This window comes from Schistocerca gregaria, chromosome 3 (genome assembly GCF_023897955.1).
Source record: "Schistocerca gregaria isolate iqSchGreg1 chromosome 3, iqSchGreg1.2, whole genome shotgun sequence".
In the NCBI taxonomy this organism is placed as follows: domain Eukaryota; kingdom Metazoa; phylum Arthropoda; class Insecta; order Orthoptera; family Acrididae; genus Schistocerca; species Schistocerca gregaria.
Genome location: NC_064922.1, coordinates 895,428,299 through 895,500,387, shown reverse-complemented (window position 1 = coordinate 895,500,387; position 72,089 = coordinate 895,428,299). Strand labels below are relative to the sequence as shown.

At 38.8% G+C, this 72,089-nt stretch overlaps 1 protein-coding gene across 1 annotated transcript; it reads right to left on the bottom strand.

The window, feature by feature from the left end:
* Positions 1-28,784: 28,784 nt before the first annotated feature.
* Positions 28,785-63,312, bottom strand: LOC126355147 (ADP-ribosylation factor 1). The gene is made up of 5 exons (XM_050005342.1): positions 63,154-63,312; positions 62,584-62,754; positions 57,672-57,781; positions 45,036-45,161; positions 28,785-30,431 (listed from the first exon to the last, which is right to left on the bottom strand). Exons 2-5 carry the CDS (start codon positions 62,729-62,731, stop codon positions 30,267-30,269), a joined length of 549 nt encoding a protein of 182 aa, XP_049861299.1. The 5' UTR covers positions 62,732-62,754; positions 63,154-63,312; the 3' UTR covers positions 28,785-30,266.
* Positions 63,313-72,089: the final 8,777 nt, after the last annotated feature.

Genomic DNA, 72,089 nt, shown 5'->3' with positions numbered 1-72,089 from the left:
TGAGGAGGTATTGAATAGAATTGGGGAGAAGAGGAGTTTGTGGCACAACTTAACTAGAAGAAGGGATTAGTTAATAGGACGTGTTCTGAGGCATCAAGGGATCACGAATTTGGTACTGGAGGGCAGTGTGGAGGGTAAAAATCGTAGAGGGAGACCAAGAGATGAATAAAGTAAGCAGATTCAGAAAGATGTAGGCTGCAGTACATACTGGGAGATGCAGCAGCTTGCGCAGGATAGAGTAGCACGGAGAGCTGCATCAAACCACAACAACAACAACAACATCAATTTGATATCAAATTGCACCCCTGCCCCATTTTCCTACAACTTATATATCAATTGCTACTGATACGATTTGTTTGAATTTAAACCACTTCTGGTCTATGCTTACATACTTGGACTGGATGGCATCGAGACTGTCTCTTAGGAAGGCGTCAAGCAATTTTTATCTGCTCTTTATAAAATATATGTATTTTTGTGATTGTTTCTTTCTTTGCACTGCTTTTCAAAATAATCATTACATAAGGATGTTAGAAACAGATCACTATTAAAACGCTCTTGACATAGGTTTCAGATTTGTCTATTGTAGTTAATGAAGGAAATGAAACCAAATGGCCTTACACTTCATAGGAAATGCAATAAAATCAATAACTTTTAAGGCAAGGATAGGTTTATGTTTATTATACTACTCTTTTACAAATCATAAAACTTTGGACTTCGTAATTAGGCATACAGGGAGGATATAAACTATACAGACCACAGGGCATGTCAATCTCCCACCAATTCTGTTTTTGTATCACTTGACTATTGGTTGACAACCAGAAGCTTTCACCTTCGTGTCTCACAGCTTTGGTGGTCACTTGGCACAACAAATTTATGGCATCTATTGTCTGCAGTAATTAACTCGCAGAAGAGGTGCCAATGTTATATTCGGAAGCTAAAATTTTAGATGGAAAACACAGTCAGGTGCTTAAAGATTCATGTATGAAAACGTAAGAAAGACCATCTAACGCAGAACAGAAAGTGAGAATAGACATCAAAATCAATGCAGTGATCCGATTCAAAGTCTGAAAAGCCAAGTAGAGAATAGGTTGCAATTCATTCAGAGGATAAAATCGTAACATCATGTCAATATCCTGATATGATCTCCTGTGGGGTGCTCTAGCCACCTCAGAATGAATTTCCAATCCCTTTGACTCAGAAAAGCACAGCATGAACTCCAAACAGAATCCTCTATGAGTTCAACATGCTTTCAGGCTGTTCAATTGAAAGAGCAAACCCCAGTCTGTCCTCATTTCATCATCTTTTTCGTTGGTGGGTTCAATTTGCAACGTCGCACCACTTAGTAAACTATGAACAACATGTTACCAACCCTATCCAGTCTTCACACAGTGTGCCAGAACTCCCAATCTTGCTTCAAAAAGTGCTTTAGTGGCTGCTAGCACGTAACTTCAGCGTCTTCCCAACCTAGATTCTCTTGCAGCATCTGCTGCTGTTGGCCACTCGTCTGTTAGTGGCTTAAATGCCACATTTTTCTTGTGAAAACTGTGAGCTTTTGTAGATGTTTCTCTGTATTCTTGGACCATTGAGGAGACTGAAGCTTAACAATAAGCCAGTTTGTTTGTTAACGAGATTGCCTTTGAGCCCTCATTCAAGTACCTTATGCTTGGAGCTTCATGGCATCCCTGAGCTGTCAGTAAGTCTTTAAACAGAACACTGCTTTCAGGGTAAAATAAACACTTCAGTTATACCCTACGTGTCTGTCTGTGGCTTTCACAAAAATCTTGCTGCAGATTGAGTGGAACCATTGTGTCCTAAGCCGTAGAATATTGCACTACAATGTCTGGTATGCCTCAAATACGGTCCTTGACAACCTGGACTCTTACTTCACAAATACAATTTGACTAATTTTCGTTTCCCCCTTTGATCGTGTTTGGTTGTGTATTGTGACTCATTTCAATATGTTGTTCAAACACCCTCCTTACATTGAAGACATGGACTGGCATTAAAAAAATATATATCTACCCAGTCCCTGTAATCATCCATTTATACCGATCTTAAATTAATAGAACCTTTGTCTATTAAAAATGGTAGCAAATCTTGGCCACACCACCTTTCCACAGGATGGGCTTATTTAAGGCCAAATAAGGATAAATTTTGGCCGGACGAGGTGGCCGACCGGTTCTAGGCGTTACAGTTTGGAACCGCGCGACCGCTACAGTCTCAGGTTCGAATCCTGCCTCGGGCATGCATGTGTGTGATGTCCTTAGGTTAGTTAGGTTTATGTAGTTCTAAGTTCTAGGGAACTGATGACCTCAGGAGTTACATCCCATAGTGCTCAGAGCCACTTGAACCATTTTTGATAAATTTTGTTTGCCAGCATCAGCCACATTGGCTATTTCAATTGCAAGATGTAAGAATTTTTCTTCACGCTTCTCATGGATGAATACATAGTTTCTGAAGTGTACCGGCACTTGTTCAGGTAGTTTTTATAATACCTCCCATCACGACCTGATTGCTTTTTCAGCTGTGTTGTGGTCTCTGTAATGAATGGTGTTATGACTTAGTTCGTACTTCTCTTTCAGTAGATGTAGGCTACATTACTTCCTACAACTAAATCTCTCAAATTTCTACAGAGAAGCAAAACTGGCTTAGAAAAATACTGACCGACCATTTTTATTCCTGTGGCTACACAATGCCAACAATCAAATACAATTATTCCTACCTTCCTCCTCCTCCTCCTCCCGAACAACGGTGAGTGGGGGGGGGGGGGGGCAGGGGTACTCCACATTCATTGTTGTCAATTTAGGAAAATATACAGGGTGATTCAAAAAGAATACAACTTTGAAAATCTGTATTTAATCAAAGAAACACGATGGAATCTTGGGTAATTAATGTGAAGAGTACTTAGTTGTTTATTTTTTTCAGTAGAAAACAAGTTCATAAATTTGCAATATGACACCCTCCAGACATTTGCAGCGGCATCAATCCGATACTCTAACTTGTTTCAATACTCTCCGTAGCATCTCTGGCATAACAGTTTGGATAGCTGCCGTTATTCCTTCTTTTATATCTGCATCTACATGGATACTCTGCAAATCACGTTTAAATGCCTGGTAGAGGGGCCATCAAACCACTTTGACAATTCTCTATTATTCCAATCTCGTATAGCGCACGAAAGGAATAAACACATATAATATATATAAGATATTGTCTTTCTATACGCGCTCTGATTTCCCTTATTTTTTTGTGGTGATCGTTCCTCCCTATGTAGGTCGATATCAACAAAATATTTTCGCATTCACAGGAGAGAGTTTGGTGATTTGAATTTCGAGAGAAGATTCCGACGCAACGAAAAACGCCTTTCTTTTAATGATGTCCAGCCCAAATCCTGTGCCATTTCTGTGACACACTCTCCCATATTTCGCGATAATACAAAACGTGCTGCCTTTCTTTAAACTTTTTCGATGTACTCCATCAGTCCTATCTGGTAAGGATCCCACGCCGCTCAGCAGTACTCTAAAAAGAGGACGGACAAGCGTAGTGTAGGCAGTCTCCTTAGTAGGTCTGTTACATTTTCTAAGTGTCCTGCCAATAAAACGCAGTCTTTGGTCAGCCTTGATCGCAACATTTTCTGTGTGTTCCTTCCAGTTTAAGTTGTTCGTAATTGTAATACCTTGGTATTTAATTGAATTTACTGCTTATAGATTAGACTGATTTATCATGTAACCGAAGTTTAACGAGTTCCTTTTAGCACTTATGTGGATGAACTCCCACTTTTCGCACCATTCAGATATCTTTTCTAAATCGTTTTGCAGTTTTTATCTTCTGAAGACTTTATTAGTCGACTTTATTAGTCGATAAACGACAGCGTCATCTGCAAACAACCGAAGACGGCTGCTCAGATTGTCTCCCGAATCGTTTATATAGATAAGGAACAGCAAAGGAGCTATAACACTACCTTGGGGAACGCCAGAAATCACTTATGTTTTACTCGATGACTTTCCGTCGATTACTACGAACTGTGACCTCTGTGATAGGAAATCACAAATCCAGTCACATAACTGAGACGATATTCCATAAGCACGTAATTTCTCTACGAGCCTCTTGTGAGGTACAGTCTCTGTCAATACCATTCAAAACTTCATGTGAGTAAAGAGCTAGTTGTGTTTCACAGGAACGATGTTTCCTAAATCTATATTGACCGTGTGTCAATAGACCGTTTTCTTCGAAATTATTCATAATGTTCGAACATAATATATGTTCCAAAATCCTGCTGCATATAGACGTTAATGATATTGGCCTGTAATTTAATTGATTACTCCTACTACCTTTATTCAATATTAGCGTGATCTGTGCAACTTTCCAGTTTTTCGGTACGGTTCTTTCGTCGAGCGAACTGTTGTATATGATTGTTAAGTATGGAGCTAATGCATCAGCATACTCCGAAAGGAACCCAATTGGTATACAGTCTGGGCAGCTGTTCTCGATTCGAATTCTACATCTACATCTACATCTACATCTACATCCATACTCCGCAAGCCACCTGACGGTGTGTGGCGGAGGATACCCTGAGTACCTCTATCTGTTCTCCCTTCTATTCCAGTCTCGTATTGTACGTGGAAAGAAGGATTGTCGGTATGCTTCTGTGTGAGCTCTAATCTCTCTGATTTTATCCTCATGGTCTCTTCGCGAGATATACGCAATACACTGCTTGACTCCTCGGTGAAGGTATGTTCTCGAAACTTTAACAAAAGCCCGTACCGAGCTACTGAGCGTCTCTCCTGCAGAGTCTTCCACTGGAGTTTACCTATCATCTCCGTAACGCTTTCGCAATTACTAAATGATCCTGTAACGAAGCGCGCTGCTCTCCGTTGGATCTTCTCTATCTCTTCTATCAACCCTACCTGGTGCGGATCCCACACTGCTGAGCAGTATTCAAGCATTGGGCGAACAAGCGTACTGTAACCTACTTCCTTTGTTGTCGGATTGCATTTCCTTAGGATTCTTCCAATGAATCACAGTCTGGCATCTGCTTTACCGACGATCAACTTTATATGATCATTCCATTTTAAATCACTCCTAATGCGTACTCCCAGATAATTTATCGAATTAACTGCTTCCAGTTGCTGACCTGCTATTTTGTAGCTAAATGATAAGGGACCTATCTTTCTATGTATTCGCATCACATTACACTTGTCTACATTGAGATTCAATTGCCATTCCGTGCACCATGCGTCAATTCGCTGCAGATCCTCCTGCATTTCAGTACAATTTTCCATTGTTGCAACCTCTCGATACACCACAGCATCATCTGCAAAAAGCCTCAGTGAACTTCCGATGTCATCCATCAGGTCATTTATGTATATTGTGAATAGCAACGGTCCTATGACACTCCCCTGCGGCACACCTGAAATTACTCTTACTTCGGAAGACTTTTCTCCATTGAGAATGACATGCTGCGGTCTGTTATCTAGGAACTCCTCAATCCAATCACACAATTGATCTGATAGTCCGTATGCTCTTACTTTGTTCATTAAACGACTGTGGGGGACTGTGTCAAACGCCTTGCGGAAGTCAAGAAACACGGCATCTACCTGTGAACCCGTGTCTAAGGCCCTCTGAGTCTCGTGGACGAATAGCGCGAGCTGGGTTTCACACGACCGTCTTTTTCGAAATCCATGCTGATTCCTACAGAGTAGATTTCTAGTCTCCAGAAAAGACATTATACTCGAACATAATACGTGTTCCAAAATTCTACAACTGATCGACGTTAGGGATATAGGTCTATAGTTCTGCACATCTGTTCGACGTCCCTTCTTGAAAACGGGGATGACCTGTGCCCTTTTCCAATCTCTTCTAGAGACCTACGGTACACCGCTGCAAGAAGGGGGGCAAGTTCCTTTGCGTACTCTGTGTAAAATCGAACTGGTATCCCATCAGGACCAGCGGCCTTTCCTCTTTTGAGCGATTTTAATTGTTTCTCTATCCCTCTGTCGTCTATTTCGATATCTACCATTTTGTCAACTGTCCGACAATCTAGAGAAGAAAGCACAGTGCAGTCTTCGTCTGCGAAACAGCTTTGGAAGAAGACATTTAGTATTTCGGCCTTTAGTCTGTCATCCTCTGTTTCAGTACCATTTTGGTCACAAAGTGTCTGGACATTTTGTTTTGATCCACCTACCGCTTTGACATAGGACCAAAATTTCTTAGGATTTTCTGCCAAGCCAGTGCATAGAACTTTACTTTCGAATTCATTGAAAGCCTCTCGCATAGCCCTCCTCACACTACATTTCGCTTCGCGTAATTTTTGTTTGTCTGCAAGGCTTTGGCTATGTTTATGTTTGCTGTTAAGTTCCCTTTGCTTCCGCAGCAGTTTTCTAACTCGGTTGTTGTACCACGGTGGCTCTTTTCCATCTCTTACGATCTTGCTTGGCACATACTCATCTAACGCATATTGTACGATGGTTTTGAACTTTGTCCACTGATCCTCAACACTATCTGTACTTGAGACAAAACTTTTGTGTTGAGCCGTCAGGTACTCTGTAATCTGCTTTTTCTCACTTTTGCTAAACAGAAAAATCTTCCTACCTTTTTTAATATTTCTATTTATGGCTGAAATCATCGATGCAGTAACCGCTTTATGATCGCTGATTCCCTGTTCTGCATTAACTGATTCAAATAGTTCGGGTCTGTTTGTCACCAGAAGGTCTAATATGTTATCGCCACGAGTCGGTTTTCTGTTTAAGTGCTCAAGGTAGTTTTCAGATAAAGCACTTAAAAATATTTCACTGGATTCTTTGTCCCTCCACCCGTTATGAACGTTTGAGTCTCCCAGTCTAGATCCGGCAAATTAAAATCTCCACCCAGAACTATAACATGGTGGGGAAATCTACTCGAAATATTTTCCAAATTATTCTTCAGGTGCTGAGCCACAACAGCTGCTGAGCCCGAGGGCCTATAGAGACATCCAATTACCATGTCTGAGCCTGCTTTAACCGTGACCTTCACCCAAATCATTTCACAATTCCAATCTCCGTCAATTTCCTTCGATACTATTGCACTTCTTATCGCTATAAACACGCCTCCCCCTTCAGTTTCCAGCCTGTCTCAGCGGTATACATTCCAATCTGAGTTTAGGATTTCATTACTGTTTACATGTGGTTTCAGCCAACTTTCTGTCCCTAGTACTATATGGGCGTTGTGGCCGTTTATTAATTAGAGCAGTTCTGGGACCTTTCTATAGACGCTCCTGCAGTTTACTATTAGCACATCAATATTGTTATTCCCTTTTGCATTTTGCCTACTCCTACCTTGCCGCGTCTCAGGAGGCGTCTTGTCGGGCCTAGGGAGGGAATTCTCTAACCTAAAAAAAACCCCATGTGCACTCCACACGTACTCCGCTACCCTCGTAGCCGCTTCCGGCGTGTAGTGCACGCCTGACCTATTCAGGGGGACCCTACATTTCTCCACCCGATAGCGGAAGTCGAGAAATTTGCACCCCAGCTCTCCGCAGAATCGTCTGAGCCTCTGGTTTAAGCCTTCCACTCGGCTCCAAACCAGAGGACCGCGATCGGTTCTGGGAACGATACTACAAATAATTAGCTCAATTCTGGACTATTTACTTCGTTTTCTTTTGTGAAGGTATTTCGGAAGGCTGTGTTTAGTAACCCCGCTTTGGCAGCACTGTCTTCGATAGTATCTTCATTGCTATCAGGCAGAGAAAGCATTGATCGTTTCTTGCCGCTAACATATTTTACACACAACCAGAATCTCGGTAATTCCAAGAATGAAATAGCGGGGTCCAAACGATACATGTCGAACATGCGATAGTAAATCGATCATGCGACTCCGGTGGCGGATGTTGTGAAAAATTATTTGTGATCGTCATTTTTATCCGTTTTCCGTTGCTCCATTACTTGCTCTAAATTACATACCTGCGCGAATTGTTTGAGAGTTGTTAGGGAAACCCAGACGATTTACGTCATTAGTGTCATGTCTGGTGTTCTTGACGTTTCTCTAACAGAAAGATCTAATTCCATGTTTATCAAGGTAGAAAAATGTTCGACTTTTTGTCGCAAATATGGAGTACTATCAGACAAGCAAAAAAGAAGGGACTGTGGAGACTGTGGTGGTGCGAAGTGTGTAAAACGTCGTAAGAACAGTTTCGAAGCTGAAATACCGTTACAATTTCATTGCGGACAGTGCGGAAAACGAACGAGTATCAGGAAGAATACATGGTTAGACTCTTCCAAATTATCCATCCAGACACCACACTGGACTTCCACATGACGACAACACCGACGACGAGTAAGGTTAGTCATCTCTTTTGCAGTTACAAGTGATTTTGTAACGCTCTATTTTGTCGTTGCTGCAGTGACCACTGAAAACATAAAAAACCCGCCACGGGAGTCGCATGATCGATTTACGATCGCACGTTCGACATGTATCGTTTGGACCCCGCGATTTCGATAAGCAATTATTACTAGAATTTCTTTGGATTTTCTGTCAGGTTTCGAGAAAAAGTTTCGTAGTGCAAACTGCTATAAGCATCTCACAATGAAGTCAGCGCTAAATTTCGAGGTTCTGTAAAAGATCGCCAATCTTGCGGATTTTGCGTCTGTTTAAATTTGGTATGTTTGTTTCGTTGTTTCTGCAACAGTGTTCTAACCCGTTTTGTGTACCAAGGAGGATCGGCTCCGTCGTTTGTTTATTTATTTGGTATAAATTTCTCAATTGTCGCCGATACTGTTTCGTTGAAATTTAAGCCGCATCTGGTCTACATTTATATTATTAGTTTGGAATGAGTGGAGATTGTCTCTCAGGAAGTCGTCAAGTGAATTTTTATCCGCAGATTTAAATAGGTATATTTTTCGCTTTTTTTCGGTTTTGATGTTCGTTATTAACTCAGGATTATTTGTTGCTAAGAGGTCAAGTGTGTTTTCACAACCGTTTACTATTCGCGTGGGCTCATGAACTAACTGCTCGAAATAATTCTCGGCGGATGCGTTTAGCACAATTTCGGATGATATTTTATGCATGCCTCCGGAATTAAACATGTATTTTCGCCAACATATCGAGGATAAATTAAAGTCACCACCAACTATCATCGCGCGTGTCGGGTACGTAGGCCCATTTCAAATCAAATTCAAGTTTCCTTTGAACCTTTCAGCAACTGTATCATCTGAACTGGAAAGTTGATAAAAGGATCCAATTATTATTTTCTTCCGGTTGCCAACAATGATCTCTGCCCATACTAACTCACAAGAAGTATCTACTTCAGTTTCGCGAAAAGATAAACTACTTCTAACAGCAACAAACACGCCACCGCCAGCCGTGTTTAGCCTATTCTTTCGGAACACCGTTAGGTGTTTCGCAAAAATTTCGGATGAGCTTATATCTGGCTTTAACCAGCTTTCAGTGCCTATAACGATTTGAGCATCAGTGCTTCCTACTGGCGCGTGGAGCTCTGGTACTTTCCCAACACAGCTATGACAATTTACAACTGTTATACCAATGGTTCCTGTATCTACGTTCTTCCTGTATTCAGCCTGCACTCTTTGTGACTGAAGCCCTTCTTGTGCTTTCCCCGAGACCCACTAACCTAAAAAACCGCCCACTCCACGCCACACAGCCCCTGGTACCCGCCTCCTGCGCATAGTGGTCACCTGACCTATTCAGCGGAACCCGAAACCCAACCACCTTTTTGCTCAAGTCGAGGAATCTGCAGTCTACACGGCCGCAGAACCGTCTGAGAGACTGATTCAGACCCTCCACTCGGCACTATACCCCTGTACCAGAGGTCCGCAATCGGTCCTGTCGACTATGCTGCAAATGGTCAGCTCTGCTATCATCTTGCAAGCAAGATCGGCAGCCTTTACCACTTCTGTTAGCCACTTGAAAACAAAAAAAATCTCTTCTGATCCAAAGCGACACACATCATTGGTACCGACGTGAGCAACCACCTGCAGTTGGCTGCACCCTGTGCTCTTCATGTCATCCGGGAGGACCCTTTCCACATTTGGAATGACTGCACATGGAGTGCACATTGGGTTTATTACCCTTCTTCTCAGCCAAGTCCCTAAGAGGCCCCATAACGCGCCTAACTACCAATAATCCCACCCTCTGTGATTGCCCGGATCTTGCAGGCTGAGTGGTTTCCTCTGAAAAAGGACAAGCAACGGCATCTGGCTCAGTGACAGTGTCAGCCACAGACAGCACCTGGAACCTGTTTGTGAGACAAACCAAGGAGGCCTTATGTGCGACTATATGGGAAGTCTTTCACTGCCTGCTTCATCCCAGGGCGACCTCTCACTCGACCACAGATGAGGGATCAGCCTCAGTGCGAACAGTAACTGGGCTGGCCACTGGTGAGGACCGATCGGAGGACTCGGACATGCTGGACGTCCGTTGGATCCTCATGGCCCCAACAGTGGTGCCCATCCACTGCAGCCTTAAGCTGTGTAACCGAAGCCACCACAGCCTGAAGCTGAGAGCAAAGTATCACCAACTCAGCTCGCATTTGCACACAACAATCACAGTCCTTGTCCATACTAAGGACCCTGGAAAATTAAACTATGCAGATAAACAGACTATCAGAAAGTGCTGTGCAACTCTACTGTAGATCCTGACGAAAATGCAGGAACTGTGCCTAACAATATGCAGGTGTTCAGAAACCTAACTACCGAAGCACTCAGGTAAAACTAAATAATTCACATCTGAGTAGGAACTTGTAATATGACACAAAATCAGTTTACTTTCGAACACAAACGACAACGAGAGAACAGTGGCTATTAGATATTAAATTTACACACAGAAACTCAAGAAACTAAACTATTAAAGCACAGAGATGATATAATAAAATTCGCTCCTGGTTAGGAACTTGTAAATGTCACAAAAGTGGTTACTTCCCTGTTGCTGCGTCTGTCTCAGTCGGCTACTGTTAGCTGGTAGAGGTGGTTGAACACCATATCTTTAAACAAACACCCCTAGAAAATAGTCACAGGGGTTGTGGTCAGGTCTTCTTGGAGGCCAGTAATGAAGTGCTCTTTCACGAGCTGCCGGGCAGCCAATCCATTGCTGTGGATACCTTTCGTTCAAATAGGCATGAGCAGAAAAATGCCAATGGGGTGGTGCCCCAGCCTGCTGGAATATGAACTGACATGCTGCTTCTTCAAGTTATGGAAACAGCCAATTCTGCAACATTTCCAGATCGGTTTGTCCAGTTACAGTTGAACCCATGAAGAAAAAAGGACCAAAAATTTTACTGGCCGAGAGAGCACAGAAAACATTCACCTCCGGTGAATAACGTTCATGCTGTATTGTTTCCCACTGATTCTTGGTGCCCCATATACAGACATTGTGCCAACTGAATTTCCTTGTGTGAAATGTTGCTTCATCACTAAATACTAGCTTCGAATTGAACTGGTCATCTGTTTCCACTTTTTCAAAGACAAACTTGCAGAACTCTTATTTTTCTTCACCATAGCAGCTTCGGAAAGCACTGAACCAGTTGTAGATGATACGGTTTCATTACTAACCTTTCCCTTAGAACTCTCAAAATGGTCAGTTGTGGAATTTGCAGCTCTCTGCTAGCTCAGTTTGTCGATTTTCCTGGATTGCCAGCAAATCCCTCTTGAAGGCGGCCAACATTTTCTTCACTCGTACACAGGCATCCAGTACTTTTCCCCCTTGCACAAACACCCTTTCTTTGTGGATTCCTTATACCAATGTATGATGCACCACCCTAAGGAGGTTCAACACTATCAACGTTTTGAAAAGTATGTTGAACAACTGTCAATCACTTCTGAAAGAAAGATTCAGAGATTTCACCACAAACTAGAAACAAAAAATCAAATCACACAACCTTTTAAATCTTCTTTCTCATCTGATTTAGACAATATGTACTCTGCACTTACACCCCACAACAAATATTCATGCCTTTTATTTTGAATCATCTGTTTCTTAGCATTGTGTGCAGAGTTTTAATTTTGCTGTCACAAGTCAATTTGTGTGTTCCTTTTGTTCAGACAGACATGGCATTGTTCAACCCCATTCTTATCAAAGCTACCATAATAAGACCCCAGAAAATTATGTCTTACAAAACACTGAAAGGAGTTTCGTTCCTTGCATAAGTGGGGTACACAACCAATATGCATTCAAATTTCCGGTAACTATTAAAACACCCTGACTGGAACAGGGCTGACAGTGGACACAGCAGACATGTACACCTGACACCATGTGCTTGCCAGTGGCCAGATGCTCCACTCTTTTTCTCTTTTTAGTAAATTATATCTTGAGATAGAGTTGGTGGGGGGAAGGATATTTTGATCAAGATACTGTACCTGATTTTCTGTGCACCAGCATCAAAACAAATTAATGCTTAATGATGCACTATGCAATGTACTAAACAAATACAGCATGTGGCCACTGAAGGGCACATGGTGTAGGTGCGAAACACTTGTGACCACTGGAGGCCTTGTGGCAGTCAACATTTTAAAATTGAGGAATTTGTCACAGTGGCCATACAATACAGCATGAATGATGAAGATGCTTCCTGCCCTGAAGGGCATACAGGAAGCTACACTGGCACATAATTTTCATCTCTACCTTACAGTAAATATTTTGTCACACCCTACTTCCGCCTTGTTTGACAAATTGCATAGTCGAAAAAGACAGCAATTTATGGTAGTCCTTGCAAAGGCAATTCACACAAAAGTGAATGTACAATTATTGTACTGCACCTTGCATTCAGTTAATGTAATACTCACCTGTGTGTGTGCAGCAATTTCCACTTAACTTCAGTCTGCTCATTCCAATGTAACAGTGAAAAGATTTCTCAAGTTGCATTTGGTTGATTCATGCACTGCCAGTTTTGACAGATAAAGTATTCAGAAACAATTATTTTTAAGTGATCAACACTGCTTGAAGACTGAAATTTACAGATCACACTTGAATTCTTGCTTCTTAGTGCTTTTTGTCTCCACTGCACTTATTTCAAGCCAGATCTCTTCCTTGTAAATGTTTGTCATGATAATCATTTTTAAACAGCTTCCCTTCCACTTTAAGCAAACTTTTAAGATGTCAGTCTTTTGTAGTTTAAATAATCCTAAATTGTCATTGAGATATTTGCAACTGTTCTCTTCATATTTACCTTAATGATGTTGTGTATGACTTAATATTCAGGCTTTAATCAAAATATCTTTCTGATTACTATCTTCAGTAACTACATCCAATGGAAGAATACTTCTAAGTGTGCTGACTTACCAATATACTAACATCTTTACTGAGAGTTTCACATTACCATGTTGAAGGATGTACAGGTCGTACACCCATGCAACACTATGCACAGACCACCATCTCGATCACCAAAATGATCATGTTTGACAGTGCTCGATGAGATGCAGGAACATACAGTGCACCCAGGAATATTGTCGAATGTAATTGTTTTGATTGTCGAGGTTTTATGCTGTGGGGAGGCATAAGTTGTAGGGTGTGCTGAACTCCATATCTTTGAACAAGGTCTACTCACTAGTCAACATTACTCCCTACCCATGTGTGACTTCTCAGGCTGCTTTCCACCCTGACTACATTTTGATCGATGACAACGTGCAACGACACTGAACTTTGAAGATAGCTGAACACTCTGAACAAGAGGATATTCGGTGAATGGGTTAGAATGCACATCCCCCTACTTAAGTCCCATTGAGCAAAAACAGGATGAATTGGGAGATGTATTGCAGCACATCTGCCTGCACCAACAACCATCTACCAGTTGGCAACCACAGTGTTGGAGATATGGGACCACAAGAACTTCTTACCAGGCTTGGGGCCAGTATGTGGTCATGTCGCAAAGCATGCACTGGCACCTGTGGTGATCACACACCATATTAAGAATATATCTTTTTGTAGTGTCCATGGGACCATCATAGATCACAAGAACTTCACTGTAATAGTTGTCTTTCAATATATGTCATTTCGCTTCATCTCATTGCTTATTTCTTCCAGTTACCTTCTGTACTATACTGTTGCAGTTCTTCCTACTTATGATTGAAGTTTCAATGAATTCTGTAACTTGGCAACAACACACTGTGCCGCAGCTGCTTTTGTCCTTAAGCTTTGAATACCAGTGTGAAAAAAAACTGTCACATCAGTACCACTGGCAACCCTTACTAATTATTTATCACATCACAGCATCTGCATCATGCACACACTAACAAAAATCGTTCCACCTCAGCAGCATAATTTTTATTGCTTTTGGGCTGTTGATGAGTCGGACCTATGTTAGCAAGATGCCAATGGCATGCCAGTGTGTCAAATACAAAGGTCTGTTGTTTCTGAAATTGACATTTATTTGTTGAATGTGGCAGCCTCAATCACAATTATTTCAGTCTCTCATTGCCACTTTTTAATTTCCAAATTAGGATTGAATAGCTACTGCAAGGAAGCTTTTTACAAATATTTTTCTGGGTTATAGCCTTATGTGGAAATAAAACTAGGATCATTGTAGACAAGAAACGAAAAGAAAGTTTTTAACTGTGCTACAGAGGTCTGCTACAAATACACAGGAACATTTACTCATAAATGAAGTAGTACTGAATTATATTGGGGGAAAAGAGCTTTATGGAACAATTTTACTAATAGAAAGGTGGTGTTGACAGGGCATAGTGAGGCAGCATCACAGAATAATTCTGCAAAGGGACACGGAGAGAGACAGACAGACAGACACAAAATGAACATTTTTATCCTTGAGAAAGGGTGTAAGAAAATACAAGCATAACCACTCCCAACACAAAACGAGGAATGAGAGGTTTGTTGAGATACGAATCACTGCAGTCAAACTAGATTTTCCCCTACAACGTGAAAAGGAAAGTACTATGTCCAAGGATCATAACCCTTCAATCCATGACACTGTTCTTTTGGAACTGGCAACCTTTCATTTTATTGATAAATTGTTGACTTCAGTTTACTTTCGGTGTAATCCTTGGAAATACAAATAACTAGGTGTAATACATGTCTAATGCATGGCAGGGGTCTTTCTAGGCCCTTTAGTAAACAAGCCACATTTCATCTTTGGTCTGAATGACACATTATTTTGGCAGTTCAACACTTGTCGAAAAGTCAGAAGCACTTAAAAGCTACAACTGACTATTGTTGTGGAAGATACGTGTGTTTCTTTATGCCAAAACTGCTGAGGTAATCAAAAGTCTAGTTACACGAACAGAATAATTATGCAAGATGCATTTATCATTTACAGATTAAATAATATGTCAGAACCACAAAAAAATCATCATCTGAAGTCAGTACAAGTGATCAAAATTTGGATCAATAATTCTTGAATGGCTTGAAGACACTCAGATCAGGAAGGGGACAGTGATTCACATACTGATAGTACCCAGGATGATAAATCTGTGTTGTTTAGCATTTCAAGTAAAGAAAAATGGCAGAAGGTCCAATTTCTTTATTGTTTCTGACAAAAACTCAGTGCAGTAAAACATCACTATTTGAGTACACAATATAACGAAAATTCAGCCTAAAGCAGTAACAGGTAGCATAACTGTCACTAAGAATACATGGGACTATATCTTTGAGATCACACACTGTACTAATTTAGAAGGTAGGCACATTGCTCATATATATAAAAAAGGCATTACATCTGAGGAATGCATTTTTGGTCAGACGAAACAAACCAGTGTTCCTTACATTACAGTAAAGACAACAACAAATACATAGGGAGGAGACTCTATATATATATATATATATATATATATATATATATATATATATATATATATATATATATATATATATATATATATATATATATATATATATATATATATATCACAATCTTTATTTTTTTCACAAGTTTTCCATTCCTTTAACTATTACACAAAAAGTTTACGACAATGAAAACTTTGTAAAAACGACATTCCGCCAGAATTGAAAGTTTCCAAAGCAACTTAAGTTTTATATTTATCATATAGTTTTGAAGAGAATTAGACAACTGCAAGTTATGTGCCAGTCAAGAAAACATGCCATACTGCTCTGTTCTCTGCACCACAGTGCCAGTTTTGCTCCATAACAAAACTAAATCAGGAGTTTATTCTCTTGATGAGAGGGCAACACACACAAACCACAAGTGGATTCTAATGGACGTAGCATCCATAAATACATATTTTCATAGCAACGTCCCGACTTTGAAAAAGGCACATACGAAAAAAAGGAGACTTTCCCTAGAGGAAGTAGGGCAATGAATGACATGGCCGCACATGGAGAAGGGCATTAACAAACCCCACCTCCAAAAGGATTTTCTACAAACTATGGCATATACGAGTTACTGACAGCTGAAATTTACACAAACTGGAAGCTTAACAAAAACATGATGTTCCTTGTGTCCACACAGTAAATGCACAAAAAAAAGGTAATAATTTGCAAAGTGGGTAATTTTCGTGAGTGAAACTTTTGGTGTAAGCACAATAAAACGAAGTTAGCTGTTTATATCTCAGAAAAATAAATTATGACAGTACTTCTGACAATCAGTCAATACTTTCTTACTCATTCTGCCATCAAACCCATCATAATTCAGTAACCTTTTTTTAAAAAATAAATTTCTGTTTATTGTGAGGTCGGGGTCTTTTAGAACCCTCTCATCTCTTTCTGTGAGAACCAGCCAATTGTGTATCCAAGGGTTAAAAATCCTATCATGGAACTAAGTATTCTAAGTGTTCTCTGGGAAGCCACAGCCTAAATTAAATTCAATTTGTGCATACTTAACATTCTTCCATTCCCTCCATAAGTGTCAACTTAACATTCTTCCATTCCCTCCATAAGTGTCAACTTAACATTCTTCCATTCCCTCCATAAGTGTCAACTTAACATTCTTCCATTCCCTCTATAAGTGTCAACTTTAATGCTTCCTCAAACTACATAGCATTCAACATATCTTTCTGCAGTGTTTTCCATAGTTCTTTGTAATGAATAGAGAGCATATAATTATCATATTTAAAGTGATGACACAGATTCTGAAACTACTGTGGAATAATGTGACTGATCTTTGTATACAAAACACAAAAGGAATGTTACACGTAATTAATCCCTTCTGACAGAACAGTATGGTTTTGGGAAACTTCATTCCTGCTCTGGCTGCAGATTGTGCTTAAAAAATTGCAACCTGCCAATATTGTTATTCACCCCTTAAGAAAAGGCATTTGTGTGATCAAGAGTACATTAACCCTTTCAGATCCACAGTCTGACTACTTCCGACAGTATGATTTTTTTTTGCTACAACCATGTCCAATGACATACAACCGCTGTCACGCCATGATTTTTAAAAAGATGTCACCTGAAGAGTCATCTCTGATGCAAAACTGGTAGTGAGTTATTAAAAGTATTTTAACGGCCAGTGCAAGTTTGATTAAGAAACACATTTCCATTATTGTGCTATAAATATGAGTTGGGGACAATACAGTGAGTAGTAAATTGGGTTAGGAAGACTTCTCAGAAATAATGGAAATTAAAGGACCTCCCAAACATTTCATTAAAATAATTCAAATCCTAGGCCCTATACAGAAACACAACAGTAACTGTTGAGACCAGACCAACTAACAGCTAGACAAAATTGTCATTCATCTGAGTTAAACAGGGATGCCCAATGTCACCACTATTTTAAGTAATTTGTACAATTGCTGCCCACAGGGGTAACAAAATACTGTGACACTAATATTGTAGGTAACAGGATTTTAATTATTCTTTTATTTACAGATGACTGGACTGTGTACAAGCTAGCACACAAAATTTATCACCACTTGTTTCTTATATAATTTGAGTGACACTAGATAGCCAGTTGAGCTTCTCACCAGCAACAGCAGTACAGCTCTGACAAACGAGTTATGAAATGATGCATAATCACGACACAGTAGCTAAGAGTCTTGTTGTAGTGTTTCGAGAATGTGTATGTAAATTCTAGAACCACTCAGCCTTCTACCTTCTCGAGCACACACATTCTTGATACGAGTGAGAGCGGAATCCTACCTACTACGTGTCAGGTGTGTGTGTATGAAATTTTAATATATTGTGTGTGTGTGTGTGTGTGTGTGTGCAGGTTTAAATTCAGTCTCAGGAAAAATGCAGGTCAAATGGCACTGACAAGCAACTGTTGGGCAGTCCTTGGATGTTTACTGAGTGCATATGAAAGGACCATGGAGTATTTGTGTAACTCTGTGGTAATAGAGTCAGTGGCTATTGTTAGTGAGAAAAGAACTCTTAAGACTTATTCGAGCCTTGCTAGAGGCAAGACATATTTCGTGAATCCTGTGATACTGAGTTATAGTTATTAAGCCAACTCTTGTGGATGTAATTAGATTTGTTTCTGACTTGAGGCGATACGAGTGACTTACAAGAAATCAAATGTTTATGTGAGAAGGGAGAAGTTTGTTCTGTATGAAGTTTTAATATATTGTTAGTTGATCAAAAGTAGAGGGGGAGAATTTTACACATTCCTGTACCTAGCATCACTCTTCAGAAGAAGAACCTTAGAGAGATTCCAGAAGCCAGCGAAGAAGATCGGCTGCAGACAAGAAGTAAGTCATCTCGTAAAAGGACTGGAAATTAGTATATCTACTTCACACTTAAACCGTCATGCAAAGCATTAGAACGTGGTAACCGATGAGAAAGGACAGAAAAAAAACAGGAATCCTAAGAGCAACAAATGCGGAAAGCTGCTGTTGTATGTTGCCATAGCAATGAAACCAAATACGACAAAAAATTTACTCTGAGACACTGAACACGATCTAGTATTTAAAGGAAAAAAAATTGAATTGAGAAAGAGAGAAGATTCCAATGTGTTTCTCTAAGAAGAAATACACCTAGAGCACTTTGATTAAGAATATCCAGTGCAGGGAATGTAGAGCTTTCACACACATCGTGGGCACGCAGACACGGAAACCACGTCCGACGCCACCAGCAGCAGATGCTGTTCACTGGTGTTGATCTGCTTCCACATCCACTCACCAACGTAGTGCAAATTCTCCGCTGGGTGAGCGTAAAACAGAACTTTATTGTTTTAGAACGAAGTGGTACAACCTGTTCTGTGAACTTTATTAGTGTAGTTATCATACTTAAATTTAGTTAAATGCTTAGAAGATCTAAAGCTTGCAAGAATATGGATGGCGTACAAGTTGAGGAAAGTCAGGAACCAGCTATGGCTATGAAAGTTACTAAGAAAGTTCCCGACTTGTCTGAGTTCGTCGCAATTTGAGTTTTGATTAAATTTACTAAGTGAAAAACTAGAATCAGTAAGTTCTCGATTAGATGCCCAGAGTAAAGCTTTAGGTTTGTTAAATGCCGAAGTCAACATTCAGAGCAGAGAATTTAGTGATCCATGCAAAGGCATGGAAGCTTTAAAGACTGAATTTGACTCAAATAGACGGCAGATAATTTGAAATTAGATTTAAAGAGTGAATTGACTAATTCCTTGACCATTCATGTGAATCAAATGTTTACCTGCTTCAATCAGAAACAGAATGATAATTTTCAGGATTTGACAAAAAGATTAGAATTGAATATTGAGGATAAATGTAATAGTGTAGAATAAGAGAGCAATGAAAAGTTAGGATCATTTGAGAATGCGTGTAAATTTAACGCTGTAAAGCAAGGATTAAGTACTTTGAAAGCAAGATAAGTTAATGTCAATAATCCAATCCCAAATTGCAGGTGTCCGTACATGAGTAGACAATGTAGAAATAAGCTTCAAAGAGAAAACGGCAAGCTCTGATATCATAAATGTAAGTAGTTTGGAGAAACAAGTTGAAGAAATACAGACTGGAAAGTCACAGAGAGAATAACATCCGGGAATGTGTCTCCTTTGGCTTCTTCCCGAACTTACTGATACCAGTAAAGGCATAGATGACCTGTGGAGAGAAGTCAAGCTTATCCAGAACGAAGTAGAAAAATGGGTAACGTCACCTAATGCTGTGTTAACTAGTGAAAAGTTAACAATTTGCAATGGGGAGCTAATTCAGGGTTATCCAGTCAATTCCCTAAATTTAAGCCAGACAGGGATGTACATCTGACCCATTTTTTTGAAAACGTTCAACAAAGCTTTGCCAAAGTATTGGCAAGATTCTAAAATGATAAAGTTTGCTGTGTGGTACATTCTAGGGGAGGCCTCAGAATGGGGAACCGTGAATATTGAGAATTTTTCTTCTTGGGGAGCCATCCAAAAGAAATTTAAAGAGAGATTGTTCTGTTAATACACAAGAAAAGTTGATATCAAATCCATGGGACCCGGGCGGAATCATCTATTCCCAAGGATGTTAACATTCTGAGTTAATGGGCGGAGTGATGACTGTCAAATCCAGAGTTGTTTTCGGTGTTTCTTCCAAAATAGCTTTCCTGCACCAAATTCCTTTAAAATCTCAAACTATTCTGTCATTTATCCTTTAAAATCTAAAACTATCCAATATTATTGCTTAAAAAAACCAGATATGGCCATAAAAGAGAGAACTTTAGAGAATCACAAAAAGTGATGTCTAGGCAAAATAAATTTAATAAAATATTGTATTTGTGGAAAATGTAATAGGATGTGACTAATTGAACAACTGTGATACTATAGTGCATAAATTTTCTATTTTGTATTGAATATTTTATACCTTTTATGAGATGTGATGTAAATGGGAGGGTTTATATAGGTTTTGAAAGGGGTGGGTATTTAAGATAAAAGCATGGTTTATAAGAGCAAATAAATTGTCACTAACAAAATATACATCACACCTTTCAGACAACCCTCGTAAATAAGTGTGCCTGATTTCTCACCATTTGCTGTTTCCATAGAGTTGCAAGAATTCCTTCGTGGACCTCAAGGGTGAAGTTGGGAACGTCCGGTCCGTAGAAGACGATTTAACACTGAACCTCCTCCGGCGTCTGAAGTACCTGAGGGGGTAGGGATCCTGGGGAAGGGCTATCTTTCTTTTCAGTCTTAGCTACCATATCCTTTTTTTCTTTATTTCTTCTGATTTGAGGAACTGCCTATTTTTTCCTTTCCATATTCACAAACTTCTATTGATGAAGTCCTTCCTTGTTTCCATGGTCTCTAACAACCTACATCTTATCTTTAGATAAGAAGGCCGAAGAATCAGACTAAACTAACATCCGCATACAGACAAAAATACATTTACACACATATATAACTGACGATTCCACATTACATATGTATTTAAGAACCGACTCTACATCGAGTATACATACAAAAGAAAACTTAAGCCAGAGTGGAATTAATGGTGATGTTATTTAAGAAAAATCAGTGCAATAAGTACTCTGATGAACTGTATGATAGTGGAACTTTAATAGTACATGTAGACAAATTATCTACTGAGATTATAGAAGTTGAGAAGTATAGGACGACTCTAGGGATTTAACGATGTGTTAAGAAGTGAATACTTAGTGTAAAATATTTTGTATCTTACCAGAGAATACCTAATTATAGTATACATAGAAACATACTAGGATAATGAACTGTGAGGCCTACTCAGAAAGGATAAGGGGGCATACCCAGCATTTGCTAAATATATAGGGCAGGTGTACCTACATGGAGATAGGGTAACCTGTGGCCTAAAAAATAGGGATGGTTTATTAGGGTTGTACCTACCAGAATGTAAAGAGGAAGTGCTCTCGTAAGGTCAACCCACAAGCAAGCTATAGGTACTGATCCTAGGAGGTGACACTATCATGACAGAAGTCATGAATTTTATAAGGGTTATTCAGGAAAGTTTGAATCTATGCACAATTAGCATTATTATGTTTCATGAAAGTTTGCTGGGATCAAAACAACACTCATTTTGCCCAGAGTTCTTCCAACCTAAAAAAACTACTACTACTACTGTCATGAACACCTGGAATTTTGGAAATAAAGGAGTCCTCACAATTCCTAAATACTAGTGAGGAGCTGACTAAAACCTCAAGTGAATCCTCATGGCTTTAATATTAAAGTAGGATGAGAGAGATTGGTGAAGTAAGCGAAAGATTATTCACAGTTATTGAAAGAAAAGAAATGTATACTGTTAAAATATGAAATTATTATGTGTGATATTATTTACATAGTGATTATGTATAAAATATCGCATGTTCGATCTGAGGGGAGGGATATGTAGTCTCCCATCATATTAGTTCTTGCCTTAATTCTCTGTTGTCAAGGTAAGGTGCAATCTATGTCTTTCTGGGGTCCAGATTCAAGAGGGGTTAGCATCATAAAATAAGTATATTCAGAATATGGATCAGTTTCTTTACTACCTTTTCTTGGTACACGACATACTCAATCAAAAAGATATACCGCTGACTCGGGAATATATCCGAAGAGAAAGTACAGCAGCATATTATTTGTGCCATAATGTTGTCGACACAGAGAGACTAATTCTCCAAACTGACCATTCAGTATTCTGCATACCTTTAAGTCGGCTGAAAATTTTGTATAATTTGCTGTAAGATTTATCTTTCATGCTTAAATTATACAGAAGTTACCAACTCTGCATGTGACACAAATATGCTATGTTTGCTATCTGGACTAGCCAAAAACTTACCTTTGTCAGGTGCAAATACCATCACAGCTGATAAACAGAACAGATTAACACAATAGCTGTTATGCCATAAATTTTCTTCTCCCCTCATCTCACACTGTTATTCTCAGCAATTGCTGTTTTCTTGCGTTTCCATTTTTACTTCTCAATATAACTGACAATGGTATAATGCTTACTGATGCACCATATACTTTCTCTCCTCTCAAAATGCATACATCCCTGTTAACCTGTGATCTGGGTGAGCTCTCCACCCCTCCAACCTATTTCCTCGTGTGTGTGTGTGTGTGTGTGTGTGTGTGTGTGTGTGTGTGTGTGTGTGTGTGCAGGATTTTCATTTTAAAAGTGTGTTAGTTTGGAAATATGTGATAGTTTGTAACAATATTCTGCACTACCTTGTGGCTGCAAGTTTTGTCAGTGGTACAGAGCTGTCAATACTCTTCACATTACCAGAAATTAGTTAACAGATTTAATGTCTTCATTGAATTTACATTCTCACCAATGACTGTAATAAATGTACACAGGCAGTACTGAATCTTTTGACATGATCCTTTAAAAACTTAGGCTACGTAAAGGTCTACTGAACATTTAAGAAGTATGAGGTTTCTACCTTTAATAACATGTGCCATTGTTGTGTATTTAATAGTACCTGTTCCTTTCCTCTCCTTACACACACACACACCACACACACACACACACACACACACACACACACACACACGATTTGTGAAGTTCCATAGTTTTAGACAATCTGTACTGAAAACACATTTAGTTCACTATAGGGATGGCAGGCACAGTTCGCACAGGATACAGGGGCCAATGTTCACCGACCAATTTTCGCCGAAAGTGCTGGGAAAGTTCATCTGTTTGTTCAGAAGGGGAAGCCAGCCAACATTGTTTGCTTGCTTGCTTGCTTTCGGCAAGTCGTCAACGTGCTGCGAAGGCAGAATCAAGGTGGATGACCTGCAACCTTTATCAAACTACAGAAACTACTCTATTAAAAATTTCATTTTTGCATTACTTACAGCTTTATATGTCAGTGTCAGCTTTGTAATGACATTCCTACTATTTCATTAACTGTCAGATACTGTGATGTTTAAGTAAGAGACAGCACAAAATTCGAAAAAGTTTTCATTGCAAACTGAAAGTTGCTATGATTTTGCGTCTGGTGCATATTACATAACATACTGAAGCGTCAAAGAAACAGGTATAGGCATTCTTATCCAAATACAGAGAGATGTAAACAGGCAAACTAAGCCACTGCTGTCGGCAACACCTATATAAGACAGCAAGTGTGTGATAGTTGTTAGATCAGTTACTGCTGCTACAATGGTAGGTTATTAAGATGCAAGTGGGTTTGAATGTGGTGTTATAGTTGACACACGAGCGATGGGGGACAGCATATCCACGGTAGTAATGAAGTGGGGATTTTCCCATATGACCATTTCACGAGTGTAACGTAAATATCAGGAATCTGGTGAAACATCAAATCTCTGACATTGCTGCGGCCAGAAAAGGATCCTGCAAGAACAGGACCGACGACGACTGAGGAGTATCTTTCCAAAGTGACAGAAGTGCAACCCTTCCACAAATTGCTGCAGATTTCACTACTGAGCCATGCGTCAGTGTGCGAACAATTCAACGAAACATCATCAATATGGGCTTTCGGAGCCGAAAGCCTGCTTGCCATTGATGATGACTGCACGACAACGCTTTACGCCTTGCCTGGGCCCATCAACACCAACACTGGACTGTTGATGACTGGAAACACTGCCTGATTGGACAACACCACTTCAAATCATATCGAGCGGATAGACGTGTACAGGTATGGAGACAACCTCATGAATCCATTGATTCTGCACATCAGCAGGGGACTGTTCAAACTGGTGCAGGCTCTGTAATGGTGTGGGACATACGCAATTGGAGTGATAGGACCCCTGATGCGTCTACATAAGATTGACTGGTGACGTGAAGCATCCTGTCTGATGACCTCCATCCATTCATGTCCATTGTGCATTCTGACAGACTTGGGCAATTCCAGCAGGACAGTGCAACACCCCACAAGTCCATAATTGCTACAGAGTGGCTCCAGGAACATGCTTTTGATGTTTAAACACTTCCGCTAGCCACCAAACTCCCCAGACATGAACATTATTGAGTTTATCTAGGATGCCTTGCACCGTGCTGTTCGCAACTCTTACTCTTACAGATTTAAGGACAGCCCTGCAGGATTCATGGTGTCAAATCCCTCCATAACTACTTCCGACAGTCTAGTCCATGTCATGTCGCGGCACTTCTGCATGCTAGTGGGGGCCCTACACGATATCAGACAAGATGTATCAGTTTCTTCCACTCTTCAGTGTATGTTGCTGCATATGAAATTTAGATTTGGACTGATAGAACTATCACCGATCTCAAGAAAATTGATCTGAAGTAGCAGACCCCATTTGCAATCACATCACTGATAAAGCCATAATGAAATATCCACAATGTTCTTCACATTTCATGAATGGCTTCAGATACTGGAATGAGATTTTGGCAAACAGAGGTGAAGTTGACATAACTTTGCCATATAGTTATTATGAAAATTTTCATTACTACCATGTTACTCCACGAACTACAGACTTTTTTGATGGAAGAATATAATTAAGTGTCACTGATAGTTGGTGAAACGAGAAATTCTAAGTGTTTTGGAAGGACATAAGAGAAGACATTATTCATCTATTTTTGTATCGAGGATATGCTTTTTCATGCAATATTGACCATACTTTTCCTCAGTTAGTAAACTTAATGAATAAATGTTTCAGAATTCTCTCAAATTATGCCCGCACACTGCTTTAGTGAAGTGACACTGTTCTGACAAAAGAAGCAAAGTTTAACTTGACAAGAGAAATAAGTTTTTCACAACTACCCACTCATGTTGCTACACTGGTGAGTTACAAATGATCAACAAGTTAAGCAAAAATAAATCACGGCATTTGTTGCCTTTTCAGCAGAATTCTTTTGAGGTACTAACCAAAGCAGAGGTGACAGAATATCTATTCGAACTGTCACCATGCAAGTATAGGCAGCAGGGGCTCCACCTAATATCTACAAAAAATACAAGCATAGGCTTCATTTCAGAACCGCATTTCCCCCAACACTCCATTTCCCCTACAGTGCATGCCCACAACCCTCACACGCAAACCTCACACGCAAACCTCACCAATTGCACATTACCAGCCACATTATTCTGCAAACACACAAAGTTTCACATTACAATATATACCCAAATCTCAGTCAATTTTTTCCCCGTTTTCAGGATCCAAAAACCCCATATGACTTCATTGAGTGCAAAGTGAATGGATGTTCTGAAATGTGACTCTAGGAGCTGCCACAACTAACTTTTACTGTCAAATATAAGGAGCACTACACAGGCCTGCTTTGCAGCCACAAAGAAATGCCTGCCAGTGATGGCTAAAGTTTTAAAAAATAAGGCACATGAATGTTCGACGAGATTTCAGGACTGCAGCCGGATCACACTGACTTCTTGCCACGATATTTCGGCTGGCAATTGTCCAGCCATCCTCAAGTAAGTGTGTAAAAAAAAAAAGGGGGGGGACAACATGACCTTTGTGCACCAACATTCTAAGGACGCCAGTAGTTTATGAAGTGTTCTTGTTGTTTCTGAGGGAGACTTTACGAAAAAGCTGGAACATCTAGAGTCAGTGTTCAGAGGCAATGGTTACACTCCACATCAGATTAAAACAGCACTAAGAAGGAAGAAACACCAACATCAAGATAAGGAGCCATCCAAGACCAGGGCATTCGTTCCATCATACATCGGCAACCTTTCATCTAAAGTAGGCAGAATTCTAAGAAAACATCAAGTTAAAGTAATCTTCTGGCCACCAGCAAAGATTAGTGGCCTTCTAGGTTCAGTAAAGTACAATACAGGTCTGCAGAAGGTGGGGATCTACAAAATTACTTGCCAGTGTGGTCGCCAGGGTTACGTCAGTCAGAGAACATGCACATTACATGAAAGGTGTGTTTAACATTAACGCCACACTCACCTTTCACAACCCAGTAAGTCGGCTGCAGCTGAGCATTTTATTACCACAGGACATGCTATGGATTTTTCTGCCACTTAAGTCTTGGCCCCTGCAAAAACTTTTTGGGATTCAGTAAGTAAAGAATCTGTGGAGATACGCCAATCTTATAAATCATGACAGGGGTTTCCAACAGTACAAGATTTGGGACCTGCTGGTCTAACTTCTCCCGAGAGAAAACAGTTTATTCATAATGACGTTCGGCAACATTTGACATCTGATTTTAGCTATGCAAGTGCGCACTCCAACAGAGGGGGCGGACATGTAGTTTTCACCTTTACGCATGCACCTGAACAGTATTTCCAGAGTGTGAGTTTCGCTAGAGGACACTCCTGTGACAGCCGCCAATGGGCATACCTTTTCGAGCCAATGTTTTGCTATAAAGCTGATAACGGGAACTTGTAGTTTCCAGTGAAGGGCAATCACCTGAAAATGGCTGGACAATTGCCAGCTGAAATATCGTGGCAACAAGTCAACGTGATCCGGCTGCAATCCCGAAACCTCATCTAACATTCCGTACACCAGAAGAACTTCAAGAATCACAAGGCACAACAAATTGCTCAAGTACAAAAATCGAAAATTTTGCAGCTAGCCACAACTGGATTGGTCCTTTTATGAAGAGCTGAGGTTTTTCACTTCAGAGGAAGATGGACATAGGGTGGAATGTTTAAAAAACTGTAATTTTCTGAGCAAATGAGAGTGGGTGCTTTTTGATGGACATGCTGCTGGAATGGATTAGGCTTGCACGGAGTCGCCCTGCTGTAATGCTTGGTTTACACAGTCTGATTGGTGTTAGATGCGTACAGAGGCCATACACCACCTCAGTAAAATGAAAATTGTTAGAAAGCAAAACTTACTTGGCAGTAGTTCTAGGGAGGTTGACGGCAACTCTGCAACCACTCAACGTCTGTTCTGACTAAACCATTTGAGGACAAGCTTAAGTGTGTGTAAACCGACTGGCTTTCAAAACAGGACATTTAAAATGCCTGAAAAGTGTACCAATGAACTGAATGCATGGAAGTGTAATCCAAATTGGGCATTTAAGAAATGTTCAATACTGAATGAATTAGATGGTGCAGTGGAGAACTGTCGGTACTAAGAATTGAGCAACAAGGAATCTAGTGATAGTGATTCAGAATTATCTAATTGAAATTTTATACCTTTCGTAAAATTTGTATTATAAATCTAATAAAATTTTATTTTACATTTACATTTCATAATTTCTAAGTTATTTTCGTTCTTTTTGTAAGTGTTGCTAGTCATACATTTGAAGTCTACTAGCAAGCCTGTGTGTGTTTACACTACATCTTGGATGTTTTCATCCCAGTGACAAGAGATGGTTCCTATGAACTGCGAATCTCCCCATTATTAAAACTGAAACCTTTCGAAACTGGAGGTTCCTCAGTAAATAGTACATGAGAGGGCAATTCCTCATGTCATGAATTACTGTTCCTTAGTCCAACATCTCTAGTGATTTTCCTACAGAAATCTTTATTAGAATCATTTTGTCCCCTTTATTTCATCTGAAGATCAAATACTATCTGGTTCCTGAAATTTGAGCTCTTACTGCACGTATATGACTTTTCATTTGGTTAACAGACCTTCATTTATAGCTTTATTCTGATTACTTTCCTTAAATATAACTAATTTTCTACTTTTTATGTACTACATAAAAGATAGTTTCAAGCCAGTTATTAAAATTAAGAGGAAAAGAGTGTCTCAACACGAACTGTATATCATGTTGCTATCCCTCTGGTCTGTAAGTTAGTCTCAATTTTCATATTTAATTTCTTATTTCTGCCTATTTACACATTTAAAAAGTTCTGCCTCACTACACACAATCTGGAACTCTCATTAACTGTTCATAATGCTCCTTAGATAACACATAGTTTTCATATTTAAGAAGCACAAACTCACTCCACCACTCAGACATTTTTGTCTAACACCTCTGCTTGTAAAATACTCTTCACATACTGCAACTAGTCGAACAGGAAGTTCCAAATCTCTATACAACATGCACATCAATAAATGATATTCTTTAGAAAGAAATGGCTGATATTTTTTTATAGAAGAAAGTCCAACAGTCGTGTTAGGACAAGAAAATACAACAATGAAATAAGGCATTTAAAAATAAATTAAGAGGGATGAATTTAATACAAGAAGGCAATTAAGCACAAATACAATATTTGTTCACAAGTATGCAGGCATACATACATAATTTTAGATTCCCTTTGTTTCATGTATTTCCAAGGAAAGTTCAAATTTTAAAGGCATTAACTGCAAAAAATAGATATCTAGCAATTTTGTCTGTATACCCTTCCATAACCAGGTCTCTCAGAGACTGCATCTCTTTCTGAAAAAACAACACGATTTAATTTCTGTACGTCACCTTAGGGTGACAGAGAATGCAGTCTCCCATTTTATCGATGTATGGCTGTGCTGCTGAATATCTTCCAATCATAAGGACTATGGCTTTAAATTAAGGGATAGTAGTATAACAAGGATTGGACAAGTGCTGCAAATTTTTAATACAAAACAAAGCGGAATGTGAAAAAATTTCCTTAATACCCTACATTTGTCATATGCTTCTTAATAAACTTAAATACTAAATTACAGAACATGCTTTGAAAGATCAGAAATGTCTTAAAACTTCCAACACCTTTACTCTCACATCACAAACATTCATTTTTCTTGTCCATTATTGTTCTTCAGTACTTACACCCATCTCCCTCCTGCAAAAAATGCTCTGTTAACAACTGCAAATATCAGCTGCACCCTGAACTACCAACGCTTGTTGTTAGTTTCAGGCTAATACTACAGACTTTACATGCACTGTGTTGGTATTGAAATGAATGAATGATAAGAAAGGAATAAAACTCAGCACAAACAGTAGGCACATAGCATGACAGCAGCACCCACCCAATATCCAGTTTTCCATTTTTCATAAGCTGTATAGAACTTGCATCACTACCACCAACAACCTGCCTGGGGAGAGGATTAAGTAACTTTATGAATTGGCAGTTCTGAACTTTCTAATTTTTTCCATTAATATACATCTGTAACTCACATATCAGAATAAACACAAAAGTTTGAATCGACAAACCTATTATGCTGTGCACTTCTCCCATGTAAAAAGGGATAACAGTTTCACTATCACCTCTTATCTCTTTTTAAAATGTGATTCGAAACACAGGAGGAGCGCAAAGAATGGGGACACAGCCTTTCCCTTCACTGGTCCCCACCCTGGCAACAGACTGCCGCTTTACAAGTCCGCAAAAACAAAAACACAACACGCTGCACAGTGTCTATGGTCACAGTTACCAGTGAGTCCGTGAGTCCACGCACTTACACACTTCTGCAGGATACGAAACCTGGAGGCAAACCCTTGCATGCAAACTTGCAGGAATCACTTACCACATCCCAACGTAAACAAAATGACTCCTTTGGAACACTATTGGAAAAAATACAGGGTGTTAACTTTGACCCTGACTTGTTGAAATTTTGATGGAAACAGTAAATGAGAAGAGCAAGTGATTGACTGAAAGTTTGCCAGTAAAGGATAGCAGCATCTGAGTTCACCACAATCATCCGCCAAGCACAGTTCATATGGCACCTAGCGGTTGGCATTCTTCAGTTGGTTGGACAGCCAGTCAAGACCCTCGTAGAGGCCATCTCCACTTGTGGCACAAGTGGCTTGTATGTACCAATTTCGGTTGCGCAGTGAATGCAGGCCAAGTTTGTCCGTAATTTCTGCTGCATTCATTGCATTTGGCAGATCCTGCAAGAAAACACAATTATAACACATTGTAGTATTGAGAGGTTTGTCGGTTTGGCTGTGAAAAAATAAACAGTCTAAGATAAGGAACATTACTCTTATTTACAGATGTTTACAAAATGATTCAATAATTTTTTATGTTCTAACCCTGATTATAAATAAACTACCACTCTGTACCCATTTTCTCCTGAAAGTGTAAATAGTATTAACATTAAGACCATTCAATTTTCTTAGAGCTGCACTTTTAAACAAGTGGAGAAATATACCTAGCAGTTAAGACAACTTCAGACTAGAACAAAGAAACATACAAATTATTTCTAAAATTAAATCTCTGAACTGAAAACACCATGTATAAAGAGAAAAATACAGAAAAACAGCACCATCACCTTCAGTACATTTTCAGTTTCTGGAAGGTATACTGTACTCTTCATCCAGGCTCATCAATAATTGACATTGCAGTTTATGGTGAATGTTTTCTAAATTCACAACTTCACTTGCCTGGTCTACATTATACATATCTTCAGCAGTGTCACCAATATTTAAACACCTGTGCTCCAAGTTTCGGACAGACATTTCTAAATGTTATATGAGCACCTCAATTACAGCAACTAAGGTGTAGGAATCTTATCCAACTTCTCTTCCAAGCCTAAGATATATTAAATAATGTCACAGTAGTTTCTAACCCTCGAGGAGGATATGATTCAATTACCAAGTCAGCATTCAAAACATTCTACGGGTTACGATACTAATACTTCCCTCTAACTGCAGAGTACACAATCAAATAAATTGCCACAAACTTATTTCTAGTACCTGTAACATACTGTTACAAACAAAGAAGTTAGTAGTATATGATCTATTCATTCACTATTGCAGCACAGTAACTGCAAAATTTCTAATGAAGGTGTCACATTAGAAATGTACTCTGCTGAATACAATAAAACCACAAACTCAAAAGTAAATGAATGAGGAGGCTAAAAAAATAAAAAAGGATGATACTGTGGAAGTAAAATTATTCTTTCCCTGTACTGTACTTCAAAGGGGGGTTCTGACTGTCACTGAAAACCAAATTTTTATACAAATTGAAACCTTTGGAAAAGTATTGAAAGAGTAAATAGAATTGTTAAAAAATGCTCAAATTCAAGTTTAAATTGTTTGTGAGATACTTCTAAGGTGAGTGAGTACAACATTTTAATAAACCTATACTCTGCTACAGAAACTGATGTGTTTATCCTGACCCTGTGACACTGCTGCAATTCCAAATTAATATTATCCCAAGCCGAGTAGTCAGTTTAGGTAAACGAAATTGTTTCCACAGAACGTCATACAAGACTTTCTAAACCATGAATATGTGAAAGTACTGTTTCAAATGCTTAAACTGGGTCAGACATTTTACTTCTCAGTTTCGATGTGTGTACTAATTTACTCCTTAAAAAGGGGGGGGGGGGGGTGTAACGGATTTCTGCCCAATACATTTTCTTGATTCACACAGTTTAATTTATGTTTGTGAATTTTATCATGTCGGCAGCTTTAGAAATCCTTTAAATTGTTAAACTGCTTAATTCTGCACTGGCATCCACTCCCACCTTTTCTGGTATTTGGGAAACTGCTTGCTTCAGCGAAATTTTTGTCAGTGTGAAGGCTATTTTTTTTTTTTTTTTTCAATATCTTTGGCTGAAATCTTTCTTGCATGTAGTTTATTTACATTTTGACAATACTAACATATTAGTAGGTGGAAGGTAGAACTCTCAAACTTTCACAAGAAAGTCAGGATTTATGCATAATTGGTGGTGGAAAAACTGTTTAGGGCACAGATGTTTCATAGAAATCTGTTTACCAGCAATGAAGATGAAGCTCGAAATGAAGAACATAAGCTCTCAGCTTCAGCATCGAAACTTATGATTGGAGAATTGTACAAGTGTGTGAATGATAAGGATTCCACTGTATTCAGACTTTTTGATTCAGAGCTTCTCTGCCAGGCTATAAAGTTTTCATGTTCAGGTGCTAGCTGTAAAAATACGGAATGCTGAAGAATTAAGAGTGGGAATAGCTGTGTGTGTGTGTGTGTGTGTGTGTGTGTGTGTGTGTGTGTGTGTGTGTGTGTGTGTGTGTGTCACACCTGGATGAATAGGGGTCACAATTTCTGTATTGGTATTGACTCAGGTAAAGTTTTAGATGTAGAAATTACTGCAACCAGTGTGCAACAAAGCACATGTAGAACAATGAAGACAGTGAGATACTGTAGCAAGAAAACATGCAGTAGCATGCTCCAAAAATTATAGTGGCTCTAGTGCAGGCATGAAGGCTGCTGCAGTTGTTAGGATGTTTTCATCCGAGGTCCAGTATGGTGTTAGATACACTAAATAACTTGGTGATGGGGACTCCTCTTCATTCAAAGCTGTAACAGATAATAAGCAGAGGAAAGAAAACTAAACTTACTGTTAGACACAAGGATAATTGCATCTAAGAAACCATTTTAGGTGATCATTTAATGCCATATACATTGTTTGCAGTAAGTTGACTACATCTATCTTCAAGATGTGATCACCAATTACAATAAGTTTGGTGAACATCTGGATGTACGAAGTCATTCCTCTCATAATAACCACAGAATATTACCTTGCTATTGGAGTAGTAGATGGTTTAGCTTCTTTGAGCATATCAAGAAATTTGACGAGTTTCTTCAAAGTAGGGTAAAAGCATTGGTCTGTCTTCAGGATTTAAAGGGGGATGGACAAAAATAAAACCAGCGGTGTTTAAGTTTCCAGTCACCTTGGAATGGATAAATATAGGTTCTGTGAGGTTGTCAAAAGAATCTTATACCATTCTTCCCACAATGATTCAAGTGGATAGGAATCGTGCACTCTGCTCTTCAAAGTAGGCTACAAAAGGTCAACAATATTGAGATTTGATGACTGGGGGCCAGAAACTTCGTTTCAAATCAAGTGACTGCCTCTGTGGAAAAGATTAATGAAAGCCAAATTACTTTACCAAACCGACAAATTAATGTTTAACTTACAAAAATCTGAAAACAAAATAAAATCGGAGAAGTGAAACCAATAACACATTTTAGCTCCTCATAATTATGTGAATGTATTTTAATTCACTTCATTGATTCCAGCCACATAGATTAGTTTCGTTTTTGACACGAGAGGAAAAGCAAATTAAGAGGAAACAGCAAAGTCACTAAAGGGAAACAAAGGTGACATGGAGACTAGCCCCTTCCCCACTTCAATTCAGATTGCTCCAGCATGCGCAAATCTAGCAGCTTCGGCCGGCCAGAAATTTTTTTTTAAGTGGCCAGAAGCTGGGAAAGCTATGCTCGTACGCAATTCAACTGCACATGTGCATGAGCCCCCTGGAAACTGCTCAAACAAAACTAATGTAAACAGTTGTGACTTCTCACTTGTTGAAGCAATTTGTTGTGTGTATAGCGTATGCTTTATCCTAAAGCCTCTGACACATTTTGCTATTGGAGACTGTTGTGTATGCACTGTGTTTTGGTGTTGTAAATGGCATATTTCCTTTTAACTAGTTTTATTTTGTTTTTCCTCTTTTTATTGCTGCAGTATTACTCTGCAGTATCAGAATACAGTTACAGTATCAGTTCTTACAAGTCAAAATTACAAAAATTTAACTGGAAACTCCAACAATGGAAATTTCCCAGAATCCTAAACAAATTGCCGGATTTTCCCACTTTCTCCCAGATGAAAAAATTCACAGGTTTTTTCCTGGATTGCTCAATTGTCCCGCAGCATTTTAAGTCCCAATGCTGATGGAAGTTTATGGTGAGAGATCGTGACTGTCATTGAAGACGATTGTGATAGTCATGATCTCTAAACAAACTTTCATTGGGATTGCGACTTACCAGATTATGTTTTCTACTGCTTTTCCTGTATGCAGTATATGGTTTTGATGCAGTATCCCTTTAAACACCAAACATTTTGGCTACCTTCGTTATGGAAGCACCATACGAGCACCAACAATTTGCCCATGTTTGAATTCCTTAGCAGACATAATGCACTCACAAACATACAGAACACAGTTTCAGGCACAACTGACAATTTCAACATACTGAGGACAACACAGGTACATGGTCAAATATAACTGTGAAACCTGCAGTCTTGGCTAACATCTGCAAATACAACAACTGTAAAAGTGGCTGGAGACTGCACATTAGAGCCAAAATACCCTGCAAAACATAACTAAAGGATCACTTTCTCAAAGGCCTGTAACTGTCTACCTATGTGATCAGTGAATTTGAAATTCAGCTCAAAGGTGCCTAGGATCTTCCTCTGTGATGGGCAAAAGTCTGGTGATGTGCAGAGTCACTCTTGGACTCGGTCACGATTTGAACAGCAAGGTGCCACCACAAAAAAAAAGTGGGGGGCGGGGGTCGGAGCACAGTTCATGTGAGGTGAGTAAGTGATGGCACGTTGGCACCAAACTGCACCACAATTCGGTGCAATGCCACTGTAGAACACGTCAGACTATGGGAAGATGATCACACTCTTCTTACTAACATTTTCCCCCTTCTTTTGATGTCTTTTTGCGACAGGTCAGAACTGCAACGTGCAGCATTGAAATAATGTAATTTTCTTATAGGTGTCCCAGGAATCATTTCTGATATACTGATGCTAAGAACTGTCACGAACCGGCCTTGGGGGGTGTCAATGAAACCACAACCCCATTACAAAGGCAAAAATGATCATTTCCCATGCACTGCAGAACGGAACGAAATTTGTACATGATTCACAGCAGCTAATAGTGTTTATGCTATTTCAACCCTTCCGTTTCACACCTTTCGCATGACCATGGGGAACAGGAGGGAAGGGTGACATTGACGCACCCATAAAGAAATCTGTAGATGGTCCCTCTAAGACCACCTTTAGTGCCACCCACAAACATTTGCTGGGCAGTTTAAAAACAAACCTGCACAGAGACAAATCTCACTTCACTTTCTAGGTGCCTCTTTGTGAGCAACCCTTTCAACAAATTTCAGAACAGTTGCCCACAATCAGGTGTTAGCAGCAGCATGTCCAGGGTTTGCCTTCCCAAAGGCACCTACTGTGCTGTGCTGTGTGCGTGTGCGTGTGCGTGTGAGAGAGAGAGCTGCAGACATTTGGTGAAAATCTCCCATGTTTAGCAGTCTGTTGTGCCTGTCTTGACTCATCTCCTCTATACGGGAAGTAGCAATCTATCCTTGCGATGATATTGTCAAAATTTGTAGTTGATATAACAACTGGCAGATAGCTCTAAATGTAGAATAAGTTAATGTAGGTTAAGTGGCAAAAACAAATCCATAATGGTTAGCTAATGCATTAGTAGTATGCTGCTTCTCACAGTCATGTCAAATATCTATGTATAATGTTACGGAATGAAACAGAACGCGTATATAAGGATTGTAAGTAGGGAAGGCAAATGGTCAATTTCTGTTAATTGAGAGAATTTTAGGGAAATGTGTGTGTTTGTGTGTGTGTGTTGAGGAGACTGCATTTGATACTGGTGCAACTCATTTTGAGTATTGCTCAAGTGCTTGGGATCCACATCAGGTAAAATAGAAGGAAGACACTAAAGCAAATCAAGAGACAGGCTGCTAGAGTTGTTGCAGTTAGGTTCCAACAACACAGAAGTATTACAGAGATGCTTTAGGAAGTCAAACAGGAATACCTCGAGGGACAGTGATTTTCTTTTTGCGAAACACTATTGAGAAAATTTTGAGTACTGACATTTAAAGCTGACAGCAGTAAGATTCTACTGAAGCTGGTGTACATTTTGATTAAGGATCACAAAGATAAGAGAAATTTGAGCTCATACGGAGGCATACAGGCAGTCTTTTCCCTAGCTCTATTTTCAAGTGACACAGCAAGGGAAATGACATTGGTACGAGATACCATGCACTTTACAGCGGCTTGTGGATGATATATGTAGATGTAAAGGTCCTTTTTTAAGTGCTCAACAATGGTGTGCAGGTGGCACCAAGAGTGTTCCTGTACTGGCGAGAGAGGCAGGTCTTTGAGGAGCCATTTGTCCTTTTATTTATGCATGTGTCAATGTCATCGCCACTCTAATGGTCACAGAGCAGACCTCCACACACATTCACAAGACAATTCACAAGACAGTTTTCAAGGTATTCGATAAAGCACAGCACAAACGATAATAAACAGTTAAATGCATAATAAACTAAACCAAGTCATAATCAAGAATTCAATAGTAACACTTAATATTAGGAATAGGCTACAATCGCTCAAATCTTTATAGTCTCCTCGTGTTTGCTGCCACAGCCTAAATTCAACACAATTCCATATTTTGACGATCCATCTGTCTGCCACCTTCAAGAGAATCACTAATGTTAACACAGTCTAAGTTTAAAATAAATCTTACTGTGATGAAGTTTTATATTGATTAGACCTGCAACATTTCTCAACACCATACAATCTCCATCACTTCCAGACACTTGTCAACAAAAATTTTGCATTCAATATTAATTTGAAGTAACTACACAGTAAGAGATTGGCAGCTAGTAACTGCTTCGTAATAATAAAAAAAAGATCAGGTTTAAAAACCTCCCTGAATGTTGTCAAAGAAAGTTCCATTACTGAAAACATTCCAAGGATAAACATTTACTACCGTATTTCCCCAACAAGCCAAATTTGTCATTTGAAAAATACTGGTTCGTCTTATAATCTTAGAGTGAAGAATTGCTGCTGAGGTTCACATTGTTTAATAGAGAATGTAGTAGTATTACATTTACAGATGATGCTTTGACTACTGAGGTCATTAGCACATTGATTTTAAAGAATAGTGAAGGGTAGAGCTGAGCAAGCAATATTCATATTCATACATGCTCAAGATTTCCCAATACACTGAAGCACTCTCAGTATCAATGTCGTTCTAACAATTACGTCACATTTGTTAGTGGAAGGGATATGCAAGAAACTATTACTTAGCCACTAGAACAGTCTACTGCTCTGCTTAAAATACAAATTTGTCCATTATTTTATTATGAGAGATGGTAATGATTTACTAAGTGGGTTGCAAATGAAAAAAATCTGTTCACATATTAGAATATCAGGTAAAAACTTTCCCAGACTTTTTATCTGCTTTACAACATGGAGGCAGCACTGGGACGAAACAAGGAAAATTAATCCAGATTGAAATGTCAAACAAAGTAAATGAATAATACTAAACTGTTAACTGTTGTCACAACAAATTATAGTTACAGGACCCATCACGGCAATAGTACCCCAACAGGAGTTCGTAGATGTCAGGACAAGCAAAGTTCTGGAATTAGAATGAACAGTGATCTCGATCTTTTATTTACTTTTTAGTTGCTGCCCTTAGACATGAATTACACATTAGAAGATATTGCAGTCCATGTTTCACAGCTTCTTGAGCAGAGCACTACAGAATGGTGGGAGGGGGAACAGTGCTACCAGCTTGGCATAGAACTAGAATGAGTTCAGGGAGAGGAGTGGTGCACGGGCAGCACATTATGTTATGCTGCCAACCAAGGGAATGTATACAGTTTACTTTGACCTTTCAAAAAAGCTTCAATCATGTTTGAACTGCAGTTTGCCTGGATCCATTTGTAAATCGACTTTAAAATTTAACAAATACTCAACAATAGTATTCATTTCTGCAGGAGATGGTAAATGTCTGGATTGGAGCGAGTGGTGTACTTAAGTGATTCATGCGGCAATGTTGTCGAAGTTCATCTTAACATATGAGAACGAAAGGAGGTGTGTCAGCTGCTGGTTCGACGTGGCCAATGATAGTGTGGTGCACGGACGATGTATTTGGAAGCAAGAGACATTGTAACATTTTCACATCCCTAAAGAAGCGAAATCTGGTTCATATTCAGATAGAAACCGCTGTGTTCTCAGGTCCCACGATAGCCTCAACTTCATGTATTGCAATATATTCAGGAGAAACAGTCAAATATTTGTGACAATAAAGATCTAAATTTTGCAGCTGTGCAACTAGGATGGTGGTGATGACAAAGAAAATGATATTTAGTAATACCACTGACTACATGGTTACTAAGAGTATTATCAGAATTTTCTAGGTGGATGCAGAGGCAATATCTAAAAAACTTGCAAGCAGATGGCAATTTCCTGATGTGAGCAAGAATTCTAAGTACTAACATCGGCATCTTTAGTAATGAAATGTTTTTACATGGAGAAAGCAAGCCAAATGGTATGTGTGTTTCATAAAGGAAAGTGAAACAATTTTGGCGACAAAAATAGGCGTTTCCTTGGAGTCACAAGCCACATTTAAAATACCTTGGCTGATTTCAGAAATCACTTCAAGAAGAAAGTAGGCCTCTAGAAAGAAGTGCATAAGGCAGGGAAGAATTGTGTAAAACACTGTAGGTGTAGATTGGTACTACTATGCTCATTGTCAGTTATTACTCATTGTGTTTTACGTATTATTTTACAGGCACTGTGCAATTTTTCTCTAGAGAAATGAGTACATAGCATACAAACCCCATGACTATTTTCTTCTTCTTACTGGCCATACCTTCTAACACAAACTACTTTTGAAATGCCAAAATGTACTAGAACAAATAAAATGTCTATAAAACGCCACACTGTACAACATACTTGCAGTAAGACAGTCGCAATTCCTGAAATTGGTCACCTATCGCCTCCAGCCTGTTGAGGAGCACCAGTCCTGGGGTTCATAGATAAACCATGAAAATCCACTGCATTACACTACACACAAACCTGGCCCGTGGACAGATCGGTGAGACTAGGACCTGCACATTAATGGGAACCAAATGGCTTTAGATTGGCAGGCCTGATCCATTACAGATACCCACAGAAACGGCTTGTGGTTTTGGCCCATCATGGAAATCCACTCCTTGTAGCCAGCTATTCACAAGCCATGAGGCCACAATGATCAATCCATGCAAAAAACAATTTGTTCAAATACTCTGAGAATCAATAATAATGAGGATAGGTAGCAACTCGCCTTCAGATTATTGCTGACCCACAGACAGGCACGTAGGAAAGACACACACACACACACACACACACACACACACACACACACACACACACACACATGCACAAAATCACTCAGATACAACACATGCACACATGATCGCAACCTCCAGCTGCTGTGTCTACAGTCTCTGAGAATCAGAGAAACAAACCACCTCATGCTCCCTGTCTTGTTGGCAGCTGCTAGGCTAGCGACAAGAAGAGGTTACAACACTGACTGCAAGCTGAGGGGAGTGATAGGACAGGGAAAAAACAGTAGTAATGGCAGAGCAACATACTCAACTGCAATCAGCCAGCGACAATGCATGAAACCTCAGTGTAAACAAACTATTCCATTTACCGAGACAAAAATGGATATTTTTCAATTTTTTTTTTCAACTTTCCCCAGATGAGTTTGAAATTCCCTGATTTCCGTAACTTGTGGAACCTTGAAATTTTTCTCAACAACACTCTTCAAAGAAAATGGCTCATCTTGGGTAAATACAGTACACTTATGATAATGGTATTACAAATTCAGTGTCCATTAATGAGGAGAAAAGTTACTGACAACTGACAGTGGTTTTAAATATTAACGTTAGAAATAGTATTTTTGTTTGTCTACTTCTTGTCCGCAGCTCATGGTCTGGCTGTAGCATTCTTGCTTTTGGCACACGGGGTCCCTGGTTTGATTCCTGGTGGCATCAGGGATTTTCCCTGCCACAAGATGACTGGGTGATGTGTTGTCTTCGTCATCATTCATCCCCATTATGTTCAGAGGTAGGCAATAGCAAACCACCTCTGCCAGGACCTTGCCTAGTCGGCAGTGCAGGTCTCCCGCATCGTCCCCTACGCTCACCACCACCACCACCACCACCACCACCACCACCACCACCAGGTAGTGTATCTTACATTATACAGAATATTTCTCTAAAAAACCACCCACCCACCATGACTTACAATGTTTGTTTACAAAACATGCTACAAAGATATGACACTATGGTTTCACAGAGAGTGTACACGCTAAGTGATGCTGTAACAATTTTGGATTTTGTTATATGTATCTATATAAGGTTTAACCAATTTAAAAAATCAGAAATACCCAACACACATAGCTAGTATTGCAAAATTCCTGGGAATTTAAAATCTAAGAAATATTTCCAGGGAATATTGTCGGCAACATTCCCAAAATTCATAAATTCTCGAGAATTTATGATTATCAAGACAGCTCAAAAAAAAAACTTGATAGGTAAAAGCAGTAATTATATGGTTAAATCAAACTCAAAAACTGAAATTTATTTAATTATAATTTTATCTTTAAATATAATGATTGCTTTTATTATTAAAATTATAAATTTGCACTCAAGTTAATGGGTCAATGTGGTAACTGTGTGATTAAGGGAACACACAACACACTTATATGTTCAAAAAATATTATAATTGAATAAAACCATCAGAAAAATAACCAGAATGTTAAAAAGGTCAAAAATCAAATTAAAACAACTAAAGGCAAAAGGTTTAATACAGCATCTTTACTTTCCATTTTCAATCTTTTATTTTTAAGTCCTGTAATCACTATCATTGCCACTCTCAATGTCCATGAAATCATCCTGATCCTTCACCTCTTCTACATTTCAAAATAAAAAACAAATAATCGCCATCATTACAGTTACGTGAATCAATCTCATCATCATACCACCACCACCACCACCACCTTCTTCATCATCTTCAGTCTCAAGGATTTCGTCTTCTTCCTGTCTTCCTGTTTCCTCTGGGTTGGCTTCTACTTGCTTGATTGATTCTTTCTTTCTTCTTCGCTTTTGGAGGTGGAGCATTGATGAGCTGCTTCCTCAGAAGGAAGATGGTTTCTTTTCTTGGAATGCAACCAACAAAACATGCTAAATGTACGCTCTGTGGCAGCCGAAGTTACTGGTGCCCCAATATTCTTATGGCTATGTCTGCCAAGTCACAAGTGCCTCTCAAACACTTCCTCCTCTCCCCCCCCCCCCCCCCCCAACCATGACAGAAGCCTGATAATTTTATCCTTGTTGTCCATCCATTCCCAAAGAAACTTTCTTGACAATAAGCCTCCCCTGTCTCTGTAGTCGGCTAAACTCCCTCTTACTTTTAAGACCTCCAAACCCACATGCTGAGCACAATCACAAACTAAGCCTATGGCATCTATTAGTTCCATAGGGTCCAGCACACTTTCCTGCATTTTAGGGTCCAGCACAAATGCTGCAAGATGGATTGGTAAATGCCAAAATTTTATCTCTCAGTGTACTTCTCCACGGTTGTCTTCAGATTTTTGCATGGGTGATGGTGGTAAGTTTTCCTTCATACTTTTCTCTAGTTCATTTCATTTTAAACTTGTGCATATTTTTTAAACATTAGTCATTGAAAATGTCATACCAGGGAAAAATTATGTGAATAAACCGAGAGATTTATGATTTACTTAAAAATATAAGTGATTTTATTGACACAAAACATGGTAAAATATTAATGATTCTAAAAGTGAGAGTGATAGCAATATTTTGGAAAAATAAGTTTAAAAATCATAAATTATTGAAACTTTTCTGACAGATCAAAACTGTGTGCCGGACCGAGACTCAAACTCGGGACCTTTGCCTTTCGCAGGCAAGTGCTCTACCATCTGCATTTATTGCAAGAAATTTGAAGTCTTAACTCTGAAAGGGAAACACCTCTAGTCACTCGTTTGCAAAAATTAAAAAATACTACAAATGACAGCCGGTTGAGAATCACACCTACCTAGAAATATTTAGCAAGTTTACGTTTCATTCAGAGACATTTAGGCTTTCAACTTCCCTAAACTTAGTAGGTCTAGCAAGTATTTTAATTTTTTTTCTGCTAGACTAGCAATAAATGATGTTTTGCACAGAATTTGCAAGGAAATTATAAATCTTTTGATTAAAATGTACAAATTTACTTAGTTAACCTAGTTTTAAGGTTCTTTAACTGTAACCGTAACCAAGTGTTAAAACATTACAAATCTAAACATTTTCAGAAATTCAATTTTTGGGAATCTTCCTGGGCCAAAGAAATATTCTTGGCAATACTCCCATTTTACAAGTTCCCTCCCACTGAGAACATGCCCAGCCTACAGAACCATTCAACAACGCAGAAGAAAATCTTAAGATACTCCGCCACTTCCCAAAATCTCATTCAATGGATTTAATGGAGGAGCTTGAAATTTGTGTACAGTATAAACAGCAATGAGAAAATACTCTCAATGACAAACTAGATAGTGAATCAGTTAATTTCTTCAAACATTTCTCTTGTGTATGATAACTAACAATTTTCACAAATATGTACATTTTGTAATCACACACACAAACTTTGTGAAACAATGGTGGTGTTATATATTTGTAGCATGTTTTGCAAAGAAACAGTGTAAGTGATTTGCATGTGCGTGATGTTCCACATAACGGAGGCAGCACAATAACTATAAGTACGTAAACAAAAATACCATTTCTAACATTAACATTTAAAAATATTCAGATCCATATTGTCCTACTTTCCAATTGCAGTCCAACCTCAAAAAACCCAAGGGAGGTAGAAAATCACAAACGCAAAATCACCGAACAATCATGTAAACAAATGCACTTGAAAATTAGAATATGTTCTCAAAACAAGTTGTGCTAAGTATGAAAAAGAAAATAAGTAACTTGTGAAGTTTTCATTATTTAAATCAGGAATGACACAGTTGCACACTTTCCTGACATAAAATTTAATATCTGCTTACTCCACTCCAGCTTTTGTATTACTGGAAATCCAGAATTCAGACCTAAGTATGGTCCACAAACTAGTTTGCAAGCTTTAATAAGAGGACAAACAAGTTGTGTCAAGAATAGTTTAACAGCATTTCCACACTAAAAATGTTAATGATATTGCCTAGTTAACTATTTCTCCACCTCCTCATCCAATCCATTTTCACACTTGGATGCACCAACCAACATATCATATGGATATTTTTAGCATTGTCACACAACAAACTTCAAGCATTAATATTGCAGCGAAGTAAACTTTTTCATGTTCAAATTACTATCCTATCCATAATTTCCTGATAAGGAGGGAGGCTGTTTCAGCTTAAGTACAGCCAGGTATACATGAGCACAGGTGGGCAGGGGTGGCCAATGTTACAACTGGGCCATAATGTACACTATCAGACTGCACCCGCCAAGCACACAGGAGCAGGGGTGGTCAAACAGCTCATGGATGAGCAGAACATGCGCACTAGGGCTGTCTGCTATGTAGCATGTGTGAGACAAGGAGTGCCTGAAGGCACACTTTCACTATGGAATGGCATTTGAATTGCCTGTGGTAGAATTTTGTTAGATATATGAAGAAACACATCAATACAATGGTGTCTGCTAAGAACTCTAGACTATTCCACGAATGAAATTCCCATTGCTTACTCATAAAATGAAAATTAATCCCTTGCAGTATCTTCCCACAATACCTCAATAAATGAAACCAGTCTAAAAAACTACTTTGAATTGTAGCTACCAGTTTTAATCTTTGAATTTCATGTAACATTATCACTGTTCCAACGAAGATTACTCCACATAGAGCCTCAAACAGTTTGTGAGATATACTAAACAATTATCACTTCTATGACATGAGTACACTTTTCATCAACAGAAACAAATACATAAAGCGTGCAATAAAAACTGAGTGCCTCAATTTATACATAGTTTTGTAACTAAACAGCTAATGTAAGTATAGTAGTAGGATCTAAATGTGGAAAAACACTAACATATAGGCATAGACCTATTTCAATTGCTCTATATTTGCATCAATATCTTAGGATAATGAGTGTTATCAACATGTGTCGTCATGAATAATACCCGCTTAATATAAATTTGTATAATGTTTTCCTTTTATTGTGAAATTAAACCTATATGAAATTCCAAATGTGTGCTATTGTACTATACTAACATTCATATGATTTATATATACATTGTTATGAGAATACAACCAACTTTATACTGTAATTGAACTTTTTGACAAAGCCTACTGTATAAGAAAATACCGAACGGCTAATAAAGATTCTTATTCTTATTGCAGCAAAATAAGCAGGCCAATTTTAGAATACTTTTATTAACAATCATACTCCCAAAACTAACTTTAGGAATAGAACACAAATGAGTAAGCCTTTTATCAGTTGAAATTTATTTCCTATTTTAAAATTTTTTGCTATACCCAGGAACTCATAACCTACTTCCTGTTTTCCACATTTACTGCAAATTATGTGACATTTCTCAAACTAACATGCTACCTCAAGAGCTAACCTTTGTTATTTTGCCACAATAACTACCTTCACTGCTAAATTTGTCCATTTATGTTGTTTGTGTTCTCCTCCTTCCTTCAATTCAGTGCTCAATTTGCACATCATTTTTTTGGTATTTTTACCAACACTCAGTTTAGACTTTTGACAGTTTTCAGATTTCTCCATTTCATTGACAATAAATACACAACACCCAAACATTTCAGGACCATATCAATGCAATGAGAATATACAAATATAACCATGTACACACAAATTACCAGTCAAACTTATAATGCAAACAGGTGTACTTATCAATGATACTTCCTGATTTCTCACCTGTTTATTGGCAAATATCAGCAGAACTGCATCCCTCAACTCATCTTCTGCTAGCATTCTCATCAGTTCTTCTCGAGCTTCTCCAATACGTTCTCTGTCATTGCTATCTACCACAAAAATTAACCCCTGAAAAATGGAAACATTACTGCACACACTGTATTAAATGAGCAATCAAACAAATAATTCTTGCAATTACTGTCTACAGGAACTGTGGCTATATATTTACGTATTAACAAATAGCTTAGCAGCTTGACTCAGTCCCGTCTTGAAGTTCACCAGCACAGACTTCTCGTCCTTAGGGAACATGGCATCATCACAGTCAAGCTGCCTACTAAGTAACATTTCATGACATTTATTTGGAAACCTGATATACACAAGCCACTACATAACAGTTTGCAACCACCACACAAACATCTGTATTCCCAAGCAGACAAGCTAAAGAATCACAGTAAACCTATCCCAAGCAGCAGAGGATCAACTAGGTAAAAAGACTAAGAGGAAATAAAAAATGCAGTAAATGAAACAGGCAAAAAGGAATACAAACATCTCAAAAATGAGATTGACAGGAAGTGCAAAATGGCTAAGTAGGGGTGGTTAAGGACAAGTGTAAGGATGTGTAGAGGCATGTATCACTAGGCATAAGATTGATCCTGCCTACAATAAAATTAGAGACTTTTGGGGGAAAAAGAACCATTTGTATGAATATCAATAACCCAAATGGAAAACCCGTTCTAAGCAAAGAAGGAAAAGCAAGAAGGTGGAAGGAGTATACAGAAGGTCTATACAAGGGCAATGTAGCTGAGGGTAATATTACGGAAATGGAAGAAGACATACAAGAAGATGAAGATGAAATGGGAAGATTAAAACTACCTGAAGAATTTGACAGAGCACTGAAAGACCCAAGTCAAAACACGCCCTGGAAGTAGACTATATTCCACTAGAACTACCGATAGTCTTGGGAGAGCCAGTCCTGACAAATCTCTACCATATGGTGACCAAAATGTATGAAACAAGCAAAATACTCTCAGACTTCAAGAATATAATAATGCCAATCCCAAAGAAAGCAAATGTTGACAGATGTGAAACTTACCGAACTATCAGTTTAATAAGCCACGGCTGCAAAATACTAGCATGAATTCTTTACAGACAAATGGAAATGCTGGTAGAAGCCAAGCTCGGGGAAGGTCAGTTTCGATTCTGTAGAAATATCGAAACACACAAGGCAATACTGAATGTATGACGTATTTTAGAATCTAGATTAAGGAAAGGCAAACCTACATTTCTAGTATTTGTAAACTTGAAGAAAGCTTTTGACAATGTTGACTGGAATACTCTCTTTCAAATTCTGAAGGTGGCAGGGGTCAAATACAGAGAGCATGGCAGTTATAAGAGTTGAGGGACATGAAAGGGAAGCATTGGTTGGGAAGAGAATGAGGAAAGGTTGCAGCATATCCCCGATGTTATTCAATCTGTATATTGAACAAACAGTAAAGGAACAAAAGAATAATTTGGAGTAGTAATTAAAATCCATCGAGAAGAAATAAAAGCTTTGAGGTTTGCCAATGACACTAATTCTGTCAGACAGCAAAGGACCTGAAGAGCAATGTTTTGAAAGGAGGATATAAGATGAGCATCTATGAAAGCAAAACAAGGATAATGGAATGTAGCTGAATTAAATCAGGTGATGCTGATGATATTAGATTAGTAAATGAGACGCAAAGTAGTAGACAAGTTCTGCTATTTGGGGAGCAAACTAACTGATGATGGTCTAAGTAGAAAGGGCATAAAATGTAGACTGGCAATGGTAAGGAAAGATTTTCTGAACTGGAGAAATTTGTTAACATTGAGTAGAGATTTAAGTGTCAGGAAATCGTATGGAGTGTAGCCACGTATGGAAGTGAAACAATGACAATTAATAGTTTAGACAAGAAAAGAGAACAGAAGATTTCGAAATGTGGTGCTACAGGAGAATGCTGAAGATTAGATGGGCAGATCATGTAATGAATGAGGAAGTACTAAATAGAATTGAGGAGAAGAGTTGGGGCACAACTTGACGAGAAGAAGGGATCAGTGTGTAGGACATGTTCTGAGGCATCAAGGGATCACCAATTTAGTACACATAACCACTGCAGAGGAGTGATGCTTATCCCTACACTTTCTTGCAATTACAGTGAACAGAACCTGTGATTATATATTTATAAACTACCAAACAGTTAAACAGCTTGACTCAGTCCCGTCTTGAAGTTCACCAGCACAGACTTCTCGTCCTCAGGGAACATGGAATCATCACAGGCAAGCTGCATTGTCAGTTACACCCTATTAAACTTACTTATAAACCTGCCACACAAAAGCCACACACATCCATATTCCAAAGTAGAAGTGAACCTGTCCTAAGTAGATTGAAGCATCCCCAATTCAACTTAATACTTATTGAAGGTTTAAATACAGTAACAATTTAGGAAGGGAAGGTGCCACTGTACATGAAGGAAGAAAAATTCTTATTAAATAGCTGAACCTGTCATTTGGGGTCTCTCTGCCAACCACACCACAAAATATTTTAAGTTATGCACTGATAATATGACAGCTTTGTTCACAAAATTTATTTGACACCCTTCAGGTCTCTCTCTTCCACCCTTCTCCAACCACAGAACCCAGACATTTTTGGTCAAATGTGCTGATATAATTCCAGAGTGATGCATATCCCTACAGCTTGGTAATGAATTATTCTTGCAATCAAAAGTAACAAGACAGTAACATAAAATTACATGTCAAGTATAAATGTACAGATAATGTTTGTTGATTTTATTTTTACTTAGCTTGTGGTGCACTGTACCGTGGGACAGATGAGAGTGGCTTCAGAGGGGAAAATACTTGCTCAGAAACAGTAGACAGTATCCCATGGCTAACCATCCAGCCATGAATACAAACAGACTTCCAAAGAACAAATGCATAAACAATAGACACTTACCTAAGCCATGCAGAAGCTGAGCGCACAGGTCAACAGCCTGCAAGTGGTGAATACCCATGTTGTAGATGAAATAGGTGTTCTGGCAAACTGACTAGAAAAGCTTGAAATAGATTCTATGCAACTGGTAGAACAGAGGTTAAAAGGACAGGCTACCAAGATCGAAACCGAATTCAACTACTGGTTAGAGTCAAGAGATAGTGAGATAGACAAAAAGATCGATTCAAGGGTTCAAACAGACAGATAGTGACGATATTTCGCACCAGCAAGTAAATATCAACAAGCGAATATCCGATTTCGAGAAAGGATTAGTACTGAGCGGCAGGCACACTGAACATCAAGCAATGTCTTCAACAGCTAATGTTTTTGGCAATGCACAGGCTTTTGCGCAACGCAACAATAGTTATCTTTAGGCGATAATGTGAAGAGCTGTAGCATCGGATCGGAGCACACTGCCTATATGCAAGGAACAAACAAGTACAATCCGAAATATTGGTTGAAGAGAGCTTAATTAAAAATAGGCAGTTTCAAACATTTACTACTGAGCGAATATCAGTACACTCCATATTATTTATCAAAAGCTTCAAAAATATCCTACCTAGTGTGTGGAACGAGGCACAAAAAATCCAATAAGTAATGTCATACATTCAGGGCAATGCAGCACTGTGGGCGACTGAAGTAGCCAACCCCAGCCCTGAATACACACAGACTTCCAAAGAACAATTGCATAAACAATACGAACTTGTTTTAAGGGACAGAAAATGAACTTCAACAAGATTTATCATTCTGCATGCTGAATAGCAGAGGAGTTGCTGGGTAACACTGACACAGACATATAAAGTGGACAGACTTTCCAATCCATGGACTTCTGTGCATCAAGCAAGAAAGCTTGGTCTTTACGTGGTAGCACCTTGTGAGATCGCACATATGGTCCTGCTACCTCCAACCCTGTTGCTTCCAGCATTGTGTCCACTTCCAGAACTCAAGGCTGATCACATACTACTGGGGCTAGGAAGAAATTAATGGCACACAAAACAAACTACGAGCTACAATTGAATACTCTCTACCAGTCAACATTGGGCAAGTAATAACTGCCCTAACAACGTGGACCAGGGAAACCCCAGGCTTTGATGGCATTCACACGTAATTCCTTTTGCACTGTGTCAAGTATGTGAAAAAATGGCTTGCTGAGTTACATTCTAAAAATGGGCAATGTACGACATGATATGAATCAAGTGTTAAGTTTTACCGAAACAAGGTAAACCAAACAACAGGAGCAAAAGTTATTGACTCCTAGCTTTACTTCGAATTCTACATAAGCTCCTGGAAAGAATAGTGTACAATAGAAAACTTCACAAGATCTTCGGAAATAAACCAGTAGAACAGGCAGGATTCAGACCTAATCGCAAATGCAATGATCAAGTCCTCTCCCTAAGAACTGTCATAGAAGCTGACTTCCAGAATCAAGAGAAATCCTCAGTTGCATTTATTGATGTAACACCTGCCTCTGAAATTTCTACAAGTCATCTCACCAATGATAGGCTCAGTAACCGATGTTTCCAAGCACTAATGGCCAACATAGTTATTTAAGTTAACAGATGAAGCTAATAAATGAGCTATGACAAGGATATACCCAAATACACATGGAACCACATCAAAGAAGTTTGGCTATGCTGATAATATGGCTCTGCAATGAGGCTCAGAGATCTTGACGTTACGGAGTCCATATTTGCCAATAATCTATCAGCTGTTAGAGCATATTTCTGAAAATGGAGTTAGCACCCTAGTGCCACTAAGATATAACTCTCAATATTTCATCTAAACAAAATGGCTAACCAAAGGCTCACTGTCCACCTTGAAAGAAGGTTCTTCAGGCACAATAACCTAAAATATCTAGGGGTGTCATTTGATGGAACAGTTACATACAATATTTATAACAGCAGTCAAAATCAAAACTGGGAAAAACTACCTCCGAATCTGTGGCACATTATGGGGATCAATTGCATCAACATTTTGTACTTCAGCTCTGGGACTAGTTTAGCCTGTCACAGAATATTGCTCACCATCCTGGACGAATAGTGCTAATAAAAAACTTGTTGATAGACAGCTCAACCACAAAACGTGTCAACTGGCACCATCAGACCCAAACCTACTTTCCAGCAACCCAAACTTAGCCACACACCACCTCCACTTCTACAGTACAGTGGAGAGGTGCACTTTGTACGGAAGTAAACAGAACTAGAAAACAATTCTAACCTCCCTCTTCACAAAGACATTCCAAGCATCAGCAAAGGCAGGTTTCACTCTCATCACCTACCCCCAGAAACTGCAGAAATGTTTCATTAGAAACAACTTTAATACTGATAACTGCTGGAGAAATACATGACAGATTAATTCTACAATGGGACTTAAAGACACTGTGCACATGGACCAATCCTCCTGGCTTAATTGCCATGATAGATCTGGTAAGTTCTTAATCAGGTAGGAACCAATACTGGAAGATATGCCAAAATTCTCTGCACCAGTGGAACAAAATAACTTCTTTAAGTTGTGACTGTTGTTCTGCAAAGCAAATTGTTCACCATGTAACTCAATGTCTTCTGACAAGACGACTACACCCACTCATCAATTCCCTCCAAATTTACGGTACTGCATGTCTCGCTCTGAAGTGAATCTCCAGATAGTCAAGTGTTTGAGAAAAACGCATTTCTGGCATGGATCGAGCTAGCCATGAGTGATTTTTGTTGGAGTAGTTTCCGAGTAGTGGCTGGCGTAACAGAGTACAGAACAGTAATCTAAGAGTCATGGGGTTGCATCCCTATATGGAACCTTATTTTTATTTTTAATTTCCATGTTACTTACACTGCAAATAAACCAAAATATGCTCACTATATTGTCTTTATTAATAATTTCAACAAAAGAATTAAATGAAAAATTTAGAACTGAAGACAAAACCCTTAATGCACAACAAATTTATTATGTTATCCGACTCTCTACAGGAAAAACAAAGCCACGATGATATGACAATACAAGAGGATGGATTGTCTTCACACTATATTCAAGTGATGATAATAAATTGATTCCTGTAAATGCACTAAACTAGTGCAACCCTGCAGTGTCTATTTTTGACTTCAGGTAAAGAATTTCATCGAAAAGCTTCAAAACTTCTGTTAACTCACTGAAACAGAAAACCTGCAACCTGTAAAGATGCAGCAAAATACATTCCACTTTACACGATGTGCTATACTCACCAACATTTGGTGACATGATGTGTTACAGTTGGTTTGCAGCCAAGCTGCAAGATTATAGAGAACCTTCTATTAAAAGTGAATAGTTTTTTATAGTAACCATGAACATCCATGTAACTGCACAAGTTCAGTTTTTATAGTGTGCAAAATGCAGTGAATTACTGCTTCCCCTATTTTTACAAAGAATGTTAACCTCAGCACATCATGACTGAAAAATAATGAAACTAATTTAACATACAAAATTCTCATTTATGCCTTACAATACCTTCCTGAAAATTTGTTTGCAATTGTGATTCTCCACAGCCTTTTATGATAATGAAAGTAAACTCAACAGTGTTCTGCAAATGGATTCAATCCCATGATCCTCCAATTATTCTGTGGTCTTTCCATTGCAACAACTGCTTCCTGGAAAATATGTTAAAATGAAAGATTCATAACCCCCTCCCCCCCCCAATCCATGCCACAAACCCTTTTTTTTAATGCTGGGTCATCTGGGCACTCACTTCTGTCACTTTCATTTTGGGCCAGGCCTTGCATATATCAAATTGGGGCAAAATCAGTGACTGATACCTTGCAAGAGCTCTTCATGGCAATCCAACAGAGTTCTTGGTGATGACAGACTGATCAATAGACAGTATACATGGACTTGATATTTGTTTGCAGTTAGAGATTTTAATATTTCTGTGACATATACACACACTAAATAAAATAAATTGTTTACTGAAAGTGTTAAAGTGGTCATTTAATATACAGTGGTGGAAATGTTTATTGCATCACCATGAATTACTTCATCTTTTTTGTCTTTTGAAGCAGTTTGCTTCAGGTTATACCAGTCCCATTGTTGCTAAACTTTGTTGACACATTCTTGCCTTAATAATATGGCCTCATGCAACAATACACAACATACTGTTATTGTCATTTGGTTTTACAATGAAACCAGTGTTTACACTGCCAGTTTGAGATGATACTTTTGCAGTGAGATGGGCAGATCAGTTGAATTAACGCCAGAAAAGAAAGCTGCTATACTTGCTTATTCATCTGTTGGTCTCAGCACCACAGAGGTAGCCTTTAAGATAGGATTGAATCAGTCTATGATTTTGAGGTTACTGAAAAAAATACGGGGAAAAGGGAAATGATTGTCAGAAAGGGAGAGATCGGGAAAGGGCACCTACTGCCAAACAGGACAGGATATTAAAAAGGTTTTCACTCAATGGTCATCACCTGTCATCAGCTGAACTAAAGCAAGACTGGGAAGAAGTGTGCAACATCTCAGTAACAAGTAGAACTGTAAGACAGACTAATTGAGGTTGGACTAAGCCCATTGTCCTAGAAGGAAGCCTTTATTGATCACGATAATGCGACAAGTGACTACAATGGGCAAAGGCACATGCGACCTGAACACCAGAGATGTGGAACAAAGTAATCTTTTCAGATGAGTCCAAATTTAATCTGCATGGATCAGATGGAAAAGTGTTTGTACATCGAAAAGATGATGATCGTTTGCCATCATACATAACACACAGTCAAACACCCAGAAAGACAGATGATCTGGGGTGCATTTACAATCAAGGAGTAGGTCATCTGGACTTCACCAATGGCACTGTCAACACAGACGTCTACATAAGCATTTTTGAAAGGAAGCTTATGCCAACCATTAGAGACCAGGTTGGAGAGGTTTCCAACTGCATTTTTCAGGATGACTCCGCTCCTTGCCACAGAGCTTTGAAAATGAGTCCTATGACTAATATTTGTACCAAACACTACGCAGATTGCTGTCCCGATTAATCATCAAGTACTTCTACATTTCAGGTAAAATAATTCCTTTAACAAAATGGGGTTTAAGTATTAGACGCGCCTGGAAACAGCCCTGCTCTCAATCCTATTGAGAACTGCTGGAAGGTTATGGGAAATGCTATCACCAAAAAGAAGCCACAGAATAAACGGGGGCTGTTGGAGACCCTTGTGCATGTGTGGTTTCATGAACTGAGTTATGGGTAAATTATAAAGTTAATTCTTTCAATGCCAAGTGGTGATTAAGGTGCTTGGTGGAGCAACAAAGTATTAAATGCAATAGTGTGTTCATATGTGGCAATACAAACACTAAAATCTATCAGTGTTATGTTACAACATTAATATGCAATGTTTATCTTTGAACATTAGTATTCATATTTCAGAATATGAAACAGAATAGCTGACATATCCACTTACACTTATTTTTCAAGAAAGTGTAAGATTATGAACAACAAACATTTTTATAAAAACAAAAGTTAATAAAAACAAATTGACAAAATTATTGTGTATATTCACTTCTGATAGAAATGAAGAGAAATCAGGCAAATTTAGCTCAGTTCTTCAATGATTGTAACAAAAATTGTTAGTTGTAAGAGATGATTCAATAAATATTTCCACCACTGAAGTCCACGTAAATCACGAAAAACCCTATCCGATTTGCTAACTCAACATAGTATTGAAGATTATTTATACAAATGTTGTGTAACAGACAGCAATTTTGGATTTTAAAGTAATTATAATGATTTGGGGGTAAAGGACTAAGAGTACAATGACAAGGGCAGCCCCCAGATACTACCACATTAGAAGGAAAGTTACACTTCACCAGCCTCATATCCGTTTCATGAACCAGAATTCAGGTAGTTTTGAATCACAGTGTGTGTTCTGCCACAACATCTCTACCGCCCTCAAACACATTTCAAAACAGTAGTAGAACTCTTTGCAACCATGGAACACATATGCATAATATGGCCTTCAATTATTCTGTTACATGGCGTTGCCACCCAAGCCACGAGTCTTGAGGATGGCTTTAAAACTACCTCTCATGAAGTTATTCCACACTGTCTTTCAATAATACATCACATTCCACAAACCACAGTATGGTTCATGTTCCTGTTCCACTCGCAAGTACACAGCAAGGGAAATGACTGTCCATATGCTTCCTTACAAGTCCTAATTTCACATTTCTTCATGGTTCTTACACAAAATGTGCGATGGTGGTGGTGGAATCATTCTGCAGCCAGTTTCAAATGACAGTTCTCTTAAATTTTCTTAACAGTGTTCCTTAAAACGAAAGTCATCTTCCCTCCAGAAATTCCCATTAGAGTTCCCAAAGCATCTCCACAGTCTGTACTGGGGCTCAGTTTCTAACAGTTTTCAAAAGTTGGGGAATATGTAATCTGCCCGTTGCCCTTCATGATTCACAGAATGTGAGGGGCAAGCTGAGTTCCGCATGAGTGATGCTTTCTAAATTGGTTCTGATTGGTGGGCAGCTCTTCTGTCTCAAAGAAATCTATTACATTCAAACTGAGAATATGCTGAAGAAATCAGCAGCAAACTGATGTCAAGGTACAGGATAATTTTGTGGGTCCCTTCTTTTACCCTCGTATTTACAAGAGCCACTTACACTTTTTTCCTGTCACTTTGGACTTTGCACTAGGCGAGAAGTTAACGATAAGTGTTATCCTCTTGCTCATCATTACAAGCGAATTTTTGTTGCTTAAAGCTGTTCGTAGGAATCGAAAACTCATAACATACCCATAAAATCAGACTGGGGTTTGGAGCAGGGATTTATTTACATTATACCTGGAATCACAGTTGGTTGTATTAACATCTTCATGCAAATTGAAGACTTAAATGTGTGACAACATCAAGAAAGAAAGATTTTTGGTGTTAAGAAACAATTGTGGATGGTAATTAACGTAACATCTGTTAGCTTTGCCAATTCACAATAAAACTATATACTCCCAACCTAACCCAGATCCCTCACTATGCTATACATAACTCCCTCACCACAACGGGGTGGACACAAATATTGGAACATCAAACACACCACCGTGCCTAATATGGAGTAGGAAACTCATGGCATTCCAAACAGCTACCACCTATGAATGTTATACTGGTACTGTCTAGTTTCCAAGGATATCTTATACCATTCTTCCTGTGAGGTACTGGCAAATTCAGATAACAATGATAGATAGCTATCATGCACCACCAATGTTCAATTACACTGCGATATTGTGACTGGCGGCCTGGGGAGATGGGAAAACTGAGGAGCATTTTTCCGAAACTTGACAAATGCAAAGATACCATTTTTCATAAAATGAATTTTTCTATTTTCACCATAAATACTACTGAACACTATAATTTTTACACGGTTACTAGATCTTACCGATAAAGCACTGTAACGAAAAATATTAAAATTTAAACAACAATACTAGAAATACAGTAGCATAATACAACAAAAACCTAACTATTTTAACGTAACTGTGAACCTGAAATAGTTATCATCAACGCTACATGAAAGTAATGAAAGAATAACTCTGCTACACAAAGTATTGCATGTTATAGTTACACAATTATTGTCAAGTTCTCTCTTTTATATTTATACAATATTCGTCAAGGACATTTCTTGTAAAACTATTGCATCGTCTGGAATTTCAAAGTAATTTAGCAAAGCAGACAACTTTCTTCTTTTCTAAATTTTTAACAATCCAATCTATGTTTAGAACTCAAGAGTACCACACTCTTCTAAAACTTTATATTCTTTAGAAGACAAGATATCTTATCTTTTCTACCAAACACTAGGTCTGGAGGCATGTAACTACAGGTACGAACAGAATGGAAGGGGGGAATATCATTAAATTTTGTGCTCTTTTTTCCAAGTGTGCTGCAATCACAACTTTTTACTTTGGCTGTTGCAACAGGCTAAGAACACATGTATAGTATTTTTATCGAAATTCATTTGTTTCTTAAGTTCAGTTGCATCAAAGCAACTTTACTGCATACTCTTAAGATTCCATCTCAAACTAGGTGCAGAAAACAATGCTTTCTCCTTGTTCTTGCTCCTTAGTATGGACCATGATGCACAGACCATATAACCAAACTTATCTAGCACCTCACTGACAGTTTTGAAATAATGGTTTTGGTACCTGCCAAAGTAAATATGAAAGAGTTGGATCATCTTCCTTTATTACATCAAACATGAAACTACTTTACACACAATTTTTATATAAGTATCTGTAGTTTGTAGTTCATTTTTCTCCTCCAGGCATGTTTCTCCTTTTATTTCCAGCAGAGTGGAGCAAGCATCAATATGAGTCCCGAATTACAAGACTGAAATGTATGTGAAATATACGTTAAAATTTGACAAGGAACTTTTTCTTTGTTTAGAGACACTTGATTATTTTACTGGCCAAGATCTGAAGGCAAATAACTTCCCTTACAACTACCCCTTCCAGGGTTGCTCTCTCTGCATTTCTATTTCTTTATACCATTCTTAATGGCAATAGTTAGTTCCTTATGATCATTTCCTGTACTCTCTCTTCCCTTTGGTAAGCTCTCTCCTTTGTGGAATTTGCTTTATAGATACACCAGGCAGTCCTTGCAAAGTGACAGCACAAATGGGCTCTAGTTCATTCCTTTCTCTAATTTTGCACTTCACTATCACTGTTTTCTTCGTTTTTCATTCTGGGTTTCCAATGACCTGCACTGAGGTGAAGAAGTATTCATAAATTTTAACAAACTGATCTTGATCGGTTTTATTTAATGGTGTCATAGTGATGAAACTACGTAATGTCTTCATAATATAAGTCAGCAGCTTTTCATTCCTTTAGTTTAGAATGAAAATTTATTTAATTATGTCACATGATGAAACTGCATACTGTCTTCATAACATAGTTCAGCAAATTTCCATTCTTTCATTCCCATAGTTTTGAAGGCAACATCTCACATCTAGGAGTGCATTTAATGATAGATTTCTTTTCGCACTTTTCACTATGTTTCACATTCTATGACTAGTATGCTGATTTCAGATTCACTAGAATCTTCATCCATTCCACTTTAGCTTGCAATACTTCTTTGTACTCTCTGTACATTAACATGAGAGCATAAAATATTGATCTAAAAGTAAGCTTGGGGTGTTGTGATAAAATATGGCTGCAATATTATTCCCACCATTAAACATTACAATAATGAGAGACATGACATACAGCTACCTACATCAGTCTACACCATTACTGTTAACTGGCTGCTATGGAAAAAAGAGCTAAGACAACTGGGAATTGTGGAAGCTACATTGCATTTGTGAAAGTTTGCTTAAACTCCACGAATGCTTATTGGGAGTCAGTGATAGTTAAATGGGCTACAGTCAGTGCCAATGAACCGAGTACTCATGTACACCACACAACTACATGACTGCAAGTTAAAGCATTGTTGGCAGCAGAAGGTAGTTCATAGTTACACAGTTCTGACTAAGAACTACATTACAAGGTAGTGATTAACAAGTAATTTTATACCTGACTATAACAATTTACAGTTTTTCCTTTTACACTAATTTTATCAACTACAACACTGACATATGTTATTATCTATAGAAGCTTTCCACAGAAGCTCAAAAGCAAGTCAATTACAAACCTGTGTGTTCTGGAAATAGTGCCGCCATAAAGGCCTTATTTTGTCTTGACCACCAACATCCCATACAGTAAAACTGATGTTCTTATATTCCACAGTTTCTACGTTGAATCCTACAGAGAAAGATAACATGGCAATTACTTGGAACATCTTCACACAAACTAAAGGCTTTCACACATCTTCATACATATAATATCACAAAAGGTAAATTTACTTTATTAAAATTAAAAGTTAACTTCTGAATAAAACAAAGCCTTGCCATGTCATTTCCTATCCAAAGTTAATAGCACAGCAGTATGAAAACTTAAAATGTAGAACGCTTCATTCAGATGTCGGAAACCACTGTCCCCACTGCCAAAGGCTTCATAAAAGCATATTTTCAGAGACAGGACACCAAGCACTCAAATCACAGCACACACTGAACAATTATTAATGGTGAGTTAACATTCAGTTATCTGCCTGCACAAATGTCTGTACATACAATAAATTTCTGGAAGTATCACAGCCAATCTACTGCTGGTCCACCACCGATAAGCCCAGGAAAGAAATTTCAATAGCAATTGAATGTGCTACAGAAATATTATTTCAGTTTAGTTCAGACTCTCAGGAAATACTTTTATGGTAAGTATTCACAATCTGTCTTAAAAACATACAATAAAAATGTATGAAGTTGGCAATGTATCAAACGGACAAGACAGTGGTTCCTTGAGCAACAGAAGTTTTCAGACATAAATTTACTTTTTGAGTTAAGCCAGTATTACACTATCACATTTCTTTGCCAAAGAAATATGATCAAATATTCGCAAAATTTCTTTGACAAAGATGTTTGTCACGGCACTAAAAAGTGGTATTACACTGCCGTCATATTTTTTGTCAAAGTTAAAGATGGCGAACAACAACAACTTGTTAAGCACTGCCATTGCTTGTACCACAATTGCATTGCGTGCGCATTTGGAAGGCAAGCGGCACAAAAAAAGAAAACATACTTGGATGAAGCCGTGAGTTTTAGGTTGAGATAATACAAACATTTAGCAAAATTTGTTACGACAGCTGCAAGTGGATGACGTCAAGTCATAAATTACTTATAAACAGATGAGGGCACATTTCAGTACTTTGTCAGTGAAGTGGCTCCTCATATTACAAAACAACACTCACCTGATAAATGCTATTTGTGCAGAGAATATACTACCACTGAAATTTCTTGATACAGGATCAAGCAACTCTAGTTTGGAACACAGCACTCAAAACAGTGCATATTGAAGAAAATAATTGCAACTACAAAATTAATAAGAAGTACCAAATAAATGACAGTTTTTTATTAGTGGCATCCAGAGTTAAAGTAGAATGAAAGCTAAGGGAAAAAAAATATTTTACAGTGTGACCACCAATTCTACTCCAGCTTGCTGAAAAGCTGGCCTAGATGTTTCCAGATGTAGAAGTGGATGGGTAGGCCTATTGCTGTGATTGTGGATATGAAGTTGATTGCAGCATATTCCGTCTGCCATTAGCACACAATGTGCCCCTTGCTCACCCCTTATCCCAGTTAAAGCAAGGTCATTAAAATGAGTAAGGAACATCATGTAAATTTTGAAGCCATAATGACAAACACACTACAGATATGTTAAATAACTGTAGCAATGCCACTGCTCCAAGCAGTTACATTTCGCAATGCGGTGAACAGAACACTAACGGCTTCTGATCAAATCTACGGTGAGGCTCTAGATTTGATCATATTCCTTAATATACTATCAAATGTCTTTGACATAAATAGTTGACATATCAACTTTGACAAAAATATATGATAGTGTAATACCAGCCTTACTGGGAAAACCCAAACTAGAGTAACACTTTAATGGACATAGAAACAAACATTTCCAATACACAATTAACTCTTCATATAACATGGGGAAATGCTTTTTATGAGGAAAGCAACTTCGCCGCATGAGCAGCTGACAGTGACACTGAGCTCTTAAGCAACAGGAGAATGTTCTTAGAATGTTCAATGTTCAAATAGGCACTGAGTGAAATACCTAACGTGTGTGCTATTTAAGCAGTCAGGATTTCAATACAGTGTATCAACTGTGCCAAGTTACAGACTATCTTTTTCCATTTTTAGATAGTCATTCCTGCTGTGAACCAGATTCCCAGGGGTAAATTTGACACACAAGCATAAGAATCACTAGCCCTGAAGGCACTGTTGCACGATGTTCCATTAAGACTATTCTGATGGCACTCTTCCTTAGAATAAATAGTTATTATTTTAACTACATTGCCACAAGATATGGCATATAACTAGCAGGTGCTACTATGTAAACATGGAGAGCTGTGAGGTACTGGCCAAATCTCAAAGTACTAAGTGAGAGACGGCTAGCAATCCCTTATGCAAAACAATATAATACAGTTTTCCAAGTGAAGAGCAGGCAGAACTGCGCATTTTGGTTATCAGTTTGCAACTAACTTCATATTACAGTTCCCACATTTGCTGTTGAGTCAACTTATTTTCACTATTAAAGAATGATTAATAATTATCTTCCCATTTCAATTGCTGTGTTTCTTGCTCTTAACTTTTCATCAACATTTATTTCCTACAGACTTCAATAAATACAGCAATGAACTCTAAAGCAATAATTCTTAACAACTACTTAAAAATTAAGTCCATCTGCAAATATTAAAAACAAGACTGAACAAATAACCAATATAAATATCAACTCTGCAACTTTCTAGTCCAAATGCTCTGATTTATCTCTATAAATGACATATGTATCCACAAGTTTGAATAATTTTACTCAATCCTCCAACTTCCAGGCCTGCGCACATCTAATTCACACAAACTTTTGGTGCACATACAACAATCTGTGTAGATGTGATTTATGTTAACAGATCATTGCATGCAAACCAACTTTAAGTGCCAGAACTTTATCACACCTGGATTACAGTTACCCAATCAAAGTAACTTTACATGTGACAAAATTGCCAACAAACACAAAATTTCAGTCCTGACAAGTTTCCACAATGTAGGAAATATCCAAGTGTAGCTATAGACATCATGCATTAGGTGATGGACATTGACACACTCATTGGCAGTACAAAATTTTTCAATAAAAAGGCAAATAATACACCACCTGTGACAGTGTCTTTACACTTAATTTGAAGCCTGTCACTGTAACAACTGCCCCCCCCCCCTCCCCCCAAATAATAAATATAATAAATTTGAACAAATTGAACCACACATTCACTCAGAGTAAAATGTGACATGCATGGAATGGGTGATTTGTCCAGTCTTGTCTGATGACTGCTGCAGTTAAGCTGTTTTATATTTGATACACTGATGTTTGATGTTAATGTGCAGCTAAGCACTTTTGTAAGATCCTCACTCTTTTACTGTACAGATTTCTTTCTAGCTTCTGACATTTCATTGAATACAATAAACCTAACACACTGAAAATGCAACCTTAACAATTCCTTTCTGGCCTCCATGTTTGTTCACATTTCATCCTGTTAACTTCTGTCAGTCAGATACACCAACAATGAGCTGAACAGTAATGGCAACCAAGCTTATTGGCTAAGTTGTTCTTATGGTACTGTCCTGTAAACAACTGCCGCTGACGTTCATAACCAGGTATACAACTGCAGTGGAATCATCTTAAACAACCACACAAACAGTTTAACATATGGAACTTCCTCATACATCCATAACATGTAGCTCAATAGAATGGAACTAGTTATTGCTCACTTATGTGAAGAAGATATTTCAAATAGTTTAACAGTACATTAGCAAATTTTATATTTGTGCAGTTTCTACTGTAAACAAACTTCAGTAATTGGAAATCCTCAATTTGTGCTGTACATATTTATAATCTAAAGATAACTGATGGAGCAAACTTTTCTTAAACAGGCCAAAACATTTCCTTATACTTTCTGTAATACAGAACTACTAGTCCTACTGTTAAACTTTGTCATTTGTAGCCAATGAATGAACAAATTTTATTGTCAATGTCACTGACAAATCAGAATATTCAATTTACCTTTCACTCCTTGCTGAAGCATAGCATTTACAGTAATGAACTGGAACACTACATTGCAAATGTCAACATTTCAAAACTGCACTACAGTACTGTTCAAACACAAAACTGTCAGTAGCGAGCCAGCGGGTGTGTTGGACCTTCCATCAAGCTACAGACCCCCTTGAAGATGTCTCCCGCAGACGGGGACGAAACGTTGGGAATTGAGACAAAATTCATCAACCGACCACGGCATAACAGCCTGGACAATCATAATGGACATGACAAAATTGAATTCTACATTTAGCCACTCACACAAGTTTGATACCTTAATATTCAGTCAATTCCACCTGAACTAATACAGCACAGATGTTTAATCTTTAGCACTCATCCCTGTAAAAATTTGAGCAAAAATTTAACTCTCAGAAATCTAGGCCAACTAATCAATATAACGCACACAAAGTGGGTTCACTACTGTCTGTATTTATGAACTATGCAGTATATATTTCAATTTCTCCCCAACTTCCACACTGAATATAAATGTACATTTTATTCACAGCTGAATACAATTCTGAAGTAAACATTAATATTCGACGTCTTTCGGCTTTGGTACCTATTCATTAATTTTTTCCCGTGCCTCTACGAAATTCGAGTGATAAGTCACTTAAAATACAATGCAAATTACATACTGCTAAGAATTTATTTTTCAGGGTGCAACGTGTCAGTAGTGTACACGTCACAAGAAATGTGTCAAAACAGTCTATAAATGGGCGTAGCCATTCACACTTTAGCTGTAAGCTTTTCTATTGTATCATACCACAATGACGTTCAAGTGAATTTGTCAATGTCACGACTGGCTTATTACTTACAATACAAAGTAACCAAACAAAGTTAACAATCACAGTTTCACTTACCTATGGTTGGAATAGTTGTTACGATTTCTCCTAATTTCAGTTTATATAAAATGGTGGTTTTTCCGGCAGCATCTAATCCCACCATCAATATCCTCATTTCCTTCTTGCCAAATAGGCCTTTGAAGAGATTTGCGAAAACATTTCCCATGTTTACTTAATTAGTACAAACACCTGTAGAGAAATGAAACACTTTCAGTCACCAACATCAGAAAGCATGCTATTCCCAACTTTTGAGGTTAAGCAACGGGCAAGGCTATTGATTCTAAAATGGCATTGTATGACTCAACCACCGGCTCCTAACAAATTATATTTTACGACAACAACCAGTTTACAGCGAGCAAGGCCGCCCCCGAATTATAAATGAAAACCGATAATTTCTGTACCGAATAACAATATGCACCAACATACACAACGACCAACCCAACGGAAAAGGTAGCTATTTGTCACCTTCCTCTGCAACCACTGCAATGTATTACTGCTCGATAGCACGTTAAAACATCTTACACACATTTATATAGTTTAAAGACAACACGTGTGATGCTCCCGTTGTTAATGCTGCAACATACTTACGCTCACAGCTTCCGTGACACACTCTTTCTTACGAAATGCTAGCACATTTACCAGGCCGCACACTAATAGTATATGTCAAAATGGCGGACGTGGAAGAGGATTCGTACTTCATGCCACGTATGGGGGTCTCACGATTGACGTAATTGGTCGAAGAGCTTACACGTGACCAAAATGTCAGGAAGCACTATCTTTGAAACGTCAGTGTAGGCTTGTATTTGGAGGAAAGACAGATTCAGCACAGGGTTAAGTGTGGAGTTCGATGAGAACGGAATGTGTACACTCTTTATCGAAAATTTGTGGTGAAACTGTGATGTGTTTTTAATATAATGAAATATGTTTCTCCGTTAGAACCTTCACTCACCGGTGTTGGTATCTGTAGACATTGGTAGCGGGCTTTTAAATAAGTTAATGAGAACGCATCATATCTTATTCCGTATAATTAAATGATACCTTGCCATTTGAATTAAATGACGATTTTATTTTGTGTGTGTGTGGGGCACAGTTATTTTGAGCATTATCTCGAAACTATGTTTTTCATTTAATTTTCAATAAATTAATGGTTTTAGGGTGGGGTTGACATTACGTTCGTATTGAGATGTCACCGGTGTCTTTATGAGTGAAATAACTTTCGATCACATATATGAAAATAAATTATTTCTTCCTTAGTTTCATCATCTCATGTCACACTAAAAGTAATTTAGATTAAAACAATGTATTATTTAGAGCAATTGTGTGCTTTTTTTTAAAAAATATATAAAACTAATCTAATTAGCGTGTTTGTCACTCTTTACCTATGAGAAGTACAATATATTTAACATAATCGAATCGACATACCGAAATTATATATTTCTTTCCATAATTTAGCTATTTCAAGGCTCTGCTTTGAAAACTGATTTGGGACTTACGTGACTGACCCCGCTCACACTGCCCTTCAAATTCCATTTACACTTCCTTAGCCTCAGATTTACTTTTGTTCACCTTTCTCATCTTTATCCAGATGGAAACAAAAACAAATAATCCTGAAAATCCTACCCAAGCCTAATTTTATTTGTTTCTGTAGCAGATACCGTAACCGAATACTTATGATTATTATCAGTAAATGAGAATCATCTGACTCTACTGTAATACAAAACACTGTGCATCCTTATAGCTCTTCTTAACACAAACGTATTATTTCACATAAATGTACATTGAATCCCCCCAACACTGAACAATATTATGTGCTAAGTTAGAGACATATAAGAAACATTTGGAAAAACAGATTTTGAAGCATTTCATTAAACTAATTAAGTGTGAGCCAGCTGTAACTTTTATAAATGTTTAACTGTATTGTGGTGCACTTAGTTTTCCAGATTAAAGCAGCTTTTTTTCCAGGGCTGAATCCTTTCTCTTGCAAATAATTCTACCTATCACAATGGATGTATTGCAAAACCAAATGCATCACCTGCACTGAAACAAAATGCTTGAGCCTTCCATTTCTGCTCGCTTTGTTACGGCACAGATTTTATCTTCCACGGCTGACTTATGGTTTCAGCTGAAGATTAAGGAAAATGAGTTGCCCAGTTTTGGACTGGGAAGTTTAAAACAGAAGTGGCTGTTGTAGGCACAGAGCTCAGAGGAGTGCCAGAAGCACTCAGGTGCAAAATTTGGATCCAGGGTGTATCATAATTAGCAGCAAAAACTGACACAGGTGAAAGTGTACCATAAAAGAAGCAAAATGTAAACTTTTCAATAAAGTCGCTATCTAATTGGCCTCAGATTTCACCCAAGGCCTACCTTACTTTGCCCAACATTGAGGTATGTGATAGGCCTACAAGCATCTATGTTATATCCATACTCTGCAAACCACTGTGAAGTGCATGGCACAAGATACATCCTATTGTACCAGTTATTAGGGTTCCTTCCAATTCTGTTCATGTATGGAGCACAGGAAGAATGATTGTTGAATGACTCTATGCAATTAACTTAATCTTGTCCTCATGGTCCCTATGTGAATGATAGCTTGGAAGTTGTAGTATATTTTCAGTTATGATTTAAATCTGGTTCTCAAAACTTTGTTGTTAGACTGTCTTGGGATAGTTTACATTTGTTTTCAAGAGTCTGCCAGTTCAGTTTCTGGGATATTCCGCGTAAAGTAGGACACACTTATGATATGTAAACGTTCAAAATTTAGTTCTTTTTATGTATTTTTTGAAAAAAGCTGGGCTTTTTACTGTATGGCAACAATGTTTTGTGGCCCATTATTGCCCTCGCTTCATAATTTGTAGCCATTTTTATAACGCTATATGTTCTTCGTGTCATGAGAGTGTGGATTATTGGACCTTCATTTCAACTAACTGGCAGTTAAGAATTGGCATATCATTATTTATATTACTGTTACATACTCTAATGTATTGCTTAAAAAGTATAAAACAGAAGTAGGTAAATCATAGGTTGAGGCAAATAATATAATACAACAGCATGAACTTTCTTGAAACATGAGTCACTTTCATGTAATTAAGTTTTTATACCAAGAGAGATATTAGAGATAACTTTATCTTGTCTGGTAATTTACTTCTTAGTGTGAATGTGTAACTAATATCACTATTACAAATTTCCCAATTTCATCCAGTATTGTAAAAACAGAAGATTAAATGTGTAATGTGAATCACATAATATGAGTCACAGTTGTATTATTTTAAGATTCGAAGAAGATACCCTTATTATGTATGCCCTCAGCAGCAGCAGAAAGACAGAGTAAGAGAAGGGAAAATCTACAGAGTGAAGGAAAATATGAAGAATTTAAGAAGCAGCATCTGGAAGCAGCTCAAAAAAGCCAGCAGAAGCAGAAACAAAAGTTTTTACAATTGTGTCAACATAAGCAAGGATTGTGAAACTTAATCTGGATGATTTCTTCCATATCATCAGTCCCAAACATAAAAAGCATTCACTGCTTTCACTACAAGAAAGGAGTACTACAGACATAACTGCGGTCTCAAAAGGATTTTGCTTCTGAAGATCATTATGCTGAGGAAACTATAGACAGTGTGAAAATTGGAGATTGGTACAAAGTAGAATATGACAGTAAATTCAATGCTGCAGAAGTGCATGCAGTTTTTGGAAATTGTTACTTAATCAGTGCAGTGTAGTGTGCTGGTCACTGTTGAAAATAGCCTGTAAAATGTGACAAAATTATAAAGAAAATTAATCCACTTGATGTTGTCAATGTAGGAGGATATTTCCATTTCTCTGGCTTTTAATTGAATTTACAATTCATTTTCCCAGATGCCATGCTCTTATAATTTTTCATGGTGTTCAAAGAGTGAAATGTTAATGATAAGTTTATCTTATTTGGCACATAATGTCATATTTTCATTTCTCTGTTTGCAGGAAAAAAGTTCTTTTTTTTCCCCCAGACAAGATGTAGCAAGTAACATGAGTCACACGCCTTTTTCAATATATTGCAATATTTCACATGATATAAAATTTTTTATAAATCTGTTACTCTGTCATTTGAATGCCAGCCTAATATGCATTTTAACACTTCAAGATCTTTGTTTAAACAACACAATTAATAATGATGATTTACAAAAGAAAATATGGGTTTATAGACTGATAACAAGTCAACATAATAAAACAATGATTTCAAAATGTAACATGAGTCATCATGGAATCTCACTTCAGTATAACTGTACACTATCCCATTTGTGAAACAAACCTGTGACCATTTGTGCTGCCCTTCACTGTATACATTCAGTATCCTATATTAGTCCAATTTGCTATGGGCCCCATATGCTTGAGCAGTCACACGTTTGATTTGTAAGCAATTTCCTTTGTAGACTGGTTGTACTTCACCAGTATTCTACCCATAAACTGAAGTCTACTACCTGCTTTACCCACAATTAAATCTATGTGGTCGTTCCATTTCATGTCCCTACAAAGTGTTACACCCAGCTACTTCAGATGGTAGATTCCATCTGTGACTTGTCCATATTATAGTCATAGGATTCTTTCTTTGTTTCTTTCTTTCTTTCCTTTTTTTTTTGTGAGGTGCACAGTTTTACATTTCTGAACATTTAAAGCAAGCTCCCAATCTTTGCACCAATTTGAAATCTTGTAAAGGTCTGAGTGAATATTTGTGCAACTTCTTTCAGACATTACTTCATTGCAGGTAACTGTGTCATCTGCAGAAAGTCTGAAGTTACTATTAATACTGTCTGCAAAGTCATTAATATACAACGTGAGCAGCAAGGGTCGCAGCTCACTTCTCTGGCTCACAACTAAAGTTACTTCTACATCTGACTACTGCTCTCCATCCAAAATGACATGCTGTGTCCTCACCAAAAAATAATGAATCCAATCATAAATTTCACATGATATCCTTTTTGATTCAACTTTTGGTAATAAGTGTAGGTGTGATTCTGTGTCAAATGCTTTTCGGAAATGAAGAAATACTTCATCTACTTTACTGCCTTGATCCAAAGCTTTCAGTATGTTGTCTGAGAAAAGTAAAAGTTGTTTTCAAAATCCATGCTGGTTGGCATGGAAGATGTCAAGATACCTCAGTATGTTTGAGCTCAGAACATGTTCTAAGGTTCTACAACAAATCAGTATCAAGGATACTGGATGGTAAGTTTGTGGATCTCTTTTACTACGCTTTTAGTTAGAAGACGGGCAAACTCAGCTGCAAATTCAGTAAAGAATCTGTTAGGAATTCCATCGGGCCTTGGAGCTTTGTGCAAATTTCACAACACCAGTGACACTGACACTTATTTCGCTCATCTTTTCAATGGTACAAGGATTAAGTTGGGGCATTTCTCCTGGGTTTTCCTTTGTGAAGGAACATTTGAAACAGAATTGAGGATTTCAGCTTTTGTATTGCTACCTTCAATTTCAGTTGCTGTCTCATTTGCTAGATAGTGGGAACTAACTTTGCTGCAACTAACAGCCTTTACATACAACCAGAATTTCTTTGGGTTTTGTGAAAGATCATTGTACAATATTCTGCTACAGTAGTGTTTGAAGTCTTTACACATTGCTCTCTTCACAGCCACACACGTTTCATTCAGCAACTGTCTATTTTTTGTCCTATGCTAGGCCTATTATACAGTAGGCTCCTTTTCTTTAGAAGTTTCTTGACAGTGACTGTATACTATGGAGGGTCCCTGCCACATGAACTGTTCAGCTGGGTGCTTATCTGTCTGTTGGATGGTCACCCGGTCTTTTAAGCTTGAGAGATGATTTCTCTACATGCTCCTGCCCTGCGCTGAAAGCTGCAAGTTCCTCATTGAGATATGACTCTACTTATTTTGTTGTTTATTTTACTGAACATATGTATCTTTCTGCTTGTTCTTGTTGTCCTTTGTACTTTTGTGAGCATTGTTACCACCGCTGTGTCATGATCACTGATAACATTTTGAAAAGACCTCAATGAGGTCAGGTCTATCTGTTTCCATTAAATTCAGTCTATTTCCATCATGAGGGAAGTTCCTAACTATCTGTTGTAAGTACTTTTCAGAGAAGGTATGATGGACACACACATTTTTTGCTGCTGATATAAGCCAATATCTAACATTCTTTTCTTAATTATTTATTTTCATCCTCCCTCACTTTTTTGGTGGAAAGTGAAATAATTTGTTAACTAGGGAATCCAAAACCTCCATTATTAAAACAAAAAAATAATAGTATTTTTTTTCTTTTCAGCCTTTCCACTCATTGTTCAATAGGCAGCACATTTTTTATTGAACCTGGAACAACATAACAGGCAGGTCTTGTTTGTGAGGTGCTAGAGCCACTATTGTGAAGACCTCTATTACCAAGACCAAAAAGTCGCGAAGAGATCTTAAAGTTTGTTATTCCACTGTCCCTAATGTAAAGTAGCTTGACTCTGCTTCTGGGTGTATTAGTACAACATTTTTTTTTTGCTCGACACGCAAATGATGGAAGTAAAGTTCAGAAAGCAATGCATTTGGCATAATCTCAGTTCGAAGTGGACAGCAAATCATGTTGCAAGAAATTTGTCCCATGCTTTAATGAGGCATAAGTAGTGGAGAAAGTGCGCTATGGGCCTGTTCTTTTGCCAAACTACTGTTTGTCTGGGTGTTTAGTTTATCACAAATTTGGGCCTGGATTGTGTGTTAAATTACTGTGCTACCATCCTGTAAATTTGCTGAAAGGCATGGATGTATCAAAATAGACCTATGTTCAGAGTCATGTGTTTCAGAATGGACACCTACCACATTTACACGTACAGAACTGCTGAAGAGCGGACACAGCAGTACGTGGTGAAGGGAGTGGACCCCAGCACACCAAACAAAACAGTTCAAGCGGCACTCAACTTCCTTGGTTACGACTGCCGAAGTGCTGACCGGATGACGGGCTTCCGCACACACACCCGCCTACCACACTACCTGGTCGAGATGGCCGATACGGCCGCCTCCCGCGACCTTCTGCAGATAAAAAGCCTTCTGCGGATGGACATAAGGGTAGAGTTATATGAACCACCACTCGTCCCCCAACAATGCAACAACTGCCAGCGATTCGGTCATTCGGCCCTTCGCTGTCGCCTGGCACCCCGTTGCCGCGGATGCGCTGGCAAACACGCATCCAACGCTTGTACACAAGCACAACGAAACGCACGCCGTTGCGCCAACTGTGGTCAAGGCCATGCGGCCAACTACAGGGGCTGCGACGTATACAGAGAGGCGCAGAGGCGTAAAATACAACAAGCTAGAGGACTCAGCGCCATACCACGTCCAAGGCCCGCACCAAACCCTGTCAGGAACGGTGTAACGTTTGCCATGGCTACGAGCCCTGGAGGAGCGGTGCGGGCGGCGGAACCTCCGCGCCCATCACACGCACAAAACACAACCGCTGCGACAACAATACAACCGTCTCAGCCAACAGAAAACACATCAACCACACAGGTTCCAACACCAGCTCCCCAAAACAACACGACCCCACTCCCTGAGGCCACGGCATGCGAAACCACGCAGACCGCACAGGAAGACGCACCCACACAAGGACCCCCAGAACCGAAAACCCAGAGAAGGCGTAGGCGACCCCGAGGGAACAGGAACGGGTACACAAGATTGCCACAACAAACCACTCGGCAACAACAGAACACGGAAACGCAGACACACAGTCAGCAAGCCAGCGACACCAGCACACACACTACTCCACCCGTCACCACAACTGTAACACAGGCACCACAGACTGCAGCACACAGCAGCAACACAAGCGCCAGCCCACACACAACGCCAACACCCGCACCAGCGGCCGCTAACAACACAAACGAGCCACAGGCCGACACGCACAACACAAACACAACACAAGGTGGAATATTGGAAACACTATTCCCCCAGCATACGACCCAACAGATCCTCACCAGGATCTTCTCGGTCATCACCACACTGTTCACACAGCTCATGTCTGCCCAACCCGGACAGTACTGATCTTCTCGGTCATCACCACACTGTTCACACAGGTCATGTCTGCCCAACCCGGACAGTACTTGACTGCCATACAAACAACTCTCACCACACTGTCCACATCCCTACATGGATAATACGCCACACCCGGCCCCCTTCGCAAACAACCAGACACTATCACAGATCCTGTTCTGGAATGCAGACGGGATCAACAACAAAAGGGCGGAACTTGCCGCGTTCATGGAGCGTAAGGGCATCCTTATCGCACTACTGAGCGAAACTAAACTCAAACCGCACAACCACCTAAACTTTACCAGCTACTGCGTCTATCGTACCAACCGACCGGACGGCTCTGGTTTCGATGGAACGGCCATCATTATACACAAAGACATTGAACACACAAACATAGTGCTCCCTGAACTTGAAAAATTAGAGGCAACCGCCGTCAGGGTCAAGTTCAACGGAGCCTATACCACACTGGTGTCAGTATACAACAGTCCTAAGAACATTGTGACACGCGACATCAGCACTATACTCAACATATCACCGCGCGTAATAGCCACTGGAGATCTTAACGCGAAACACCCAGACTGGAATTCACGTATACGAAACTCCAACGGCAAAAAACTATACGAACACGTGCTAGGACGAAACTACATTACACTAGCGCCGACCGAACCGACGCACATTCCCTACCGGAGGGGACACAGGCCAGACGTATTAGACATGGCCCTCATCAAGGGCATAACAACGACACTCAACGTTCCTGTTGAAAACGATCTGCCCTCAAATCACCAACCTGTTATGCTATACATTGAAGAAACACTGCAGCACATTGACCAACGCAGGATGCTCGACTACAAGCGCGCGAATTGGACATTGTTCAAGGAAACGCTCGACAGTCACATCCCACCTACCCACGCAATTAATGAGACAGCCCAAATAGATGATGCTATTGAAACCCTTACTAACGCCGTCCAAGACGCAATAGCCGGCACCATACCAATTCGCACACCACAACAATACAGTGCTGCCCTGCCCCAGGAGATCCTGGGCCTTATCTCAATGAGGAACCACCTCAGGAGGTATTGGCAGCGTACCAGGCGCCAGCACTTCAAACGGCACATTAACAGGCTCCAGGGAATAATCCGGGACAAAATACAAACATTTAAAACACAACAGTGGGACCAAAAACTCGCAGGGCTAGACACCACGCGACCTGGCGTGTGGCAGATGGCCCGACACTTCACCAGGGAGAAACACTACACACCCACGCTACAAGGGCCCGACGGACCGGCATATTCTGCGGAAGAAAAAGCTGAACTGATGACCCTCACACTTGCAGCGTCATTCACACCGAACATGGATCCGTCAGATCCAGCGTTCACACTTGCAACAGACCAGGAGGTCACTCGCATCCTGGCCCAACCAGCGCGCAACAACATCCGCCAGGCTAGCACAGCTGAAGTGAAATGGGCCATCATGCATACCACTGCTAGGAAGGCCCCTGGTCACGATGGCATTCAA

Excerpts from the sequence above, each read along its gene's own strand:
- LOC126355147 (XM_050005342.1), bottom strand. The coding sequence starts at position 62,731 with ATGGGAAATGTTTTCGCAAATCTCTTCAAAGGCCTATTTGGCAAGAAG. Across the intron at positions 57,782-62,583 it reads AACAACTATTCCAACCATAG|GATTCAACGTAGAAACTGTG; the intron begins GTAAGTGAAACT and ends CTTTCTCTGTAG. Across the intron at positions 45,162-57,671 it reads ACTATTTCCAGAACACACAG|GGGTTAATTTTTGTGGTAGA; the intron begins GTTTGTAATTGA and ends TCCATTTTTCAG.